Source organism: Juglans regia, chromosome 10 (assembly GCF_001411555.2).
Source record: "Juglans regia cultivar Chandler chromosome 10, Walnut 2.0, whole genome shotgun sequence".
Classification (NCBI taxonomy): domain Eukaryota; kingdom Viridiplantae; phylum Streptophyta; class Magnoliopsida; order Fagales; family Juglandaceae; genus Juglans; species Juglans regia.
This window is the reverse complement of record NC_049910.1, coordinates 32,052,794-32,124,882: the sequence shown is the minus strand read 5'-3', so window position 1 is coordinate 32,124,882 and position 72,089 is coordinate 32,052,794. Positions and strand designations below refer to the sequence as shown.

Below are 72,089 nucleotides of genomic sequence, written 5' to 3'. Positions count from 1 at the left end.
AGAGTAAACAATATTGGTGTATTGTTATTTCTACATTTTAGATATATTTTAGTCTTTTTAATAATAGTTATGGTTTAGTTTAAAATATTTTGGGATAATTATATTACTTAGTATTAAATTTCATAAGTTGTTTTCATTAATAAATAGGTCTGACTTTTAAATGTTTTAGTCATGGTATTAAATTGGCATTGACGATTTTAGAAAGTGGTAATTGGTAATTTTAGATTTTGAGGAATTAAATAGGTTATTTTATAAGCTTAGGATTAAATATTGAGATACGGGATTAATTGGAAATTTATGAGAATTACGTGATTATTTTATAGGTGACGATTAATTATTGTCCGACGTTTTTGAGGAATTTTGAAAAAGCTAAGAAGTCCAAGTAAGCGGGGTTCCTATGCTAGAATTTGCATTAAATAAAATGAACTGAGGTCCGTTTTGGAAAATATGCATGTTTTGTTATGAAAAGAAATTTGAACTACTTCAATTATTTGTTCTACATTACTCATGAGATTATGTTTAAGAAGAAAGTATTTTCTGTCATGACTGGTATAGACATGAGCTTATTTTTGACATTCTGTTTCTAAACTTTGAAAATGGGAGCGAATATGAAATTTGTGCATAAATTATGTTGTGATATGATTTTGTTCTGTTCCGAAGATTTTTGTTTAGTACTCTGTTTGGATAAGACGTGATTTCTGAAAACCTTTGGCATGACTCTCTAATTCTGAATTTGATTCTGTTTCCGTTCTGTTCAGTTACGGCCCTGCCACGGGTGATAATAGTGGCATACGGCCCAACCACGGGTTACAATAGTGGATACGGCCCAACCACAGGTAATAATAGTGGATACGGCCCAACCACGGGTAATAATAGTGGATATGGCCCTGCCACGGGTTATAGTAGTGGTCTCTGTTTTGAGTGCACACCTTGGTGACAGAGTGTTTTATGTTCTGCTTGGCTATCCGCAGATGCACAACCCTACCACGGGGGTTATGATATGATGATCATAACATGGCAAAGAATATGATGTTCTAATGATGATGATGATCATTTATGCTATGCCAAAGAATATTTTGAATGAAATTATTTCTAAATCTTCGCTCTGATATTTTGATAACATGTTTTGCTTCCGCACTCTAAAAATGAAAATATTTTGTTCTGCATTCTGATTTCTGTAAATGCTCATGTTTATACACTGGTATATGTTCTTTGCTTACTGAGTTGTTGATAACTCACCCCTTATCTCCATATATTTTTCAGATAATTTTGATGGTTCAGTTGGAGAACAAGAGTAGGAAGGTTTAGCAAGGTGTGATGATCAAAGTGGAATAAGTACCTGAGGGTACAAGTGCTTATCTGGGAGTCGTTGTTAGTAAACTGATTTTATTTTTCAGTTATTTTTTATCTTATGAGTTAAGGATAATTTCGAGTTTTGGAGAGTTTTTAATTTATGTTATTGAGGTTTTCTTTATTGTCCCCTTAGAGGAAGTTAGATATTTGGTTTAGTTAACTGGATTAATGTTTTATGGAATTTTCTGGACTTTATAGTTGTATTATTTAAATTGATTTTAGGTATTAAGAGTTAACTCTCCGGACCTCCAGGAATGGGGTGTTACAGTTTATTAGTACTAATATAACTTATTCAATATTGAAAATCAAAGGGGGAAGAAAGTCCAAAAGTGAGAAAAGAAAGTGGAATTTTTCCATGCTTCCAAACTTTACCAAATTAGCTAGATTGCACTTTTTTCGTTGACCAAGTAGGATCATGAGGCCGATCACTAAAATTGCTTAGCATTTCGACCAACCATTAAGAATTCTCTAGCTAAATCTGATCCAAGAGAGAAGAAAAGAGAGATTCATGCAAAGAAAGGAAACTCATGAATGGAAGATCAAACTCTCCCTATCGATTGGTCCATGCATTTACCATTGAGACACAAGTGGATGCATGAGCTATTCTAATTGTTTAATTATTTAGTTTCTTGTATGTTCTTTACCTGTCAAAGTTGATCTTATTCAGATGCTGGCTTAAATTAGTTTATTTTTGCGATGATTTAAATTTTTAAATTAGCCTAGTTTATTTTTAGACTAATTTTTTGCTTCTAATTTATTTTTTCAGATTCATTGATTGTGATATGGATCCTAGACCTAGTGGAGATGATCGTCCACAAGGAGTAGTAGATGCCAATGCTATAGCTCCTACACCGGTAGGTACTTCTACCCCTAGAGCCACATCTAGGGCAGCTACATCTAGAGCAGCTACATCTTGTGCGAGTAGTCGACTTCGACTCCCAGTAGATATAGAGGATGATGATATGTTCAACAAAGAGGAGGAGATGCCCATTAAGCAAGATCAACCACCATGGCCTTCTAAAAAGAGGTCGTGGACATGGGAGCATTTCACCAAAATTCTTGGTGATATTGCGAACCCGGTAGCAAGATGTCATTACTGTGGGCAACTTTGTGGATGTCATTAGAATAAGCAAGGCACCAGTGTGTTAATAGCACATCTAAATAGTTGCCAACGATATAAGATAGCGTAGGGATTGGCGGCCACTAATCAGACCAACCTCAGTTACCAAACTTCTACAGCCATTGATGGTACACAGACTAAGAAATTGGTCATCCCTCAATACAGTGAGAAGATGTTGAGGGATGCTTGCAGAGATGATAATTACTAATGAGATGCCCTTTACCACAGTCGAGAAAAGAGGTTTTCGAAAGTTTCTAAACTTTGTTGAGCCACGATTTCCCATTCCATCACGGTATACGGTGATGCGAGATTGTATGAAGAGGCATGCGAAAGACAAGGCGGAGATGAAGAAGTTGTATTGACTTTGGTGGATTGTTATCTGCTATGGCTACGAGGATGAAGACCAAATATGATAAATATTGAGAGAATATTGAGAAGATAAATAGATTGCTATTTGTAATTGTGATCCTTGACCCTCGATATAAGTTGGCCGTTCTAGAATTTTGGGTTAATTCCATCCTTGGGGCAGTGAAGGCTGTAGAGTTTATTAGATTGCTAAAAAGTAATTTTGATGACCTATACAATCACTACAACAATAGTTGTCAGCCCTCATCCGCAGCTGGTAGCTCCTCACATTCAAGGTCGACGGGGTCGACAACTTCTTCAGGTGATACTGATCCATCTGTTTGGGTTAGAGGTCATCGTATTATACAGCAGTATCATCAACTCATGTCAACAAGGAATATTATGCATTGTACATATGAGGTTGAACGATATCTTATGGAAGCTGTCCAGACACTTAGTGATGTATTTCAGTTATGAACTTGGTGGAAAGTTAATTCCACCAAGTATCCAGTCTTTTCCCGTGTAGCTCAAGATGTGCTACTCATTCCTGATACTACGGTTGCCTCAGAGTCGACATTTAGTACTAGAGGTCACGTGTTGGATGCTTATCGGAGTTCATTGTCACCATCAATGGTGGAGGCCCTCATTTGCACACAGAATTGGATAAGTGAAACGCCCATTGGACTAGATACCGTTGGTGTTGATGCCGAGAGCTATAGGCTTGAATCGGATAAGTTTATATGCTTTTAAATTATTATTTAATTATTTTTAATATTTCTAACTTCTACTTTTTATGATTTTATAAATCTAATTGTGAACCCTAACATAATTGCCGATGACTGAGAGTCTGGAACGGACGCCCCTTGAGAGTTGGAATGGAGTTGAGAGAACCCCATTTCTTGGTAAGAATCAAATTATACTTTTACCGTGTTTAATTTTTTAGTATCAATTTTTTTCATTTATTGATTACAACTTTCTTCCTTCATTTCAGGCATGACCAATGGACCAAAAAACATTTGAGTGAAATCTGTGTTTAATTTTTATGTAGTTATATTTCAAGGCTAAGTCAATGTTGTTATTATGTTATAAATGTGACTGTTATAACTTATGGCTACATCATACATGTTATTTAGTTTTTAAACTATTGTATTTAAAGTTTTTTTTTTATTTTTTTTTATCTTTTCAGTATTTTGTTTTATACAGATTTGGACTTGGGCTTTGGTGATCATATTTATGTAGTTATATCCTGAGCAAAAACTTGGGATAAGTACTCTTTATTCTATTAGTACTTATCCATCATCTCTCAAACGTTTATAATTTATTATCCAACTGAAATTAATCGAATTATACAGATTCGTACCATCATTCTTCTCTATATATACATACATGCATGAATATTATTCACACGCATTTACATACATGTATCTGATCTGGTGATGAAGTTAATCCAGATTAATTAGCTCGAAGTACTACCTTTGATGGGTATAAAATAATCGCCCCAGCGACACCTGACTAAAGTTTAAAGACCCCACATGAAAAATTAAAGGCATATTGGTCACCATCAGCTTTTCTTTTTTCATTTTATTTTGTATATATTAAATGGACCACCAACATAAGCTTGTCCTTCGATTTCAACAATACAAAACATTAACAAATAATTTATTATATATTCCCCACCATATAATTTTGCTATCCCAATTGATTCATCCATCCAAATACACATGCCAACTCCAACATTTTTTTAATGTTTGCTTTATTCTTTGATGATTGCTGCAACTTTCTCTTTCTCGTGTTTAAAGATTTGGATCTCGAATGACTTGTTTGGGGTCTCTGAGACAAAATTATTATTTGATCATTACAAATACTTTGATCATCCCATCTTATTCCCAACATAATTCAAATACAAAATTTTCAAATTAATCATTACAACTTTTTTAAACTAATCATTACAACTTTTGATATATATGGTAGTACTGGCGCCCCAAAGGCATTTTAATTTGTCTCCACAACGTCCTATATACACAAAACAAACGCCTTAAGCCGACGTACAACTCGATCTATAAGAAATGTAGAGAAACAAACGGTCCGACTCCGAATGGAGTTTCGATCGGAGGTTGGAGCTCCGACCTCCGTTCGGAGTCGGACTCTGACTCCAGTTCGGAGTCAGAGTCAGAGGAACAATTTGGCTCCGACCCAAAACAAGAGGGCCGGAAACGAAAACTCCGACTCCGTCGGAGTTGGAGCTCAGCCCTAATTAAACTGAATCCATCATGTCTTTTATGACACTAAAAATTCTCCCTTCAATTTTTAACGTCGATCTAATATTTTTCTTAACTTTTTTTTTTTTTATAATTCTACATTTCCGCGTTCTATTTATTTCCCTTTATGTGTTTCTTTGTGTATTTGTGTATTTATTGTGATCTTTCAAGTTAAAAAAAAGTCAAGAAATGGCAGCTAGCATATCGAAACTGATTCATTCTACTTCTCATGATTTTTTTCGTTCAAAATTCAAATAGCTTTAGATCCGGCCAAAGTGAATATTTATTGATAACGTGGTGCTTAATTCTCTATGATTTTTTTAGGAAGAGGTCAGACAGTAATCCATAATCTTATTAATAACTCTCATTTATACTTGAGAAATACTTTGATTACAAAAGAATATTGAGGGTGCCAATTCAAATCCCATGATGCATCATGATAGCAAAGATCAATCTCGTTTGTTTTCATAAATGAGATGAGATGAGTTGAGATTAAAGTTAAAAATTGACTAAAATATTGTTAGAATATATATTTTTAATATTATTTTTATTTTAGAATTTAAAAAAATTGAATTATTTATTTTATTTTATATAGAGATTTAAAAAAGTTGTAATAATTAAATAAAATGATATGAGATGAGTTGAAAGTAGTTATAAAAATAAAGGTGACCGTTGCACTATTTATAGTTTTTTCTTAAATTTTAAAAAATAAACAGACTCCGTACTTATATTTAATATGGATTTACTATACATTATTTATGGATAATAACTTTTTAATATTTTAACTATAATTGGTAATTAAAATGGTGTTTTTTATATTGATAATTGATATTTTTGAAAATTATTGACTTATATAAATTTTGGAAAAAATTAAGATGAAATTTTCCATTTTATTTTTCGTTTAATAATTTATTTTAGTTAATATAAAGTATATTCATAAATAATACTCAATTATTAAAAATTATTTTTAATAACCGGTGGGACCTATACCATTTTCTCAAATGACTTCAACATCCAAATATATTTCACAATGGGATCCACACACTTTGGCAAAACTATCTCATTAATAACACTCATTTATACAAGTTGAGAAATACTTTGATTACATATGAATATATACCTTGACGCGATACATACAAGATATTATAAATAATTACCTTGAATAGTAAACGGAAACTACATATTTCAGGCGTGACTTGGGTGACTTATTTCAGGTGTACACGACATTTATTAGCTGCAACTTATTTCACATGAATTACTATAGCAGCATATGTATGTATCGACAAAAGAGGCAATTCCAGAGGGGATGCTCTCCGGCTAATGCTATTTCCTGACTCCCACTAAATAAACTTGACTGGAACTAGTTTCAGTGGTGTTCTTTTCTTGGTAAGGCCCGGACCAGTCGCTTCTTCCATGTTAATGTCCTCCTCTTTCATCCCACTGGGTAATTTCCAATTGAAACAGTACAAAAGATTGGCGAGTGCAAGCTCAACTGTGGTCGTTCCAATATGCATCCCAGGACAACCTCTTCGACCAGATCCAAATGGCAACAACTGAAAGTTTTGCCCTTTATAATCAATAGAGCAATCATCGAACCTTTCTGGGTTGAATTCTTCTGGGTTTTTCCAGTATTCAGGGTCTCTTGCTATTGCCCAGCTGTTTACTTGCAGCAATGATTTTGGGCAAATGTCGTAACCACTGATCTTAAAAGGTGCCATAACTTCTCTTGGAAGAAGCATTGCGGCCGGAGGGTGCAATCTGAGAGTTTCTTTCATTACCATCTTGAGGTAAGGAAGATGAGGAGTGTCGCTTTCTGCGACTTTTCCTTTGTTTCCAACGAGATTTCTGACTTCATCTTGCGCTTTCTTCATCATTCGTGGATTCCTTGCAAGCTCTGCCATTGCCCATACCGTGGCAATTGCAGCAGTGTTGCTTCCACCTAGAAATATATCCTGGTACGGACACAAATGAGGTTCAATTGCGGAAGGTGATCAGAACCGTACGTACGTAGGTTCATAACTATAATAGCAAGTGAGTCTTACATTATTTATTGCTGGACTCAAATATTTATACGAGTAACAATAAATAGTATATATAAGGTCCACTCGACATGTCTCTCTCCACCATTTGAGATTTTTAAGTTCAGGTAAGAAGTTGAGGATGCTTTTCCAATACCACAGAATTCATTTTGTTTCTTTTAGTTGAAATATTAAGTTGGGATCAAAAGAAGTTAAGAGATTATGTTTATGTGTTTTCTGTATAGCTAAAGAAAACTTGAAGCACAATAGTGCCAAGTTTATCAATGATCATGACCTAGGGAAAAAACTTCTCTCTCTAAAAACCAGATGTCTCTCTTTAAAAACCATCTCGTCTGAATCCATGTTAGACCCCCACGTCGAGTTGCCACGAGGGAAGCCGCACATGCCCTAGTCATGATAGGGGAAGACACCTTGGCTAGCCCTCAACCATACCTTGGCTCGTGGGAGACCACCCACGGGGCGCCCAGCATGTGGGATAGTGAGGTTAGTGGGCAATTGCCCAAGCACGCAGCCATGTGCGCGCACAGCACGCACGCGCAAGTCAGCCCGTGCCTTGCAGAGCAGGCCAGTAGCATGCCCACCATGCATGCCATCCAGCGCATGGCTCCAGCCCATGCCTTGTAGCCAACTCCTAGGCCACCAGCCTAGGCCATGCCGCGCACCACCATGGCTGACCTTCAACAAGCCATGCCGCACCACTTGACCATGGACCAGCCCGAGACCACCATGCACCACCTTAGCCCATCATGGGCCATGCATGCCACGGCTAGACTTGGTCCATGACCACTCATATTGTTTTCTTTATTTATTTAATTTAATTTATTTATTTTATTGAAGGGACCTATTGGGGGTTTCCAAATTATTTTTCTTATAAACAGAACCTTATGCAATTGCTTTAGGATCTTTTGGCAAAACTCTTAGTGAGAGAATACTTGTTTGAGAGATCATTTTTCGGTGCTCTTGCACTTGGGCAATTTGGGTGCAATTCGTGAATCCCAAATTGATTTATCAATATATGAGGTTTATTCATTTCTTGTGCAATTCGTGAATCAAGATTTGATTGTGTTTGTTTGTTCATTTGTTTATTCAAGTGCAATAGTGTTCTACACTTTGTTCTTGAAAGTTCATCATTGTCCTTGAGGTTCTTCACCATTGTTGCTCTTCCAATCCTTTTGGCCCTAGATTTCGACCAACATAGGTGTTAGTCAACTTTCCATAAGTTGATTGACTCTCTCTTGTTGCCCTAGCCGAACATTATCACTTGGCAAGCCAAGTCCAATTCGGCAAACACTTGCCATATTGAGACTTGCCTAGCCGCCCACTCTTCTTACCAAAATTAGTGTTCCTACATTTTAGGAACCCTAATTGACCACATCCTTACCATAACCGGCCATATACACTTACCATTTGAATTCTAAGAAATTAGGAAACTTTCCTAATTTCACTCAACTACCCAATTCGGCTAACCCTAGCCGCCCAACATTTCATCGACATTCCAAACCCTAGCCGCCCCTCTCACTTTCCCAAACCCTAAACACTAGTTCCAAGTGGCGCCAACCCTAGCTCCACACTAGTGCCGTGCACCCCTACTATCATCCTAGCCATACACTTCCTTGACCGAATCCCATCATCCCAACACTCATACTAGCCTAAACATTTAACCTCACCATCTCCTATTGGTCATTTTGACCATCATTGAACGTGGACCAAGCAAGAGAGGAACAAGGTCTCGGTCACTTCAAGACTACCATTGGATTGGCGAACCAAGTGTTTGAGGAGTAGACCGAGGTCCCTAACATTTATGGTGCTTTCATTGAGAGGATTCTTGTTTGGTGAATTTTGAGAAGTTCTCACTTCTCCACGAGGTAAACAACTCGTTAACTCAAAACTTTGTGAATTGGTTGTGGGAGACCCTCGTTGGATCCCATATATTGTGTTGTTTGTGAAATTGAAGTTTGGGGGTTGAGGTAGAGGACGAAGTAGAGTTCTTGAAGGGATTGACCACCTTTGAAGGTGGAGGATCCAAGGTTGGACCGTGTGTGTGCAAGAGGGGTTGGCCACCCACGAAGGTGAACAACTCAAGGTTGGACTTGGTGAACCATTTTGCCATCCAAGAGAAGTGCACGTGCTGTCCAAGCTACCCCAAATAGAATTTTTCAGTTTGCAAGCACTACCAAGAGGTTAGTTTGCAAGCACCATGACCACAAGTCATCAAGAGACCGAAATGATGGCGAGTTCCAACCGGGAACGTATTGAGAAGCTCGAGGAACACAATACAAGAGTCTTGGACATTTTAAGTAAGGTCAATACCACTATGGCCGAACTTAGAATGGCTATGAATGTCACCACCCATGATAGTGAAGAGCATAGAAGGGCCACGGAAGCCTTGAGGAGAGAGACTCACGAGAATATTGAAAGAATTGAGAGAATAATTGTGGAAGGCCAAGCTCCACGACAAGAGGCAAATGGACAAAGGCATGATGCTTGTGTGGATGGAGTGGAAACTAGTGTGTCCGAATCCATGCATGATCCTATGCATGAACCCCGAAGAGCCGAATATAGAAGAGGGGGAAGAGTTGAGAATGACCACATAGTCGTGGAAAGGTGGATCCATGATGATGTCCGCCATTCTAGAAGTCCGAGTATATTGAGAGAACCTCAAGATGTGAGGTTTGAAGTCCCTAGGTATGAAGAACAACATGAGGCCGAGTATGACTTGGGCCATGGAAGACCGAATGGTTATGATAAGCATGACCATAGGAGACGCAACAACCATGAAAGGGGAAGGGGCAATAGAAACGGAAGGCATGAGGAAGACCACTATGATAATCGAGTTGGAAACCGGGCACATGACCGGGGACCAAGGAGACCAAAGGTGGATTTCCCTAAGTTCAATGGGGGGGATCCATATGAGTGGTTAGACAAAGTGGACCATTATTTCCGTGTGTATGAAGTTCCAAGAGATGAGAGAGTTTCTACGGCATGTTTCCATCTTGAAGGAAGAGCAAGTAAGTGGTGGCGTTGGCTACACGACCAATATGACAAAGAAAGGAAGCACCTTGGATGGACGGCTTTCGAAAAGGAGTTCTTGATGCAATTTGGCCCGTCACCAATTGTCAATCACCATGGACAATTGGCTAAGTTGAAACAAGAAGAAAAAGTACACCAATATATTGATGAATTGCGGCAACTCCAAACCTTGGTGAGGGGTTGGTCCGAAGAAGCTTTGATCGGCACCTTTGTAGATGGATTGAAGCCTTGGCTTGCCAAGGAGATAAAGTTGAAACAGCCCACACGATTGCAAGAAGTGATGAGAATGGCCGAGGTATTGGAGGAAAGCACTCACATGGAGAAACGCCATTCCAAGGAGATGGGGAGCAAATTTTCTAAGCCTTTGCAAACCAAAAACCCTTGGAAAGGCAAAGAAGTAGAAGGGAGTGGATCAAAACCAAAGCCTTATGAAGTCAAGAAGTTATCAAGAGAGGATAAAAAAGGGGCTTTGCTTCAAATGTGGTGACAAGTGGAGCAAAGAACACAAGTGTCGGGCCGGTCAAGCATATGTGTTGCTTGAAGATGAAACAAATGAAGATGAGGAAGATGATAGCAATGGAGAGACCACTAGTGAGGAATCGGAGCTTGAAGAGGCCAAATCTAGTGAACCACTTGAAGAGGCCGAATTATCCTTAAATGCAATTTCGGGTGTTCCTAGACCTACATCCATGAAAGTAATGGCATGGGTGGGAAAATTTGAAGTAACTCTTTTGGTGGATAGTGGATCCACCCACAATTTCATCAATGCCAATATTGTGACCAAGATTGGGTTGAAGCTGTGTGCCATTGAACCTTTTGAAGTAAAAGTTGCCAATGGGAACAAGCTTAGGTGTGAAGCACTTGTTAAGGAAGTGAAGATGAACGTGCAAGGTGTGAGGATAGTGGCCGACCTTCATGTATTGGCACTTGTTGGCCTTGATGTAGTGATCGGCAATGCATGGCTTAAGGGCCTTGGAAGGGTCATTCATGATTACCACAATATGACCATGGAGTTCAAACTTGGCTCCAAGAAAAGAGTTTGGAAAGCCTTGACATCGAAAGAGGTGAAAGCTTGTGAGGCCCTCATGTTTGAAAAGTTGTGTAAAGGTGGGGTTTATTGCTTTGCCATTGTGATGGCCAAGGATGACTCCTTATGTAATGTGGAAAGGAGTGGAAATGAAGGCAACAAAGATGAATTAGAGGGGCTGCCCATGGAGGTAAGAGAGGTATTGGAAGACCATCGGGGAGTTCTAGAGGTGCCTTCCACATTGTCACCATCTAGGCTCTTTGATCACCGAATTGTGCTAGTGGATGAAGCGAAACCGGTGAATGTTCTACCTTATCGATATGCCCATTTTCAAAAAGGGGAGATTGAGAGGCAAGTGGATGACATGTTGAAGAATGGCTTGATAAGGCCAAGCACTAGTCCATTTTCTTCTCCCGTTCTTCTAGTGAGAAAGAAAGATGGGACATGGAGATTTTGTACCGATTATAGGGCCTTAAATGAGGCCACGGTGAAGGATTGATTTCCTATCCCAATCGTGGATGAGATGCTTGATGAGCTACATGGAGCAAGAGTGTTTTCCAAGTTAGACTTGAGGGCAGGCTACCACCAAATAAGGATGAAGAATGAGGACATCCACAAGACGGCTTTTAGAACACATTCCAGGCATTTTGAGTATCTTGTGATGCCCTTCGGATTGTATAATGCTCCATCCACCTTCCAAGCCGCCATGAACACCATTTTCAAACCCCTTTTGAGGAAATATGTTTTGGTGTTCTTTGATGACATTTTGGTCTACTCCAAGACTATAGAAGAACACAAGAATCATTTGAGGGTTGTGATGAAAATTTTGGAGGAACATCACTTCTTCATTAAGGCTTCCAAATGTGCCTTTATGGAGAAGGAGCTTGAGTACCTTGGTCATTTCATTTCAGGAGAAGGAGTGAAAGTTGATCAAAGAAAGATTGAGGCCATGGTTGATTGGCCATTACCTAGTGACATCTCGGCATTGAGGGGTTTCTTGGGGCTAACCGGCTACTATAGGCGGTTTGTGAAGAACTATGGGCTTATTGCTAAGCCACTTACATCTTTGTTGAAGAAGGACAATTTCACATGGACCCAAGAAGTAAGAGAAGCTTTTGAGGAATTGAAAAGGGCTATGACTACCACTCCCGTGCTAGCCTTGCCGAATTTTGAGAAGCCATTTGAAGTATACACCGATGCGAGTGGTGAGGGAATAGGGGCTGTTTTGGTCCAAGAAAAAAGGCCAATAGCTTTTATTTCCAAGGCACTTGGACCCATAAAGAAGGCATGGAGTACGTATGCTAGAGAGATGCTTGCGGTGGTACATGCCGTGAAGGTGTGGAGGCCATACTTGTTGGGGAGAAGGTTCACCATTGTCACGAATCAACAAGCCTTGAGGCATTTGCTTCAACAAAAAATAGTGATACCCTAGCAACAAAAGTTCCTAGTGAAGTTACTTGGATTTGAATATGACATCATTTACCAACCGGGTAAGGAGAACAAAGTGGCAGATGCATTGAGTAGGAAAGAGGGAAGTTCTATTTTGTGGTTAGTGCATGAAGAAGAAGACTCATCTATTTTGGCCTTGAGTGGGGCCGAATGGAGGGTTTGGGACAAGATCCGTGAAGCTACAAAAATTGATGCTAGAGCCATTGAGATAGTGGAACTTCTAGAAGCCGGGGGTAATGGAGTTGTGGGATTCAAAGTGAATGATGGGTTGATTTACTACAAGGGTCATGTGTATGTGCTGAATGTTCCTAACTTGAGGAAGGAGATCCTTGACCACTTTCACAATAGCAAGGAAGGTGGCCATTCGGGTTGGCTAAGAACCTACATAAGAATTAAGCATTTCTTTTATTGGGAAGGAATAAAAAAAGCCGTGAAGAAGCTTGAAACCGAATGTGATGTGTGCCAAAAAGCCAAGTATGAGACAAGATCCCCATCCAGGTTGTTGCAACCATTACCCATTCCCAAGTTGATTTGGGAAGATTTGAGTATGGACTTTGTTGAGGAGCTACCTATTAGTGGAGGATTTGAGGTGATACTTGTTGTGGTGGATAGGTTGAGTAAGTATGGGCATTTCATCCCACTTACCCACCCCTACACGGCCAAGAGTGTGGCCAAAGCTTTCATTGATCATGTGGTGAAGCTTCGTGGATTTCCAAAAAGCATTATCACGGATCGGGATAGAGTGTTCATGAGTTCCTTTTGGAAGGAGTTGTTTGAGCTTCAAGGAAGCAAGTTAAAGGCAAGTTCATCTTACCACCCACAAACCGATGGGCAAACCGAAGTGGTTAATAGAACACTTGAGCAATACTTGAGGTGTTTTTGTCATGAAGAGCAAAGGAGGTGGGGGGGTTACTTGTCTTGGGCGGAATATTGGTACAACACTTCATTCCATGCTTCCATGAGGTGGTTTATGGAAGGACACCACCAATATTAGTGAATTATGAGAGGGGCACGGCCAAAAATGAGGAAGTTGAACAAGAGTTGATCACTAGAGATGAGGTCTTAGCAAAGGTGAAAAAGGAACTTGCTAAGGCCCAACAAAGAATGAAGAAGTACTATGATGAAGGAAGAAGGATGGTTGCCTTTGAAGTTGGAGATTATGTGTACTTAAAATTGCAACCTTTTGGCCAAATGACTTTGAGGAAGAAACTTAACTTGAAGTTGGCCTAGAAATATTATGGTCCTTTTAAAGTGCTTGAGAGGTTGGGAGAAGTGGCTTATAGGTTGGAACTTCCCCCAACCTCCAAACTACACCCGGTTTTCCATGTGACCGTGCTCAAGAAAAGAATTGGGGATCCTAGCCTCATTGTGGAAGAGCTACCCAAGTTTGATGATGAAGGGCATATGCTCTTGCAACCCAAAGAGGCCCTTAATTATATGGTCGTTCCAAGAGGAAGAAAGAGGTAAAGTGTGTGGCAAGTGTTGATCAAGTGGAGTAAAACCCCAAGAGAAGAGGCTACCTGGGAAGATTATGATGATATAAGGACAAGGTTTCTGGAATTTATCCTCGAGGGCAAGGATATACTTGAAGAGAGGGGGATTGTTAGACCCCCACGTCGAGTTGCCACGAGGGAAGCCGCACATGCCCTAGTCATGATGGGGGAAGACACCTTGGCTAGCCCTCAACCATGCCTTGGCTCGTGGGAGATCACCCACGGGGCGCCCAACATGAGGGCTAGTGAGGTTAGTGGGCGACTGCCCAAGCGCGCAGCCATGCGCGTGGCACAGCCCGCACATGCAAGTCAGCCAACGCGCACAGCCATGCGCGCGGCACAGCACGCATGCGCAAGTCAGCCCGTGCCTTGCAGAGCAGGCTAGTGGCATGCCCACCAGGCATGCCATCCAGTGCATGGCTCCAGCCCATGCCTTGCAGCCAACGCCTAGGCCACCAGCCTAGGCCATGCCGTGCACCACCATGGCTGACCTTCAGCAAGCCATGCCGCACCACCATGGCTGACCTTCAACAAGCCATGCCGCACCACTTGACCATGGACCAGCCCGAGACCACCATGCACCACCTTAGCCCATCATGGGCCATGCATGCCACGGCTAGACTTGGTCCATGACCACTATCATATTGTTTTCTTTATTTGTTTTATTTAATTTATTTATTTTATTGAAGGGAGCTATTGGGGGTTTCCAAATTGTTTTTCTTATAAACAGAACCTTATGCAATTGCTTTAGGATCTTTTGGCAAAACTCTTAGTGAGAGAATACTTGTTTGAGAGATCATTTTTCGGTGCTCTTGCACTTGGGCAATTTGGGTGCAATTCATGAATCCCAAATTGATTTATCAATATATGAGGTTTATTCATTTCTTGTGCAATTCGTGAATCAAGATTTGATTGTGTTTGTTTGTTCATTTGTTTATTCAAGTGCAATAGTGTTCTACACTTTGTTCTTGAAAGTTCATCATTGTCCTTGAGGTTCTTCACCATTGTTGCTCTTCCAATCCTTTTGGCCCTAGATTTCGACCAACATAGGTGTTAGTCAACTTTCCATAAGTTGATTGACTCTCTCTTGTTGCCCTAGTCGAACATCATCACTTGGCAAGCCAAGTCCAATTCGGCAAACACTTGCCATATTGAGACTTGCCTAGCCGCCCACTCTTCTTGCCAAAATTAGTGTTCCTACATTTTAGGAACCCTAATTGACCACACCCTTACCATAACCGGCCATATACACTTACCATTGGAATTCCAAGAAATTAGGAAACTTTCCTAATTTCACTCAACTACCCAATTTGGCTAACCCTAGCCACCCCTCTCACTTTCCCAAACCCTAAACACTAGTTCCAAGTGGCGCCAACCCTAGCTCCACACTAGTGCCGTGCGCCCCTATCATCATCCTAGCCATACACTTCTATGACCGAATCCCATCATCCCAACACTCATACTAGCCTAAACACTTAACCTCACCATCTCCTATTGGCCATTTTGACCATCATTGAACGTGGACCAAGCAAGAGAGGAACACAGTCTCGGTCACTTCAAGACTACCATTGGATTGGTGAACCAAGTGTTTGGGGACTAGACCGAGGTCCCTAACAATCCAGCTGGGGGGAAGGGGAGCTTCGGCTCTTTCTTCCTCTTCCTCTCCTCCCTCTCCTCGTTGGCCCTTCGTCTCCGGTGACCATGTTTGGTTTTTCTGGATTTTTTTTTAGATTTTGGCCGAATAAGGGAGGGTAGCCGATTCAAGCTTCTCCGGTGACCATTGTCCGACATGCAAACTGTCGGGATAAGCCTCACCCTCCGATTTGGCCATCAACCGGATTAGGCGTCATTTGGAGTGGCATATTGCGCTGAAGCGCTGTTTTAAAGGAAACGCGTGGGTCACTCAACCACTGCGATTCATCTTCCGTCAACGCTGTTTTAAAGATTGTGTTCTTACGAAGAGGATCCCCTTAATGTTATCTCTAGTGAACGTAGCTCCACCAGACTTGGCTTGCTCCCTTTCTATTCTGAGCAGCACATCGACAAGGTCTTCGTGTTCCTCTTTTGTCTTGTCGGGATTAAGATGAAAATCAATTGCCATTTGTAGAAAGTTATCCATCTCATGGAAAATCTTGTCAAGTCTTTGAAATCTACCAGAGAGCCTGTCCACAATCCATCCCACGTATGGAAAGAACTCAGATGCACTGAAGCTTGCAAGCATGGCTTCAGCCTCATGAAGAACTTCTTGAAACTTCTCATTATCCAAATCACTCCCCCGGAACCGGAAGCTCTTTCCAAAAGCAATCCTACAGAGAATACTTGCAGAAGGGGGCAATATCTTCTCCATGAGATTCACAGGGGTTGCAGAAGATGAAGACTGAGATATTGAATTCACAAGCAAAGCCACTTCTTCTTCCCTGATGGAACGATATGACTGCACCCTTGCCGCACTAAAAAGCTCAAGAACACAGACTTTCCTTATCTCTCGCCAATACTCGCCATAAGGTGCAAAGCCTATATCCTGATAATTGTATGTCAGTTTTCTAGCGCTGGCTGAGAGAGCTCGACTGCAACAGTCGAGATCATGAACTTTCAAGACCTCTTTTGCAGCCTCAGCAAAAGAGATAACAACAATCGGTTTAGCACCGAATTTGAGGAGCATCACGGGGCCATATCTCTGGGCGAGTCGCGAGAAAGATTGATGAGGTAAATTACCAATCTGGTGCAAGTTGCCTAAAATGGGAAGGTATGGAGGGCTTGGTGGAAGGTTTTTGTTTTGCTTCCGACCATGAATTTTGTTTTTCATCAGTAGCAGAATGGGGAGAAGAAGGAGAAGTGGAAGCCATATGGGTACAGCAAAAACAGACATTATCGATCGAAAGCTAGATTTTATCTCCTTCGATAATTTGTGGCCTCAATTAATATATAGACACGACAACAGATGGAAAAAAATGTGGTGTGCGGAGTGAATGATAAGATGATAAGATTTTCTTTTGATAAGATTTTCATTAATGTATCCTGATAATGTGGTGCGTGAATGATAAGATTTTCTTTTGCTATACCTAACTTTCGTGACTTTAGATCAATCATGAGATCAATTGATCAATTGACTTTCGGCAATGGCAGTACATTCCTCTTTTAGATCAATTCCTATCTATTTCTTCTTTTATGTTTTTGGTTTTTAAATATAACAGTTCCCTATGATCAACAATATTAACGTGACAGAAAGTGATATCAACTACGTACGTACGTACCATTAATTGTATATATTATTAATATGGTTAATGCATGTTCATAAGTCAAAAACTTCTAATTAGTATAAATTATATGAAAATAAGTACCTTTGATTAAAACATATTTATTAACAGCAATACTACACAACCTCCTTAACCTCCACACACCACATTTTTTTAAATTTCAAATTTTTTAATATTTTTAATTTTTTTTTCTTTTTGAGTTTATTCTTTTTAAACTAATTTATTTTTTCTATTCAATATTCATATATTAAATATTTGATAAAAGAAAAAAATAATAAAAAATAAAAAAAGTGTGGTGTGTGAAGGTAATATTTGACAAAGCGTAGTATTTTTTTTTTTTGACTTGCCGTATTGGTCATCCTGCATGTTGCGATATAGTTTAGATGTAATGCACATAGAGAAAAATATATGTGATAATATACTAGGTATATTGATGACCATTAACAAAAAGACGAAGGACACAATCAAGACAAAAAAAGATCTTGAGAAAATAGGAATTACACATAATCTACATTTGCATGTGGAAGGCAATAGGATGGTCATGTCGCATGAATGTTTTACGTTGACAGCGGAGGAGAGGATGGACTTCTGCAAATGGTTGCAAGGTGTGAAGTTGCCTGATTGTTATGTTTCAAATATTGGTAGATGCGTGAGCCCTGATGATTGGAAAATTAGTGGATTGAAAAGTCGTGTTTGTTACGTATTTTTACATAATTTTTACCTGGGGGAATTAATGGGAAGCTAACATCTAATGTACGTGTTGGCATATCCGAACTATGTATGTTTTTTAAGGATTTGTGCGCTCGGGTAGTAAATCGAGATATGTTGCGGAAACTGGAAGAAGGCATTTCTACTATTCTATGTAAATTCGAGCAAATCTTTCCACCATCCTTTTTTGCTATCATGGTCCATTTAGCAATACATTTACCTCGAGAGGTACTGTTGGGTGGACCGGTGCAGTTCCGTTGGATGTATCCAGTTGAAAGATATTTGGGTCGACTGAAGTGCATTATTGAGAATAAAGCCAGAGCTGAGGGTTCAATAGCAGAGGCCTACATACACGATGAATGGTTAACATTTTGCTCTCTATATCTTCGTAGTGTTGAGACACGATTTAATCTTCAAGAGGGAAATGCTGATCTTGCTGCTCCACCTCCTCATGAGCTATCAGTTTTTTCTCAGAATGTACGACCCTTAGATACACAAACGGGTTACGATTTAATTGATGGAAAGTTGGGTAAAGTTCGGTAGTATATGCTAAATAATTGCCAGGAGATTGATGACTATCTCAGGTATGTCGTTACATGCTTCGAATAATTTTGTTAGCTTTTTGAAGTTTAACTGTAACTGTTATGCTCAAAATATACTTATTTTGCACTTATATACAGTGAGCACATGGACAAACATAGGATGGAAGGCGTAAAGAATATAGAGGCAAGACATGAGAAAGAATTTCCTGGATAGTTTGAAGAACGTGTATGAACTAAAATTATATATATGTTACATTTGGAAACTTAACTTTGGAATACTTTTAATAAATATTTACTATTTCAATTGTTAGATTTTGGAACAACGTACTCGTAATCCTGAATCAATTTCTCCTGAATTGTATGCATTAGCCTGTGGTCTCTCAAGTAGAGCACTTCGATATATTGCATGCACGGTTCGTGATTATAGATTCTATTCTCTGGACTGCAAATGTAATAGAAAGACTCAAAACTGTGGTGTGTTCATCAAGGGGAGTCATGGAAGAGATGATATTGACAATTATGGTGTCATACGTGATATTATCGGATTGAAATATCTGGGTGGGTCTGTAACATATGTCTTTAAATGTGATTAGTGAAGTTTAGGCAGTGGTCAGGTTTTGATACATAGGGATAATCACTTTATGAGTGTCAATAATACATTTAAGTGGTACGAAGATGATCCACTCGTATTGGCTTGTCAAGTTACCCAAGTCTATTACTTGACTGATCCAATGAAAAGCACTGATGAAGATAATGGAGAGATAACTTGGCGAGTTGTACAAAATTTTGTCCCTCTAAATATATATGAAGAAGGAACGAGTACAGATTACGAGAATAATATAGATGAAGATGACACTCTAATTGTAGAGGCATACCAGGAAGATGGAGAGGGTATTAACTTGTTTGTTGACCTCGGTGCACTCGAGTTGCTCCCCTTGTTTAGAGATGATGTCCCACCCATCCATCTCGACCCGTCCGTATTAAATGATCATTCAATTCAAGTAAGTGAGGAGGAAGATTCAGAAGATGAAGACGAATCAGAATCTGGGCAGGAGGTGGATAAGGAGGACAAAGAAGAGATTGATGATGATGATGATGATGATGAAGATGTTATTGAGGGAGATTCTAAAACAGGCATGGAAAATACATCCGAAGATGAAGAATAAATGTACTAAATATTTTATTTATATAGGTGACTATAAAATATTATACTTTTCATAATTTCTTTTAATTAATTTTCTTTGATATAACTCAAATCATTTTCAAGGATACCGCCAAAACGACAATGAAGAAATGTTCCTCCGCCAAGTCCAAGTCCCAAACCCATTGAGGACTCTCCACCAGAGAAATTCACTCCTGAAGATCAACTTAACACACAAGAGAACAACAACTAGTCGATACCTACTAGTAAGAAAATATTGTGGTTGATAATTAATTATATAGTTTGTGGTACTTTTGTCTCAATAACTATATAATTATAATTATACTATTATCATATAGTTGATGCATTTGCATATCACGGTCTTGGCTATACACGTGGCATCTCTCTTGAGAAAAATAAAAGGCACCGAAAACTCAAGATCACCATTTCTGATAATTCCACTGGAGGAGAGGATGATAGGGCAACAGTGTTTTCTTCCTATATTGGCACAATAGTTCGAGTTTATGCTCCATTTTATGTGCGCTCATGGCGAGATGTTTCGAATGAGATTAAGGAGCACTTTCGAAATCATGTGCTGGTGAGTTTATTTTGAAAGTACATTTTTTCCACCTAAATTATTATATCATATTTTTTACCTGATTCACTTATTAGGATGAATTCGATCTTGCCTTTGGCCGTAGCAAGGATTTAAGAACCGTGAATAAGTTGATGGCTACACTATTCCGACGTCACAAGGGATGATGTCATGACCACTTTAAAAAGTTTGAGACGTTGGAAGAGGCTGCGCAGTCCCCTTTCCAGCAGATGAAGTTAAATGATTGGAGAAAGTGTTGTGATTTTTTTTTTGCATATCCAAATTATTATGTATTTTTACATTTATATCCTTTAATAATTTACATTCATATTCGTTTTATATATTTAAAAGGTATTGTGCGGCTGGATTTTTTAGGCCTTCTGTATTTTTGTTGTTAGTCTGCGTTCCAGGTTTGTTGTGTATGTTTCTATTTTTGTTTTTGCTAGGCTTGTTTAGATTTTTATGTTTTGGTATAGGCCTACTAGTTTTTTCTTTCGTGGTTATTTAGGCTTGTTTAGAATGTTTGTATTTTGGGTTCTTTTGTTTTGGTTTTTGGTTGGTTTATATTTGAGAGGTTTTTTATTTTCTTATCTATAAACTCCCATATACTTGGCATGTAACCACGGTATTCCTCCGCCATTAGTGAGGGTTTATTAATAAACTTGGGACAGAGCCACTACCATATTGCCACCGGCTCTTTGGAATTTTAAAAAAAAAATTGTTCTATATATTATATGTATATATATTACAATTAACATTTTTAATTAATTTTGTAGCACTTGAGTTCTAGAAATGCATAGAATAGATCCGCTCTGACTGTCCACCATCATGCCGGTTCAAGGTCATTCAACCGTCTCGCTGAAAAAATGGTAATTAAAAAATAAAAAAATTCATTTATTTTTCTAATATTATTTTATTTAAGTATTAACATTCTCTTTTTAAAATTGTTAATGTCACTTTGTTAGAATCGTGATGATCCTGAAAACTTTTCCCTCATTCATGTCTATACTGCTACTCACACTAATGAGCATAGTAAGTGGATGGATCATGCCGCTATAGATAATTATGTAAGTAGTGTTAATTTTGTTAAATAAATTATGCAACATGTGAATAATTTATTTTTTATTTTTATTTCGTTTAATACGTTACTTATTAACGATGTGTTTTCTTTCAAATTGCAAGAAAAAATAATTGAGATACAATCAGCTTCTAGGGAATCCTCTCCTAATGACATAGACATATTCACGTAAGTGCTTGAGCCGCAGTCTAGCATGGCAAGAGGTTTGGGATTATCATTCAAGCATAGATATTCATCATTCTCAACCTCATCTACTTCACAAATTAATAATTTTACCAAATATTTAGAAGTTGCACGGCATGAGGATGAATATATAAGGTCAAGACTGCATGAGTTAGAGTCTCTTTTAGAGCTACAGTCTCATTTAGTGACTCGTTTGCAGGACCAACAGAGACACCAAGAGAAAAGAATACGCAGTGAAGTCCAAAAGCAAGTGCAGCGGGAGATGATGGTGCAAATGGAGCATGTTATGTCGTTCCAACAGAATCACAGTGGGCGAGGAAAGAAGAAGAAATGAATTTTATCAATTTTTTTACGGTATATAACTAATTTTAATATCTAATTTGAAATTTTAGAAGACATTGTTAGTTGTTAATTGATGATGTGTAATATGATACAATTTGTATGTTTTTAAATTTTATGAAATTAGTATTTATGATCTGTACGTTCGAATGTAAATTAAAAACGTTCGAATGTGAATACACAAAATTATATAGTAACATTCGAACATAGACCTTAATATTCGAACGTACTCACCCTCAAATGAACTAAATGTTCAAATGATTAAACGATTCATGTTCGAACAAACCTCCGAACGTGCTGCTTACGTTCGAACTCTTCTTTGTTAACATTTGAAATAACGTACGAACGATAAACCCGTTATGTTTGAACATTGGTCCATTAATGTTCGAACAAAAACTCGAACGTTTATTGCAATTAACGTTCGGACGCATAAACGTTCGAACGTAAATATGATACGTTCGAACTTGAATCAACGAACGTCAAACTTCTGTCATTCGAACGCCAATCGGTCGGGTTGACGTTCGAACATTCAAATGGACATCTAAACATTACTTTCAGTGATAGATCTCAACCGTCACAAAAAATGGAACGTTCAAACGTTATACCAAACGGAACACCTCCAACCGTCGCTAAAAATATTTGTAGTGACGGTTCAACAGTAAACTGTCACCAATTGTTTTATGTGATGCACATTTGGTGACAGTCGTGGTGATAGTTTCAAACTATCACCAAATATCTTTAGTGACATTTTGGTAATTTTTGTTGACTGTTTCTTCTGTCACAAAAGATAAGTTGTGTTATAGTGTGTTAATTAGCACCCCTTCGTTTCAATTCAATCTAACATTGATAGAATAATGTACCATTAATTCGCTCAAGGCACTAAATAAGTGATCCTAGTTTTTGGGATAACTTTTTTAACATATAATGAAAATTGCCCTAAATCATGATTTTTTTTTTCTTTTTAAAAAAAAGGAAGTGCATGTCAAAATATATAATTATGAACTGTGCTACATGCACCAAGGATCGGTACCGAAAGGCCAGGGTACCAATCACTGTTATTTATTTATTTATTTTTTAACTCATTTTTGTTTGTATTTTTTTTTTAAATAGTATAAAAAATAAACACACAAATGCTTTTAAGAAAAAAAACATACTATCGATACACTTTTTCGGTAAGGGTTTTATTTTCCAATAATTATCTATTGTTGGAACGGAGTATAAATATTTCTAAAGTTTCTATTTCAGGATAAAAAATGTCATACACAATAATAAAAATTAATAATTTGGATTTGATTATTGATCAAAAGATTTGATAATAAAGAACTTGGAAATATTTTATCTCTTCCATGTAAGTTTCTTATAAATAGGGCATTATGTTTTGTATTCAATCACAATTGAAAATAATAAAGATGTAACTACAAGCGAGCTTGGGCTTGACTCGTTTATAAGCCGGGCCTAAGGTGTAGATCGAGCTCGACTCGTTTACTTGTAAAGCAAACTTGAGCTTGGCTCGAAGCTCGGTTTGTTAACAAACTCAAGCTCGGCTCGAGATTGAAACTTTTTCTGTAAATGCAAAATAAATAATAAAAAATTTAAATAAATGTAAACGTGAAATAACAAATTAAATACAAATTTACATCATGAAGCCTTCAAGACTCTACTATGGCTAAGGTACATTAAATGACATTGACATCCTAATGGAACAAGTGAATCAAAAAATAATTTACAACAAAAAATTATGAAACTTAGTACATTAAACTTCAAAACAAAAAATATGGAGTAAACTCACTAAAGTCCTCAGTCTTCATGAATAGAGCTGAAAATCTTGACACCAACTTGTTTCCCTGCATACACTAATACACTAAAAAAATTAAGCTTATTTTTAATCTCTTGCATGATCACTCAAGTACTTTTAACTTAGTAATATTGTCAATGGGTGTTTGACCGGAATGCAAAACTTAATTTGTCTCAACCATCAATGTCAGATCTCTAACACAGTTACACAATATAAATACACAAGCAATCTGAGAAATAAAATAAGCCATCAAGGATTCAGGTATAATAGTAGGTAAGCCACAAGTTACAAACCAGATAAGATAAACATAGCAAGTTAATATGACACATGAAGATAAACCAGCAGGCAGTAGCATGCATACACAAAAAAAATTAAGCTTATTTTTAATCTCTTACATGATTACTCAAGTACTTTTAACTTGGTAATATTGTCAATTGATGTTTGGTAGCACTAACAATGCAAAATTTAATTTGTCATTTACAAAATTTAGGAAATCTGGATGGGTTGGAGTTAGAACTTAGAAATTACTTGAACTATCATGATTCATATCATCCTAAACAAAATCAAATAGAACAACCAAATTGTCCAAGTATTTAAAAGTAAACTGTCCAAATATCGAATAGGAAATCAGATAGATTAAACCAAACTGTCTAGATAGAACAACCAAAATGTCCAAGTATTAAATAGATTAAACAATACAAACTGTGGAAATATTAGTTTCACTTGACTCAGATATACAAGAAATCTAAGAAAAAAATAAACCATCAGGTATAGCAGTAGGCAAGTTACATGCCAGATAAGATAAAATATTAACTTAGCATGCAGATAAGATAATAAACATAGACAACATACCAAACCAGATTCTCTTACAGAAGTTAGCATGACACAAGTTACCAATTTTAGCCAAAATCAAAACAAAATCACCAAGTTGCCAAACCAAAACAAAATCAACATGACACAAGAGAAATTATCAATCTTGGCCAAAATCGGCATGACAACAACTCAACAAGTTATCAAACCAAAACAAAATCAGCCAACCATTCCAGTTACCAAATTTCTACAAAATCTGAAATCACCATGATAGAAGTCAGTAAATTCCCAAACTTCATCTCATTTTTAATCGATTGCATCATTACTCCAGTATTTTTAACTTAGTAATATTGTCAAAGGATGTTTGGTAGCAATGTAAAATTAAATTTTCCATTTACAAAATTTAGGAAATTTAGATGGTGAGGTGTTAGAACTTAGAAATTACATGTACTGTCATGACTCATATCATCCCAAACAAAATCAAATAGAAAAACTGTTCAAATATTTAAAAGTAAACTGTAGAAATCATACAAATTGTGGAAATATTAGTTTATTTTACTTAAATCTAAGCCTCTATGGGTGTGGTAAGAGAATATGAGTTTCTAATGGAATATCTTTCTATTGACAAGAAACATTAGTTAACATTTCTGTAAATAATTGGTGTACAAAATAGTAAAATAGCAACTTAAAAAATTCAAATAAATGTGGCACTTACAAAATTAGTTGATATTTTAAACCCATATAATGCTCTAACCCAATCAGACCCACATAACAATATTTGTATAGTTTCAATTGACAATGAAGCTCGATGAGGATCAACGACTCTGCCTCATGTACTGAATGTTGATTCTGAGCTAGCTATGGTAATTGGTATAGCCAATATATCTCGGGCCAATTTGGACAAAGTTTGAAACTTGAGACTATTTGCTTTCCACCGTTTCAAGGCGTCGAAACTTGCATCTGAACCCTCTTCACAGATATAAATAATCGACTTTAAATAAATGTCCAACTCTAATTTAATAGGCTGCACTGTCTCAACATTTCTAACAAAAGATTTAAATAATGACTGGCCATTGTACATGCTTCTCCCAGCACTTGAGGAACAACTAGAAGCAAGAATTCGAGCATTTTTCTACTCTCTTTGTGCTTCAAGAATCGAATTGTATTCCTGAACATACTCATCATATAACTCATGCAACACTTGAAAGACATGCTCAATATTCTTAGAAGCTTCCGACTCTTAATAAATTATAAGAAAACAAAACTGGATCATGACTATCTTGAATCTAGGGTCTGACACCGCAACAATTGCCTTCAATAGACTACACCCTCCCCAATATTTCTCAAACTTAGCACTCATTTTTTTTACCATTGATTTCATGTACTCATTCTCATTTCTAGCCTTCTTATCTAAGATGTCCTTCACTCTCCATACTTAAGAAAGAAATAAGTTTGTTATTGGTTAATTACTTCCGGATACAATATTGATTACTTCATTGAAAATAGCAAGTAGTTGATAAATATTTTCAACTTGCCCCACTCTTTAACAGTTGGAACTCATTCAAAATTGTTATCTCTATCACCATATCTAGGAAAAATTTCTTTGAATTGAACAGCAGCATCCAACATTAAATGTGTTGTTCCATCTTGTAGGTACATCTAAAATCAGTTTCTTTGTGGGCAATTACAACTAAATTGTTTTAGCCTACTCTCTAATACTACCAAATATTTTATATCATCTCTCGCACAATCAATGATCTCCCTAATCTCCCCAAGTCCATACTGCACAAGTAAATTAGTTATATGGGCACAATATCGTACATGAAACAATTTTCCTACAACAAACAATGTTTTCTTCAATCTAAAATCATCTTTCAAGATCCTAATGGTAATGCCATTAGAACTTACATTGTCCAAAGTAATTGAACTAATTTTATTCTCAATTCCCCAATGTTGGAAACACTTTTCTAAAGTACCATCAATAAGAAGGCTAGTATGTGGAGGTGGCACATTACAAAAGTTCAACACACGCCTCTGAAGATGCCAATCAGTACCTATAAAATGACATGGCACTACCATATATGAATTTTTTTACAAGAAATCCACATGTCAGTTGTGATATGAACTTTGTTAATAGATTTAAACAAAGCCTTTAACTTTGTTGTTTCAGTCTCATAAGTTCTCATGCATTCATTCTTTGCAGTAGCTTGAGATATTTTTTCTCAACATGGAGTGTTTGCACTCATAAACTTATTAAATACCACATGCTCTATTAAAGAAAATGGATATTCATGGTTAAGTATCATATGAGAGGCAAGTTCTCGGATCCTACTATGACATAGGTAAAGTTTGAGACTGTGAATGTAATACCCCGTATTTTCTTTTTTACTATATTGTTCTTTTTAGTGAAGGATTATTTTAATTAATTTAAATATTATTGTTCTTGTTTTAAAATTTATCGAATTTTCTCATTGGATTTATTTTATAATTCTTAAGTTGTGAAATTTACTTTGATGTGCTTTGGTGATATTAATTAATGTTTGTTTTTAAATTTGCTTTTATTGTTGGACTTTAATTATTATTGTTTTATTTATTTTTTTCCCACGCACTGCACTACCCCCCCCCCCCATGCACGTCTTTCTCTTTTCTAACTTTAGGGTTTTTTTTTTATTTTTTTTTTATCAACCATATAGATTCACACTTTCATCCTAGACCTTCGAAAACTACCCTGTGCCGTCGCTGCCCCTAGCCTCTAGAGTTCATCGTGCAGCCCCTCCTAGTTCGACGCCAACCTCCATCTCCACGCACATAAAACTGATGCCAGTAAACGTCCATCACCAAGGCTCAATGCCTCACTGTGCGCCATCAACTCCGTCTCGGCCTCAGCCGCAGCAGCATGTCATTACCGTGAGAACGTCCCGCTCATACGTGGAGGTCAGCAACCACGGGCAACCATTGCACCACGTGAGACGCTGAGCATGCGGATCGCATGGCAAGAGACTCGCCTGCGCACGGCCAAAAGCAAACTTGCATCTTCACGGTTTTACCCAACCGTCTCCTGGAAAACGAAGCCTCCTAAGGAAGTCAAGTCACCGCATGCTCCTCCTCAACGCTGCCATATGCCGCCACCGTGACTCAGCCGTGAACCCACCAGTGTAGCCTTCGATAGCCATCCCGCAAGCCTCCGTTTTTCACTCCCGAAACAGAGGATGTTTCTCCTCCTACCGTGAGCCAAGTAAACCGTTAACCACCGAGAGCTCCTTCACATTGTGGCTCTAGAAACCGCCGGCGAAGTTTTCCGTCACCCCTGGTCCGCCTCTTGCCACCCCCACCGCACGGTAATCTCCCTCTCTGTTTTCTCTCTCTCACGTTCGGCTTCCTCTCCCGTAAGCTCTCTCTCTCTGTTATCTCTCTCACCATACATCACTCTCTCTCTCTTTCTCGTCCAGTGCATAGCCACCAAGTGCACCACCTCCCGTCGCACACCGTGCCGTCACACTTCACCATCTCGGTGAGTCCCTGCCGCTACTGCAAAGTTTTCTATTTTCTTGTGTATGTTCGTTTGTTTTATGTATAAGGTGTATTTATATATATATATATATGTAGGTATATTTATAAGTAAAGTTTTAACTTGGGCACTTACTAGTTTTAACCGAATATATATATATATATATTTATATATATATATATGTATATATATTAGGAAAGTTCACGGTTTGAGTTTTCGCCAGAGAAGTATTTTTTCGTGTTGAGTTTCTATTTAAATAGGATTTTGTTTTAAGTTTCAATAAATATTGTGTTGTATTTTAATAATATTGTTAGTTAAAGGAAGTAAATCTATTTTTCATAAGAGGTGAGTTTTTCATGAATTATTTTAGGAAAAGTTTAGTAACCAATGTATTCTTTTTATTTATAAAATATTGTTGGTATTTTAGGTATCATGAGAATTTTAGGTTTTGAGGTTCTTAAAATAGGTTCTTTTAGCATTTTTTTAAGTTTTAATATCGAAATACGTGGTTGGTTGGAAATTTATGGAAATTACGTGATTATTTTATAGGTGACGATTAATATTTGTTTGGCATTTTTTAGGAAAATTCTGAAAAGTTAAGAAGTTCAGGTAAGCGGGGTTCCTATGCTAGACTTTGTATTAAAATAAAATGAATTGAGGTCCTTTTTGAAAAATGTGCATGTTTTGTTATGAAAAGAAATCTGAAAACAACCTCAGATATTTGTTCTACATTACTCATGAGATTCTGTTTAAGAAGAAAATATTTTCTGTCATGACTAGTGTAGACATTAGCTTATTTTTGGCATTCTGTTATTGAACCGAGACAAATGAGTAAATATGAAAATTTGATAAATTTCGCATGTGACGTGAAGATATTTTGAATCTGTTTTGGAAAATGTGAAATGATCTGAATATTCGGTACTCTGTTTTAATATGATGTGGCATCTGAAAAACCTTTGGCATGACTTTCTAATTCTGTTATGATTCTATTTTGCTTTGATACGTGGCCCTGTCACGGGATATAATAGTGACCTCTAGCCCTGTCACGGGAGATAATAGTGACCTCTGGCCCTGTCATGGGAGATAATAGTGACCTCTAGCCCGCCACGGGATATAATAGCGGTTTTCTGTTCTGAGTACAATCGCTTTGGTAACATGGTGATTTATGTTTTGCTTGGCTTTCCGCAGGATGCACAACCCTACCATGGGGGTTAAACATGGTCTCTATTCTGATATGATATGATAAGATGAAGTTGTTCAGTCATGTTGTGCCAAAGGAGTCTTTGAATATGAAAAGTTGGTTTCTGAACATGAAATATTTGAAAAGTCACTCTGATTTTCTGATAATATGTATTTTTTTAAGATTTGCATATTGATACTGAAATGTTTTGTTTCTGCATTCTAAACTCTGTGAAAATGCTCATGTTTACACACTAGTATATGTCCTCTGCTTACTTAGTTGTTGATAACTCACCCCTTATCTCCAATTATTTTTCAGATGATTTTTGAATAGACCAGCTAAGGATCAGGATTATGGAGCATCAGTGAGATGATTATTTAAGCATAGTAGATTACTCATAGAAGATTTATGAGAAGTGGCTGATTTTATTAAGAGACTTTGTAGTATTTTGATGATGTTATATTTTGGAGTCTATAAATATATTGATGAATTGTGAGTTTTAAGTTATAGGGAGTAACTCTTCGATCCTTGCTGGACCGGGGCGTTACAGTGAAGCCACCATCTGCCTCCTTAGACTCAACTGCTAAGACTTTCTTTTTTTTCTTAGACCCCATGCATGACAAACAAGTTAACAAGTGCTTACGTAGTGTAGTTGTAGAACTTGATCGAGATGCTTTAAACAAAGTTTTACACCACTTACATTGAGGCTGGTTAGCCTCATCTCATTCAATTTCGACAAAATCAGTCCATACAATAGAAGTCATCTTTCTGTTATTTCTTTCATAGGCTACTGTTTGAACTTCTGTTGGGCCCTCAGTAAAGATAGTATTAGGGGCCTTAGTATTTACAGTGTCTCATTCATCATCAGCTATGGGCTCTACTAAGCTAATCTCAATAGAGTTTTCATTTTCAAATTCCTCCACGAGATCGAGTTCATTCATTTGCTAGGGTCTAATACTTTTTAAACACAAAACAGAAACATAAAATAAGCATATAAACACTGACCGTACATGTTATATTAATCAACTAAAATCAAAACAACATTGTCTTGATGGCTCAAGATGCCTCCAGAAGAAAAGAAACTAAAAGATGTTGAAGTTACAAAAATTTGACTCCAGCTATTTTGTTATACAGCTTTACCCTAATGGCTCAACGTGCCTCCAAAAGGCAATGCTGATATAGTTGATACTAATCAACTAAAAGACGTTAAAGTCAAACAATTTTGACTCGAATAGTTTCAGTATACAGTCTTGCCTTGGTAGCGCTCGATGTGCCTCTAAAAGCAAGGAACCTCAACAACATAAACATAGAACAGATTGGACAAATTTTATCAACCAAAACATGTTAAACACACCACCATTTCATACTTGAAGCACGAACATAAACATAAAATAGACTGGATAAGTTTAAGAATCAAAACATATTAAACACAACACCATTTCATACTAGAAGCAAGAATATAAATATAGAACTGATTGGACAAGATTTATCAACCAAAACATGCTAAAGAAAGCACCATAACCTTCAACCAAAGCGTATTAAAGAAAGCACTATTTCATACTCTCAGCAAGAACATAAAGATTTAAAAGAAATGATAATTTATAATCAATCAAGACATGTTAAATAGAGTATCTTTAAATACTTAAAGCAAGAACATAAAGTAAGAAACAAATATGATCATATTAATCAACCAAAACATATTAAAGAAAGTATAATTAAATAGTTGAAGCAAGATCATAAAGCAATAACCAGATAGAATAGTTTATAATCAACCAAAACAAGTTCAATAAAGCATATTTAAATACTTGAAACAAGAACATAAACATAGAGTAGATTGGATAAGATTAATCAATTAGGACATGTTAAATAGAGCATCTTTCAATAGTTAAGCCAATAACCAAATCCTATCAGATTAATCAACCAAAATACTTAAAAGAAAGCATCTTTTAGTACTTGGAGCAAGAATATAAAGCCAGAACCTAATCTATGCACTCTGACTCCAGTCAACAATATACAGAAATAAGTCGAGAGAACTCAGAGAAACAAATAAAAATTTGAAAATATCTAGTTAATAAATATAACATAGCACTAGATAGGAGGGGGAATAAATTAAACTCACATCGGACTGTAAATTTTGCTTTAAGCAAATATCTGTAGGCAAACTCTTCAGAAGGTTTTTTCCACAATTTTTAGATACGAAATATAAAGTTAACAATCTAAGGCCCTAACAGGGCATATTCTGCCATTACAAAATAAATAATAAATAAAACATAAACTTATCAATCAAAGTGACAGACAGTTACATAAGCATGCATAGACGACTGGTGATGTATGGCAAAGCAGTGTCACATCACTGACCACTTAGGAGTTCAACATACAGTGTACCTAGATTATTATATCTAGATCTACAATGTAACAATACTTCAATGTATAAAGAGTTAGGAGAGAACCATATTGAATCCTTGAAAATAATCAGATAAGTTAGTAACAAGATAAGTGGCTCCAAACGGTTGAAGGAGAAATGAGATGACTCGATGAGCATGTGTAACCCTAGCTTTAGGGTATGGAATCAATGGCTTACAATTTTGATATAAAGATCCAACAGCCTCACGCCCTCAATAGCTCCACACGTAACACATACACGTGACTAGGCTGAACTCACAAATTAAAGTAACTACTAAATTAAATGCTAGGTCTATTTAAAAGAAATACTATAGTCTATAAATTATAATACATGTTAATTGTTATATACTATAAAACTAGCAAGTAGTGTTGTAAAAAAAGCTAGGATTAATATTTAATACATGTTATATATACTATAATACATGTTAAATACTATAAGATAATGTATTTATAGTATTTAATTATATAAAATTGTCTAACATTATATTTTATTGAACATTATAATTTAGTACTCATAAATCATAATATAATATTATAGTTATATTAATTAATATAATACTATTATACTAATAACGTATATTAACTACAAAATTAGGATATTGAATATTGATACTTAAATATTGATACAAGGTCTTATATTTGCATAAAATAATATTATTATTTATGCTTGTAGTTATAATGCATATGTAAGAATTAATACTAGACTACTACTACTACTAGTTACTACACAATAGACACTAGTCTAACAGTCTACTAGTATGAGATTATTAATTATTACTAATAGATATTAACACTAAATATGCATATTATTTTGTAGTTTATATAATCTGATGAATACAATATTACTAGTGATTAATCTTATATAAAGTAATAAGATTAATAACTAGTAATACGTTAACGTATTTTTATTTTTTTTATAAATAGCAATATTGTAAAGTCTTTAGTAGTACTTCATAGAATGATAGAATCATAAGTAGTAAGTTATAAGTTAATAAGTTATTAGTAAGTTATAAGTTAAAAAGTTATGACTTTAGTCTACAGCCTATACTTGTAAGCATAAGTTTTTATATGACAATTCAATATTTGATAAGAATAAGATAACTATATCAATATTATATATTAATATTATACATATATATATATATAGTATATGTAGTGGACTATAACTCACTATAAATCTATATACATAATTAATAATATATATCACATATGTAACTTTTGGCTATTATATATATTGTATTATATGTATATAAATAAATATGAGTCAAGCTGACAAGTTTAGTCGAGTTTCATACGAGTTTGTTCACGAATATTATTTGAGTCGGTCATGGTTTATAAGAGTTTATAGGATTGTTTATGCAACCTAACCCAATAAACAATATTTCTGACCCAACCCGATAAGCCCCCATTTCGTTAAGCCGTTTACTCTGTAATCGATTACCTGACCTAACCAGATAAATGGAAAAATGAGTATTCCAACCCAAAACAGAAAACATTACCTTTAAAATTCATTGTTCTTTGGTTTGATTTTCTAGACATCCAAACATTGTTACAAACATATAATCTGGGAGATACAACTCTATACACTCGTTTTCGGGGTTCTCTTTTGTGAAACCCAGAACATAAAACATTACCTTTAAGTTTCATTGTTATTTTGTTCGATTTTCTAGTCATCCAAACAGTGTTAAAAAATATAATTTGGGAGATACAACTCTATACACTCGTTTTCGGGGTTCTCTTTTGTTACACAACCTTTATTATACTTTCTTTAGTATTTTTCAGGTGTTTTTTCCATAGTCTTTGATTCATAGCAGCACAAAGTTACTGTGATAGGAAACGTCATAGTTGAGACCCTAATTAAAAAGCTTGTTAAAACAGGGAAACGTGCCGAGATTTGGCCAGAAAATACGGTCGAGAAAGAGAAGAAGTACGGGAGAGCAAAGAACACCCATGAATAACCAACTGGCAAAGCAATGTCCTAAATCATGCAAAGAAGAAAAACTCTGATTTCGAGTCCTAGATCCAAACCAAACTGCAATATTTTGTTCTAATAACCAAACGACAAACCCACTAACCTTGATTCTGAGTTGCGATGGAGAGAGTGAGAGCTACGAGAGTCAGCTGCGATGGAGAGAGTGAGCTGCGAGGGAGAGAGTGAGGTTGCAAGGAGGAGAGCGGCCGCTGTCAACCTGCGACTCTGCGAGGGAGATAATGAGTGTCGAGTGGGAGAAATGAGAGGAGGGCTGAGAGTGTAACACCCCACTCCTTTCTTCTTACGTAAGCTTTTTCTATCTGACGTACGATCCTTCTTTCTGACATAAGCATATTCTAAGGACGCATTTATGCAACAGTCTACCCTTCTCTCTAGTGACTGTGAGCCTCGTTATGCGTACTAAATCCCGATGACGTGTTTTCAAAGATAGGCAAGCTCAGTGTTTTAAATGTGCTGGAAATTTTTATAAGTAGTATTTTCAATGTTATTGAACTAAGCTTGATTTCAAATATGACAATTATAATATTCTTGAAGAGCTCCAAAAATATTATAATTGTCGGAAATCATTTTAATATTATTATTAAAATGATTTCAGTTATTTAAAATATTATGAGATTTAAATTATATTGAAAGCTTTAATTAGTTAAATGGTTTTATCATTTTAAATATATTAAATAAGACTTCATCAGTTATTAATGATGAAGGAATATTATTTTATAAACTAAAGTTAGTTTAAATAATGTTCTATCTTAATTCCTCTAAGTGCTTTTGATGAAGTTAATATTTACGCATTTTAAATAAGTATTTGAGGTTCGTCATTAGATCGTTGTGTAGATCCCCAGACGTTGGGTTTTAGAATAAAACCCCAGCCCCTCTTCCTTCTCCCTCACTTTTCCCCCATCTCTTTCTCTCTCCACCCTCCACCTCGCAGCTTGCACTGCACGACACCCCAATGCCTGAATTGCTCCACTGCCCAGCCCGGCAGCGTCATGCGCCGGTGAGCTTCACCTCCACCATCGTCGGCACCTCCTCCCCCCGGTGAATTCTCCCATGCCGGCCCTTCTCTCTCATGCTCTCTCTTCCTCTGTCCATCCACAGTGCACAGCCCGAACGGGCTTGATGCTACTGTGCAGTCGTGCGCCATCCTCCTATGCCACCACCTCCACGGTAGCTCCTCCTCCCACCGACCATCACCCTCCAATGAGCTCATCCCTCCATGCAACCACCATCTCCACCTACACGGGTTCACTGTGCACGTCCCTAGCGCTGCCTTGCGTAGCCACCGGACACCACAACGAGCTCCTCCTGGTTTCCCCCTTTCTTCTCAACCTGAGCCAAGGCCCATAGCCTCCCTCCACTGCACAGGCTTTCTTCCTCCCTCAGGCCCGGGTTTCTCACCCTCCACCACGGTACGTTGCCACCCACAGCGTGTGACCACCCTCTCCGGCATCCTTAAGCCACCACCGACTCATCCTAACCACCCTTGGCCCCAATCTACCACCCATGCATGCACAATCTCCCTCACTCTCTCTCACGGCATCTCCCCCTCACACACGGCTACTTTCCTCTCCACCACCGTGGATCACCATGCCACCACCATCGAGCCTCCATGGCTCCACCAGCAGCCTCCCTTAGCCGAACCCTAGGTCCAAATCACCACTTTATGTGGTGGGTAGCCACTGCATGTGATGGATAGCCACTGCGCGTGGCTGACAGCCACTGTACACGGCTAGATCCGTCATGTTTCGCTCCTTGCTACCATCACAATCTCTTCCAAGACCACATTTAGCTATCCAAACGCCCAAATAGTCACCGTACGTGGGTTAGCCACCATGTACTACCCTTCCGACATCATCGGCTGTGACGATCAGCGAGCAATGCACGGGTTATCCCGTTGATGGTATAACTCTCTATCTCTCGCTGATTATTTTAGATGTTGATTAGTTGATTAGGTTGTGAAATGTGCTATTAGTATTGTGGAGTTCGCTGTATTGTGATGTGTTGTGTAGTGAAGTGTTGGGCATTCTGTGTAGTGAAGTGCGGAGCGTAGTTGGGAAGTGTGCTATAAAGTGTTGTGGACTGTGCTGTGTAGTGTGGTTGTGGAGTATGTGTTGTAATGGTGATGTGGCGTAACGTGTGTGAAGGGAGTACACGTGAAGTGAACTCCATGTGGTAGATTGATGCACCATATGGTGTGTACGCCATAGTGGTGATGTGGAGTGTACTCCACTAGGCAGCGACACTCTGTGTGGCATGTCACAGAGATAAGAATGGCTATGTGATTGATGGGCGTGGAACATGATGAGTAATGTTGGGAACTATGGAACAGTGTCCCGAAGTAGTTATGGCGTAGCCTATAGTCTGAGGTGACAAATGTCATTGTGATGGACTTATGGCTAGGAGTATGCGTGAAGTAAAAGAAAAAGTGTAAGAGTACGCAGCGGAAGCATGACTGGGGAATGTCATGAAGTGACATGACCACTAGTAGCCGTGCTTATGATGGGTGAAGAGTTAGTGCAGAAATGTTGTAGCAGGAACGTGACGAGATGTTATAATGTGACAGGAGTACGTGAGGAACCGTACTCGTGATGAGTTAGAAGTTGGCATAGAAATGGCATAATGGGATGTCAAGTAACGTGACAAGGTCATGATGTAGCTTGGGAGTAGTCTCGAGCTATATGACGTGACATAAGGTGTAGTGGTGAATGGAGTTTTTTTGTGTTAAGTGTTGGGATGAATTATCGAAAGGGACGGGTATCATGAAGAGTCATGCTAGCCGGGTTAAGAGAAGGTTGGTATCGGAGTATGGCCCTTGTCCTTACAAGCAGGTGATGAACATGTTATATGTTGGTCTTAGATGATAAAGGGGTAAGGTACATGTGTAATCTGGTTAGATACATGTGTCGGACGAATTCACCATATGTAATAAGTAATATGTCCTTAGCACAGTTACACGGTGCTTAAGCCTCAGAGTTGGCTTAAAGCCGTGTGGCTTGTATGGATGGGAATGAGGATTTAGGCCAGGTTTGGGAGGTGAGATGAGAATTTTGTGTTTTGTTTTAGTGTTTAAAATATTATGTTTTAGTATTATTACTGTATTGGAATTTGAAAATGTTGAATTGAGATTTGAAAAAGTTGAATTGTTTATTATATTTTGTATGAGGATTTGAAAAAGGTGTAATGATGAGATGAGATGAGAATTTTGTGTCTCACCCCACCCCCCAAACCTGCCTTAGTGTGAGCTAAGGTGCATGGAGGTAGTAATGGGTGTATTATCTAGGATTGGGATGCGTGATTCCATCGAACGGAATCATGCGTCGAATGTGGTTAGTAAGAAGAGTATGACGAAGGTCTTAGTGTCTTAATCCTAAGGTGAATCATGGGTTCACTTTAGTGGATGAGCACTCGAGGCAAGACCTTAAATTGGAAGATGTGGTGACTGTGTAGCTCTATTTCTAGTTTAAGTTTCTTATGCATTAGATGGAGAATGACGTTAAGGTTATGTGCATGTAGGTTGCCATCTGACACGCACATGAATGGAGTGCATGATATGCAAGTAGCATGGAGTCCAGGTAAGTGTTACGTTTATACTCTTCTAGAGTCTTCTAAAATTTAAAGAAACGAAAATGAAACGCTTTTCCTCACGATGCTTTACAAAAGGACATGAAAGACATTTTAGGAAAGAAAATGCTAATTGTTCAAAGGTATACGTATGTACAACCCTCCTTGGCAGCCCCTTTTTACGCAACAAAAATATTAATTGTACGCATGTGAATGGATGACTATATGCTATACCTATTGTATGTACTTTCTAAGAAAATCCATGAACTGATGAAAACGCACGAAAGACATGAAAACAGATACTTTTATGGATCCTACGAACCGACGCTTTCATGAGCACCATGAGGTGATGCTCATGGATGCCATGAAAGACGACGTTTAAGGTGATGCTTATGGACGCCATGAAAGACGACGTTAAGCTCATATATGTTTTTAAATGACGTTTTCCACTAACAAAATGTTAAATGAAGGATAAAGATGAAATGAACTGAAAAAGGAAAGACGATTTTCAGGCTTACGCCCCAAACGATGTTTTCTCATGAAAATAAATGTTTTCTCATGAAAGGACTGTTAAAGGAAAGAAAAAACTGAATGAAAGCTCCAGCTCTTTAGAGCTAACATGAATGAATGAATGAAAAGCAAGAAGGAAATTAAACATGAAATGTATGAAAATACGTAACGGCCACATGAATGAATGAAAAGGGTACCAATGAATGGGCAGATTGCAATGCAGGGGGTAAGTAGTACTGGAACTCTAACTGAAAAGGGATTCCCAACTTGTGGCCATGTGTGGAGTCCGGATCCAAAGGAAGACTACTAACCCTAAACACACGGGGCGTAATAGTGTGTTCTGGCCTATGAAAGTGACAAGAAGAATGTATGAATGCATGAACGCACGTATGCATGAACTTTTAAGAAATGAAGGCACTGACGAGAGACACGTTTTAAAAAAAGAAAGCCCCTTTTAAAAGAAAACCCCGTCGAATGATGTTTTCAAGTGAACGCACGTATGCATGAACGTACGACATTCTTGAAGAAATGAAGGCAATAACAGGGGAAACGTTCTATGAAAAGAAAGCACATTTTTAAAAGAAAATCCCTTTCAGTGATGTTTTCAAACGAACGCACGTCTGCATGCACGCATATACATATAGTATGTATGAATGATGAATGCATGAATGAAAACCTATGTTGTTATATTTTAACTGTATGAAGTAATGTTTAGGAGTCATCGACTCATTTTAGTTTTTATGCATGTCCCTCCCCCACAAGAACTGAATGATCAGGACGGACACGGCCCATGGGGAAGAGCACGGAAGTCTAGGCATGAGTATTAATTGTACGAGAGACCTTTTATTATAAGATTAATGTTTTTCGCTGTAAACCTCTTTTATTCTAAAGCACATTTTATTTTATAAACGTAGAATCTTGCACCCTAGGTATGCAAGTAAAAAGTTTTAAATTGAACGGTAATTCCCGTCGTCCTTTCTAAAAATATTTTATAAAAAGTCACACCACAAGGACGGGCATTACAGAGAGTCTCAAATGTGATTCGGTGAAAGGAAAAAAACGATTGCCTTTTAGACTAAATCGGGTAAACGGGTATTACCCGTTTAAAAAGAATCGGGTAATGGGTATTCCATTTCCGTTTCAGAGCACAAACAGATCGAGTCGGGTCTGGTTGGTAGTTCGGAAGGGTCTAGTGTGCGGCCTTTTTGTTCACCCCTACGAGTTTGTATCATTTAAAAATTGAGCCTAGTTTTGTGTTTGCGGATGGCTCATTTTATATTCGATTTGAGTTTGAATCGAGTCAAATTCGACCTGTCTATTGAGTAACTTGTTCATTTACAACCCTAGATGTAACCCTTCAAGTCATTGTGTTTCATTCTCCTCGTACTCTTTCTCTATCTCAATTTCTATTATATTATTAGAACTATTTTAGGCACGATCCTTTTTTTTTTTTTTTTTGATAATCAACAAACTTTCATACATAAGAAAACATTACGTAGCAAACTAATCAAACCAAAGTGCATGATTCAAAAAAGCTGGGGCCTGGTCCCCCCACATCTAGACATCAACTACATTCCATGCAAACCATGCCAAGCTATGAGCTATCCTATTTCCTTCCCTATAAACATGTTGAATATGCAAATCTGTAAAATGCTTCATTAGATCTTTAACATCCTTTATCAGATTACCATTTGATGAGGAAGACTCGTGACTAGCTTGTAGTTCTTGCACCAATACTAAACAGTCGGATTCTACCACCAACTTAAGAATCCCAAGTGGAAGAGAGAATTGTAGGCCTCTCAGTACAGCTAACAACTCAATTGTAACAGGCTCGTCAACAATATCCTCCTTCTTGGTTGTTGCCATGACCACTTGCCCATCTTCATTTCGTAGAACCACACCTATTCTAGCTTTTCCCACATCTGCAAACACTAGACCATCAAGATTTAGTTTTAAGAAACCTTGTGGAGGTGGTTTCCATTTACAAGTTTTTTCTCTTTCCATAGCACTAGAGGCTTTCAGCTGTATAAAGGTTTTGTGTAGAGATAGAGCATGATTAACTACTACCATAGGTTCAATCACAATTTTCTCCATCATCATCTTATTACGTCTGAACCATAAACTCCAACCAATTAGGAAGAACAAAGTAAAATCAACCTCATTCCCTCTTTCCAAAACAAACCTTACCTGGTCCAAGAAAGTTGCCTACTGCTGAACTTGTTGCAATAAAGGGAGACACTGCAACCATACCAGTCTAATATGAGAGCAAAAAAGAATAGCATGTGCCACATCCTTCCCACTTGCCTGACAAGAACAACACACATTAGCCACATCTATTCTTTTATGCCTCAAGTTAGTTAGCGTTGGTAGAATATTTTTACAAGCTTACGATCCAAAAATCTTGATTTTACTATGAACTTTTGTTTGCCATATACCCTTCTAAATTTGCTTACCAGCCATAAGAGAAGAGCTATCTCTGTTACCTTCAAAGTTCAAGTTTTGAATCAATCGATAGGCACTCTTCACAGTAAAGTTCCCACTTGATTCTTCATTCAAATCCACTTGTCCATATACTCAGTACTTGACAACCTTATCTGAAGAATCTTATCAGCGACATTTGGATCGATGAAAGATCTAACTTGACCTATATTCCGAAATCTGGTATCCTAGTCAATTAGTGAATCAATTGTTTCTTCCTCATGTTCCTCATTAACATAAATTCCATCGAGAGCTGGCTATAAACAGCTATGTCCTAGCACCCAAAAATCTTTCCAAATTTTAATATTCTCTCCCGTACCAACTCTCCATTGACAGCCTACCCTTAACCACTCTTTAGCTTCAATTATCCCTCTCCAAGCGTAAGAAAGGTTAGGACCCAACTTTGCTTGAAAGAAAGAGACATTTGGAAAGTATTTAGCTTTGTAGATTCTTTGGAGCAAAGAGTCATTATTTTGTAAAATCCGCCACCCTTGTTTTGCTAGCAAGGCCATGTTAAAGAAATGCAAGTTCTTGAAACCCATACCACCTCTAAATTTTGACATGCAAAGCCTTTGCCAACTCATCCAATGCACTTTCCTCTCATCCTCTTTTTAGCCCCACCAAAACCTAGCCATCAACCTCTCCAACTCTCTACACAAGCCCAATGGTAATTTAAAACAACTCATGGCATAAGTAGGGATGGATAATGCGATAGCTTTTATAAGAACTTCTCTTCCTCCTTGAGATAATAATTTTCCCTTCTAGCTCTGCAATTTAACCCAAACTTTTCTTTTAGTATCCTCAAAAGCTCTAGTTTTAGATCTCCCCACTAGGTTAGGCAAACCTAGATACTTATCATATTGCTGAAATGTTCTCACACCCCACAATGCAAGAATCTCTCTCTATCTCAACTCTGGAACATTTTTAGAAAAAACCATAGCAATTTTTGTTTTATTAACCATCTGACCTAAGGCTAACTCATACTGTTGTAACAGTTTCTAAATCTGAGATGTTGTTTGAGAATCCGCTTTACAGAAAATTAGGCTATCATCCGCGAACAAAAGGTGATTTACACTCGGGGCCCTTCTATATACTTTTATGCCTTTCACCATACTTCTCCTCTCAGCATCTTTTAGCAAAGCAATCAGCCCCTCAGCACATAAGAGAAAAAGGTAAGGGGATAAAGGGTCCCTTTGCCTAATACCTCTTGTAGGAATAATATGCCCTAGGGATTCACCATTCACCAAGATAAAAAAAAGAAACTGTTTGTACACATTCCATGACCAGCTTTATAAAAGATAATTTTTTCTAAAAATAGCCATTCCACCCTATCATATGCTTTACTCATATCCAATTTAAGAGACATATAACCTTTCCAGCCCATTCTCTTATGCCTCAAATAATTCACAAGCTCGTATGCAATCAACACATTATCAGTCATTAGTCTACCCCCAACAAAAGCAGATTGTGATTCAGATATAACATCAGGCAGTAGATTTTTCAACCTATTAACCATCACTTTAGAAACTAGCTTATACACAACGTTAGAAAGACATATAGGTCGGAAATCAGAAACCAACTCACAAGTCCTTTTCTTTGGAATTAAGCTAATTAAAGTATGATTAAGCGCTTTAGGGACCCTTCCCGAATTCAAAGTATGCAACACAGCTTGAGTCACTGAAGTTCCAACAATAGGCCAATATTTCTGGAAAAAGAGTGGAGACATACCGTAAGGTCCTAGAGCTTTTGTTGGATGCATTTGTTGGAGAGCAACCTTTACCTCCTCTGCTTCATATGGTCTAGTGAGCCGCTGGTTCATATCTGAATTGTTTCTTCTTTCTTCCTACAACAAAAGGATCCCTCAGATTCAATCCAGATAGGTAAATGGTCAGAATGTAGCCACCCCATGCTTCACCACCACTTGGGGAAACAAACCAAAGAAACTGTTGCTACCCAAGAAACGGTCGAGCCTCTCACTAATAGCTTCATCACCATCCCTTCCATTTGACCACATATACTTAGGTCCATGAAACCCCGCATCCCATAAAGAATAGTCCATCAATACTTCCCTAAATGTCTCTATTTGATTCTTAGGTCTTATTCGACCTCTCCTCTTTTCACTCATTTGCAGTACTTCATTAGAATCACCCCCCCCCAAATCCATGGTACATCATCATTAGCATGTAAATGACGTATCAAATCCCATGTGATAAATCTGTTTGTAGTATACGGATCCCCATTGATACCCACAAACCTCCATTCACGAGCATCTTCTTCTCTAACAAGAACATCAATGTGATTTATAGAAAAGGATTTTAATTGGACCAAAATATCCCCTTTCCACAACAATGCTAGCCCCCCACTCTTCCCTACACAATCCATAGTAAAGTAGGAATTAAAACCCAATTTATACTTACATGCCTCCATCTTCCGAGTCATCAACTTAGTCTCCTGAAGAAACACCATCGTGGGATCTTTGCTCGCGATTAGCTCACACAAAGCACGAATTCCCTGTGTGTCCCAAGCCCACGGGAATTCCAATATAATGTTTTCATGGCTTCCGGCAGAGGCTAGGGTGCAGGGCTGGACCCTAGCCTCTACCGATAGATCAATTCAGACCTCACGAAGGTGCTCATCCTCCTTCTCCATAAAAACCCTCAACTTCTGTCGCTATCCCCCCACTGGAAGAGACCCTTCATCGGGTGTTGCAGCTTTAGGTTTCGCACAAGGTCTGCTTGTAGGAGACGACTGAATTCTCCCCACAAAGGCTTTCCTTTTCCAACGAAGGCCCTCCTTACTTGTCGACCCTATATCCACCTGGGCCTCATTAATTGTTGCCCCCTCAGTAACTTGACTCTGTAAGCCCATATCTGGTTAGCCCACTTTCAACAAAGATGGCTCAATCAAAGAAGGAGGAACTGCCTTGAGTGGAACCCATGATTTGCACTCCAGTTCCTTCAACGACCCTTCCGAAATACCAGTGCGGAATCTCCCCTCAACGGATGCCACCATTTGCTTAGCATCTGCCGATAAATCAGCACATAACGGCTCCGGATTAACAGTTACAGCTAATGGAGTATTTTTTGATGCATCTTCCTCCAACACGGCCATGGCATTGTGGTGATCCGTAGGCTCGGGACTCTCCTCAATTGACGGCTGTAATACCATGCTCCTTCCTTCTTACGTATGCTTCTTCCTTCTTACGTACGCTTCTTTCTTTCTGACGTACGTTCCTTTCTTCTGACGTAGGCAAATTCCGAGGGCAGAAATTATGTGAATTGTCTGCCCTTCTATCTAGCGAATGCGAGACTCGTCATGCGTGCTGAACCATGATAGCGTGTTTCGAAAGATATCTTGTGACTTCTAGGGCACGCCCAATGTTTTAAATGTGCTATAAATATTTATAAGGAGTATTTCCAGTGTTATTGAATTAAGTTTGATTTTAAATACAACAATTATAATATTCTTGAAGAGCTCCAAAATATTATAATTGTCGGAAATCATTTTAATATCATTAATAAAATGATTTCAACTATTTTAGATATTATGAGATTTAAATTTTGTTGAAAGCTTTAATTAATTTAATGGTTTTATCCTCTTAAATATGTTAAGTGAGACTTCATCATTTTATTAATGATGAAGGTATATTATTTTGTTAATTAAAGTTAGTTTAAATATATTCTATCTTAATTCCTCTAAGTGCTTTTAATTAAGTTAACGTTTACGCATTTTCAAATCAGTATTTTAATCTCCCACCATTAGATCGTTTTGAGGATCCCAAGACGAATAGACTGGATTAAATACTCAACCCCTCTTCCTTCTCCTTCACTTTTCCCCAGCTATCTCTCTCTCTCCTCGCTCTCCCTCAAGCGTACACGGTACGCTGCTTCTCTCCCCAGCCAATTCCTCCACTGCCCAGCCCGGCGCCGCCGTGCGTCGGTGAGCTTCACCGCCCCTTCCACCGGCACCACCTCACTCAGGCGAGCCTCCTCACACCGGTCTCACTCTCTCACGCTCTCTCTTCGTCTCACTTGACCGTGCACAGCCCGAACGGGCTTCATGTTGTTGCACTGCCGTGCACCGTTCAACGTCGCCGCCACCTCCACGACAGCTTCCCCTCCCACTGGCCATCACCCTTCAGTGAGCTCGGCCTCCACCTCACAGCCACCTTCCTCCCATGCACATTCATGGCTCCTCCATGCCCGGGTTCATTGTGCACGCTCCTAGCGCCACCGTGCGCAGCCACTTTGGCCACCGGAACCGAGGCCCATAGCCTCCCTCCATTGCACGGGCCTCTCCTCTCACTCATGCACGGGTTCTCCTCCCTCCACCACCTTGGACTGCCGTGCCACCACCACCGAGCCTCCATGGCTCCACCAGCATCAGCCTCAGTCCAACCCTAAGCCTGAACCACCACTTTATGTGGTGGGTAGCCATTGCACGTGATAGATAGCCACTGCGCGTGGCTAATCGCCACTGTACACGGGTAGCTCCGTCGTGTTATGCTCCTCGCCGCCATCACAAGACCACCACGAGCCCTTCCAAGACCACACCTAGCTTTCTAAACACCCAAATAGCCACTATACGTGGCTAGCCGCCACGTACGACCCTTACGACATCTTCGACGGTGACAATCAATGAGCAACGTACGGGTTATCCCGTCGATGGTATAACCCTCTATCTCTCGTATTTATGTTAGATGTTGATTAGTTGATTAGGTTGTGGTCTATGCTGTTAGTATTATGGGGTTCGTTGTGTTGTATGGAGATGTGTTGTGCTGTGTAACGAAGTGTTGGGCTTATCTATGTGGTGCACTGTGAAGTGTTGGGCAGATTTGTGTAGTGTGGTGATGTGATGTGCTGTGTATGTGAAGTGTTGGGTGTAGCTGAGATGTGTGCTGTGAAGTGTTGTGGACTGTGCTGTGTTGTATGGTTGTGGAGTATGTGCTGTAATACTAACGTGGCATGTGGAGTGGGAACAGTACATGCTGAGTATACTCTGTGTGTGGCGTAGTGTGGGATAAGGAGAGTATATATAAAATATACACTCCTGACGTATTGTGGAATGGGAAGACTACACATGGAGTGTACTCCATGCGATGGAATGATGCACCATATGGTGTGTACGCCATAGTGGTGATGTGGCATAGTGCGTGTGAATGGAGTACATGTAGAGTGTATATACTCCATGTGGTGGAGTGATGTACCATAAGGCAGGTATGCCATAATAGTGATATGGCGTAACGTGTGTGAAGCGAGTACACGCGGAGTGTACTCCATGTGGTGGAATGATGCACCATATGGCGGGTATGCCATAGTGGTTACGTGGCGTAGTGCGTATGGGAGGAGTACATGCAGAATGTACTCCATGTGGTGGAGTAATGCACCATAAGGCAGGTATGCCATACTGGTGATGTGGCGTAACGTGTGTGAAGGGAGTATGCGCAGAGTGTACTCCATGTGGTGGAGTGATGCACCATATGGCAGGTATGCCATGGTGGTGATGTGGCGTAATGTGTGTAAAGGGAGTACACGTGGAGTGTACTCCATGTGGTGGAATGATGCACCATACGGCGGGTATGCAATAGTAGTGATGTGGCATAGTGTGTATGAAGGGAGTACATGCGAAATGTACTCCATGTGGTGGATTGATGCACCATATGGCTTGTACGCCATAGTGGTGATGTGGCACAGCATGTGAGAAGGGAGTATGCATGGAGTGTACTCCATGTGGTGAAGCGATACACCGTGTGGCATGTCGCGGAGATAAGGATGGTTGAGTGATGGTTGGGCGTAGGGCATGGTGAGTAGTGTCGGGAACTGTGGAACAGTGACCCGAAGTAATCATGGTGTAGTCTGTGGTCTGAGGTGATGGGTGTCACCATGAAGTTGACTCATGGCTAGAAGTACGGGTGAAGTAGCATAATAAGTGTAAGAGTACGCAGCGGAAGCATGACTGGGCAATGTCACGAAGTGACGTGAGTACTGGCAGTCATGCTTATGATGGGTGAAGTGTTAGAGTGTAAATGGCGTAAACAGGAATGTGACAAGATGTCACGATGTGTTAGGAGTACGTGAGGTACCGTACTCACGATGAGTTAAGAGTTAACGTAACAGGATGTTAGGTGACGCGACAAGGTCCCGGTGTAGCTTTGGAATGATCTCGAGCTGTATGACGTGACATAAGGCATAGTTGTAAACAGAGTCTTGTCGCATTAAGTGTTGGGATGAACTGTCAAAAGGGATGGATAGCATGAGGAATCATGCTAGCTGGGTTAAGAGAATGTTGGTATCAGAGTATGGCCCTTGTCCCTACGAGCAGGTGATCAACATGTTATTTGTTGATCTTAAGTGATAAATGGGTAAGGTACATGTGTAATCTGATGAGACACATGTGCCGGACAAATTCACCATATGTAATGGGTAATCTGTCCTAAGCATAGTTGCACGGTGCTTAAGCCTCAAAGTTGACTTAGAGCCGTGTGGCTTGTATGGATGGGAATGAGGAATAGTATGGTCTAAGATGCATGAAGATAGTGATGGGTGTACTGTCTAAGGATGAGATGCGTGACTTAGTCGGTCAGAGTCATGTGTCGGAATGTGGTTAATGAGAAGAGTAAGACAAAGATCCAAGTGTTTTAACCCTAAAGTAAATCATGGGTTCACTTTAGTGGATGAGCACTCGAGGCAAGACCTTGAGTTGGAAGATGTGGTGACTGTAATGGGTCCCCGAAGGTCTTGTCATTGTAAGGACACATACGAGCACGGGATAGAAGGAGAGTGTTCCAAGTGAAGCATAGTTCTATTTCTAGTTTAAGTTGCTTATGCATTAGATAGAGAATGACATTAAGATTATGTGTATGCATGTAGGTTACCATCTAACATGCACATGAATGGACTGTATGATATGCAAGTAGCATGGAGTCCAGGTAAGTATTACGTTCATACTCTTCTAGAAGTTTTCCAAGATAAAAGAAACGCTTTTCCTTAAAGATGCTTACGAAAAGAAATGAAAGACGTTTTACGAAAGAAAATGCTAAGTATTCAAAGGTATAAGTATGTACGGCCCCTCCTTGGCAGCCCCTGTTCACGCACCCAAAGTATTAATTGTATGCATGTGAATGGATGACTATACGGTGTATCTATTGTATGTATTTTCTAAGAAAATTCATGAACTGATATTTTATGATTGTGAAACGATGTTTTCTCATGAAAATGAATGTTTTCACAAAAGGCAAAGAATGACATGAGAACTGAGGCTTTCACGGATCCTACGAACCGACGCTTTTATGGATGCCACGAGGTGATGCTCGTGGATACCGTGAAATACGACGTTCAAGGTAATGCTTATGGATGTCGTGAGAGACGAAGTTCAAGCCCGTGTTTTAAGCGATGCTTTCCATGAAAATGAATGTTTTCTCATGAAAGGACTGTTAAAGAAAAGAAAGAACTGAATGAAAGCTCTAGCTTCTTAGAGCTGACATGAATGAATGAATGAAAAGCAAGAAAGACATGAAATCATGAAATGTATGAAAATATGTAACGGCTACATAAATGAATGAAAAGGATACCAATGAATGGACAGATTGCAATGCCGGGTAAGTAGTATTGGTAGTACACCCAGTGCTGCCCCTGACTGAAAAGGGATTCCCAACCCATGGCCAAGGGCGGAGTCCGGGTCCAAAGGGAGACCGCTAACCCCAACACACAGGGCGTAACAGTGTGTACTGGCCTATGAAATTGATAAGAAAGAATGGATGAATGCATGAACGTATGAATGCATGAATGCACGCATTCTTGAAGAAATGAAAGCACTGACAGGAGAAACGTTTACGAAAAGAAAGCCCATGTTCAAAAGAGAAAAACCCCGTCCAGTGACGTTTTCAAATGAATGCATGTAAGCACGTATGCATGCACGTATAGTATGTATGAATGGTGAATGCATGAATGAAAACCTATGTTGTTATATTTTAACTGTACGAAGTAATGCTTACGAGTCATCGACTCATTTTAGTTTTTATGCATGTCCCTCCCACCACAGGAACTGAACGATCATGACGGACACGGCCCATTGGGAAGAGCACGAAGTCTAGGCATGGGTTTTAATTGTATGAGAGACCTTTTATTGTAAAAATAATGTTTTCCGCTGTAAACCTCTTTTATTGTCAAAGCATATTTTATTTTATAAACGTAGAGTCTTACATCCTGGGTATGCAAGTAAAAAATTTTAAATCGAACGGTAATTCCCATCGTCTTCTCTAAAAATATTTATAAAAAGTCTCACCACAAGGACGAGCGTTACAATGGTGGTCAGCGGCCATTGGCCACCATTGGTTTACTTCCACGCCCACCTCCCCTCAGCCACTGTCCATATGGAAAAGGGGTTGTCTTTTCATCAAAATCTCGCACCTAATCACAGTCATTATATGCATGACCTAGCATTCCACAGATAAAACAAAAATCAGGCAGCCTTTCCTAAGAGAAGCGCACCCAGTAGGGTACTTGAGAACCAATACAGAGTTTCTTCCCTCACAACACGAATACGCATGAATTCATCTCAAGCAATTTCTCCATCTAGCAAGTCTATATCCTCTAAATGACCCAGTGATTTCCCAATCAACTCTACAACTTCGACACTGCGAGCAGCCAAGGGTCAATCGTGAACCCTGACCCAGAAAGATGCTATTGTTAATTGAAGTTGTTGAACATGTTGAAAACCATCAAAAGTCTTTACTAATACCAGTTGTTTACCAAAAGTCTACGGACCATGATGAACGACCCATTCCTTATCACACATCATCAAATTCTGCCAAGAGGAATTTTGAATCAAGTTCCTACATTTTCAAGCCTCTCGAAAGGCGCCAAACTCTTCAAAGCATCTGCTTGAAAGCCATCTGATTGTCATTAAGTAATGTTAGCAACTGCACAATCAATCACTTTTCTCCTCTCACTACAGTTTTTTGTACCAAATCAACATCAGCAACCATTGTCACCTGTTCCAATTTTATTAAAGAAGCCCTCCAACTCCTCCGCTATTAGGAATAATCAGTGAAGAAAACAAAGTGAACCCCTGCACTAGACAGCAGGAAGAAACCAAAACCTCTACTCGTAGGAGACACGATTATGTTTCGATTCTTAGACACGATCCCAAGAAATATCTCTTTGTACCATTTCCATACACCACGTGATGCCATTCTTCCTAATCCCAGTCCACCCTTATCCTTCTCTAATCACACCCACTTTTCACTCATCTAAGAGCATCCCCATCCGGTTCCTTAAAATTTTCTCTAAATTTTAGCTAAAAAGGACACTCCCTATAATTTTATCCTAAATTTTACTCATCTTCATAAAACCTTCTACATCTCATTCCCTATCCTTTCTCTATTCTATTAAAATAATATTCTTCTATTCTTTCTTTATTACTTTTTTCTCTCACTTCCATTTCCATTTTTAACTACTAACTATTTTGTCTTATTCTTTTTTTTTCAAATATCACATTTTATAAATACTTATACGATTTTTTTTCCAGATACAGTATTATTTTTCAATTCAATATCGATATTAAAAATAATAATTTTTTTAAATATGTGCATTTTTCGCTTATTGATGGTAAATATTTTGCAGAATAGTATAACGGTAATATTTTTAATTCGCTATGATTAGTACACACGCTTTGTCATTTATCCAACGGTAACTTTTTTTGTCTCTTCTCCAACGGTAACTTTTTTTGACTTTTCTCTAACGGTAACTTTTTTTGTATTTTCTCTAACGGTAACTTTTTTTGTCTTTTCTTCAACGTTAACATTTTTTGTCTTATATGTAACGGTAACTTTTTTCTCTATAAATACACATTTTACTTGCATTCACATTCTCAAAAATCCAAGTCTCATCTCTAACTCCCTTCATTAAATGGCTCGTTCTTTCTTTCGCAAATTACTTACATACTTGTCATCTGATGATGAGCTGGATGCTGTTATTAATGCCGAGGCTGATGAAGAGTCATCGAGACATCATGGCAATCGCCAACGTCGTAAGTTTATTCGGCGTGATCATATTCAAGGGCATGAGCGCCTTTTTCGTGACTATTTCTCAGAAAATCCAGTATATCCCTCAAATCTATTTCGAAGGAGATTTCGGATGAGTCGTCCCTTATTTCTCCGTATCCTAAATGAGGTAGAGGCTTACGAGCCCTACTTCGTCCAGAGAAGAGATAATGCCGGAAGACTTGGTTTATCTTCTATGCAAAAGATAACCGCAGCACTTAGAATGCTGGCCTATGGGGTTACTGGAGATTTTATGGATGAATACATACGTATTGGAGAAAGCACCGCAATGGAGAGTCTCAAAAAATTTTGCAAGACAATCGTAACTGTTTTTTCAGATGAATATTTGCGGTCTCCAAATGCCAATGATATTGCTCGATTGCTTGTTGTTGGTGAACAACGGGGATTCCCAGGAATGCTAGGAAGCATTGATTGCATGCATTGGAAGTGGAAAAATTGTCCCGCTGCCTGGAAAGGTATGTACTCTGGCCACATCCGTGAACCAACTATTATTTTAGAAGCAGTTGCTTCATATGATCTCTGGATATGGCATGCATTTTTTGGTATGCCCGGTTCACATAACGATATTAATGTGCTAGAGAGATATTTTATTTTTACGGAACTTGCCCAAGGGCGTGCTCCACCAGTCAATTACACAATCAATGGCAATGACTACACTATGGGGTACTACTTTGCCGATGGTATTTATCCCAAGTGGTCAACGTTTGTGAAGACGATTCCATCACCCCAAGGGAATAAGAAAAAAAACTTTGCCACAGCACAAGAATCTGCAAAAAAAGATGTCGAGCGTGCCTTCGGGGTACTTCAACAACGATTTGCAATCATTTGTGGACCTTCTCGATTATTCAAAGTCAATGACCTAATAAATATAATGAAAGCAAGCGTTATTCTACATAACATTATCATTGAGGATGAGCGTGATGATAGTCAGGGTTTGAACATGGAGTATGATCAACTTGATGATGATCTTCCAGAATTGTCGCGCAATCCAACTAACGAGTTTATCAACTTCATTCAGCGCCATCATGAAATTAGAGACAGCTCGGCACATCATCAACTACAAGCATATTTAATTGAACATCACTGGCAATTATATTCCCAACAATAGAAGAAAAGGTTGTATTAGATTCTCTATTTTATTATTAGTAACGACGGTGTATGAAAGTTTCTAGAATTTCCATTCCAAAAAACATGTTTGGTTGAAGAACATGCTCAAAAGTTATTGTAATATTTTCATTATCTGTAATAGTTTAAGGATTTGTAATGTCGAGTTTCAATCAAGCAACATCTATCCATGTTAGACTAAAATTCAACGACCACGTTTTCCATCTTCTTAATAAAACTTTACAAATGTTGTCAAATTATATAATACAATAAATGCATAAAAGTGTCACAAGCGAGTGGTACATAATATACATAGTCTAATTAATACTGAATAAAGGTTTAGTTACAAATAATAACAAATGCCTCAATCTGAGGATGCATTGCGTCGCGCCAATATCTCTCTTTGAAGTTGCTGGGAATATACTTTCTGAACTTCATTTAACGTACTGACATCGAGCAACATTATGCGCTCCTCTCTCTCCAACCGGGCGATTTCCAGTTTCTCCGCCTCCAACCTTAATCTCTCGTCCTCTTGTCTACATTTATTTCCCTCCATTTCTCGTTCATATGCCATCTTCTCAACCTTGAGTCGGAAAAATTCTTTCTCCTGAGCACGTGACTCCTCTAGGAGACTATATCTTTTCTTGCTGAGCTCCACAAGCTCATCTGAGGCCCTGCCTTGGGCCTTACGTTTTCCTTTCTCAGCTTTTCTCCCTATTGGCCTATCCAATTCGATGACATCATTACTTTCCAGATTCTCGCCCTCTGTACCACCCACTGAATCAATGGGTGAATTAGTTGCCACTGCTGATGTACGCGAATATGTAGGGGACATCGTCGACCTTCGCTTTGTCCCATCCTTTGTGCAACGCTGATTCCATTTCGGCTGGTCCTTCAATAGCTGCCAACAATGCTCGAACTGAAAAGTCATTTTCTCAAGCGATTGGTACATGACCTTCGCTTTCTCAAACTTCAAATTCAAAATGAAAATCAAATAATTAACCACCCTATTAAAGATAAAGGAAACATAAGACTAGCTTTATAATGATATTTAAGTGTTGTCAATAATAAATAAGTGGATGCTTATACCTTATCTTGCTCAGTCATGCCACTTTGATTCAGCCCTTCAACTTGAGTGAGTTTAGTACAAAATTTGTTCGTCGCCTTTTGAATGGCAGACCACCGATGTATTAAGGACCCAACACTCCGCTCATTTGTACTTTCTTTATAATCATTGAAGTTTTGACTAACTTTTTCCCAAAGTTGGGCATGTTTTTGATCCGTTCCTTGGATGGCATCAATGCTACTATTCAGCCATGTGGAGACAAGTAACTTGTCTTCTTCGGGGGTGAAGTTTGCACCCCTAGCTGATTTTCTTTGAGAGGGAGGCTGTACTTGGGGCGGGGGTGGAGAGTCATCCAAAGTCATGGGATGTTCACCTTGACCAACATAAATGTGGTCAAGTTCAGGCTCCTGATTCAGGAGGCTGGTGAAGAACATATGTCCATGCTCTTCTGAGTCCATCTCTAAAAATTTTTAAACATGGAAATGTGGTACACATATTAGAAAATTTTTAACTACATTTGCAAGTGATTTTGGTAGCTGGCTCAAGAATCCTATGGCAACGTATGACCACACTTGGCACCCTCCCTCACATGGCTGCAACAATCGCTTGCCACTCTTTATTGGCCATTTGGGTTACCATGCCATGGAGGTGTGTGCGAAGTGTTCCATCACCATTTTTAGATTTTTTCATCATCACAGCCGAGAGGTCAAGACAACTCAAACCAATAACATAATTAGTTTGCAAACGTTTTAATAAGAGCATTCTCATCCACTTCCCTAAACACTTGTGTGTTTTAAATATGGCTCAGAATGGTTTACAAAATTTACATCATGTGTGAGACACGAGCCCAATATCAAATGGCTGTAAAACCTTACCCAAACCCCACGTGCCTTTTGTGAAAAATATTACAAACTGCAAAATGGTAATTCAGGTGAGGATTACCCGGCCATCATAATGGGGCCCACTAACACTTATGAATTACCCCACTAAACACCATCATCATAGCCTAATAGTAGACATGCAGCCCCCTCCCTCCCCCACAAGTAATAATTATTCATCAGTACCAAACACTGCAAAGGTCCCAATAGCACAGACCAATTCACAGCCGAGGGGTTAGAGAAGGAAAATCCAGTACTAAGCAGCAAGCAAAATGCAAAAGAACATAAAAACAGATATGCATTTTGTCAAACCAATAGAGCTCAGTCCATGAGAACAATAATTAAAGAGACCACATTGGCTCAAACCAGCAAACACAAGGCACAAACAAGTCCAAACTGGTTGACTTGAATCACTTATTTTACTGCTTCAAACAAGTCCAAACACAGACTACATTGATAATAACTTCTCACGTTATTATCAAACTGCTTCAAAACCAAAAAAGCCTCATAATAAGCTCTATTATCATCAACTCAACATATAGATCAACCAACTCAGAAAAGTCCCATTCTCTATACGTTAGTCCAAATCAAAATACTTCATATTCAGAAATGGAGTTCAAAATGGAGTTCCTCTTAGTCCGAATCAAAATACTTGACAAACATGCTCAAAAATTCTGATGAATACAACATCAAACATGTTCCTAACTTTACATCATCTGAATTGCACAGAAAATATGTTTTCACCAAAAAATTTCAACTTCATTCAACTATACGAGAACGCTGCACACAGAGTATTCCATTTGAAAACTAAAACCCAATAGAACCAAGCAAGACTCGTCAAACTCAAAGAAATCTAATCTGGACAGATCTGAAGAGAATCGCAAAAGGAAATAAAGTAAAAAATTATCATAAGAAAAAACAAATTTCATGGAAACAACGAGTGAAAACAGAAATTAGAGAGGATATTACTTGAAGAACCGAAACCCAGATGGGGAAATGGGTTTCAGAGAATGTAATCAACCGATTAAAAATCCTCAGCCAAACAAGAAAAACTACATCAAGAGGAGATAATGATTCATGATTTCGCACAGCTTTTGAGCTCAATGGATTTTGACAAAACCTCCCGCAAACGATATGTGCGACCCGCTTTTGCGAAAACAAAAATAGAAAAGTTGCTTGAGATTGAAAGATGAACAGATGGAATCCTTACCTATGAACGAAGGTAGGCGCGAGCGATTTTGGTAGTTGCTGTGAATCGAGAGGAAGAGAGGAACGCGGGACCAACGACAATAGATTTAGGGTTCATGCGATTGGGGATGTATAGTGGTTCCCCAAATATGGGGAATGACTGTGGATCCCCTAAAACAAATCCCTATTTTAGGGAATGGGATGGGAGGCTCGTTTTGGATTTCCCCTAAATTTAATCTTCAAATTTTAGGGATAAAAGCACTTTACGCATCCGGATGGGGATGCTCTAAATCTAATCGGTCATCGGGTTTTCCTCAAAATTTGGAATGATACTTGCCAATCCATTCCGATCGACACCACATCGCCACTTGTTCCCGTACGGATTCTCTGTACCTTAAATCTTCAAGCATCTTTGTTTATTGTGGAGCCTTTTTTATTAGGTTATTTATTAATAAAATGCTAAGTAGTCTTTCAAAATTACCATTCAAAGTTACAGCTAGTATATTTTTTTATTCATTTTTTTTATATTTAAAAGTACCCCTAGTGCATGCATTTGTTAATTTTTTTAATATTTGAAAAAAAAGGAAAAAAATACTAAAAAGCACAAATGAATTAGTAGTAAATTTGAGTGATAACTTTGAGGGAGCTGAGTAGCAGGACCGTATTTATTAATCCAATTATTCTTTTTTAGTTATGTTGTGAGTATGGTTTGAAGTTCCAGATTCATTTTTGTTGGTCTTTTACTTTTGGTCTTGTAGTAGACCATATTTATTAATCCAATTATTCTTTTTTAGTTATGTTGTGAGTATGGTTTGAAGTTCCAGATTCATTTTTGTTGGTCTTTTACTTTTGGTCTTGTAGTAGACAAAGGTCACATTCAGCCTAGTACTCTTGGCTCAAATTTTTGTCCTGATGTTAGCTTTAGGGTTGTAACTGGTTTAGTTTTGGACATATTTTAGAATCGAACAGATATATACCGATTTCGAAGAACCGATACCACACCGATTACACCCCTAAATCTGTACTTCTGATTTTATCGGTTTCAGTCTGGTTCGATCCAGTTTTTCAATATATTATGTAGTATATATATTATAATATATAATATATAGTGATATATTATTAGTATAACTACTAATAAAATAGACTATGTGACTTAGTGATAATAGATAGTTATTTATATAGGATTTTAAGATTTAATATTATATTAATAAGTAATTTATCATATAATACAAATTTATTTTATAATATAATTATATATATTATATATAAGTATAAAAAATATTTTATACAATATAAAAATTTAAAATATATATATATATATGAACCAGTCCGGTCCAGTATTAAAAAATAGAAAATCAGAATCAAACCGATTTCAACCGGTTTTGAGAAAAATAGAACCAAGACCGGACTGGACCGAACACTGTACTAGACCAAACCCACCGGTTCAGTTCAGTCTGGCTTTCCGGTTCATCAATTTTTTCACCCCTAATTAGCTTTTTGTTGGGTTTGACGCATTATAAATTTTTTACAGGCCAATTTGATGTTCCAGCTACTGATCAAAGTTTCAATTGCTACTTCATCAACAAACACTTTCGTAATGTCATCTATAATCAATCAGTTATTAAGTTAGAAGATTATGCTCAAATTTCAAACTCAAACTTTCAAAATTTTCTACTTTGAGTTTTAGGAGAGATGTTAGAGATAATATTATATTAATAATTTGATTTGATTATTATTTAAATCAAGAGATTTGATTTTTAGAACTAGGAGAGATTTTATCTATTTCATTTTCATAATAAACAATCTATTTTATCTATTTACTACAACAAAAAAACCTTTTTCCTGCAAAAATTTGTCCAAAGTAGTCGGCATTATTGCCATAAATGTTTTTTTTCCCGCCATTTCGACTCATAGGAGACTCGCAGGAAATAATTGGCAATGGATACTGCCAATAGCCGTGAATTTAATTGTTGTCCCAAATAATATCATTTCTGGCATATGATAGTTGTTGGAAATATAGAGTTTTTGTGGGAAATATGTCACACGAGTGAAGCTTGCTCGCGAGAAAAGTTTATTGCGGCGAATAATGTTGTCAGAGATGTCTATTCCAGATAATAAATATCGCAAGAAATTCTTTTTTCCCGCATGAAAAAAGTATTTGCGGCAATTTATTCTCATCAAAAATAGTCTTTTACGAAATAAAAAAAAAATACTAGCAAAATAGTATCATAGGCTCAGTCTTATACCTAAAATACATAAAAAATGTGAACAATATATTACCAAAATATATATATATATATATATATATATATATATTGGAATACAAATAAGAAGAAGTGCATTCTGAAGTACTGCAACATAAATAAAACATGAATCGGAAAAACTACACTTTGTTATATTAAGCAAACCAACTAGGGTTGAGAAAATAACTCTGGCTCTTCAGCACTTTACAATTTTCCAACGGGAGGAATTATAAGGCCAAGCACATGCTCCAATGAAAAAACTGTACCAATGGCATTACCAGTCTCAGTACTTTTCTAGCATTAGATACAATAAAGCAGGGATCCAACAATAAATCAACATACTAGTTTTCATTTCAAATTCATATATATAGGCTACACATTTATAGAGAAGCTTAGCTGAACAGGGTCATAGAAGTACAGTCTTCGATAGCCATTACTTGGCTGAACAAAATAAGGTGTGTGGAATAGAATGACTCCACTAAGGCAGTAACTACAGTCAAGATAATTGGCTGACATTATTTCCAAATATATTGATTGAGCACAACAAGCCCACACATAAAGATACAATCAGCCATTGTATTCAAAATCTCATATTCCACCTTCCCATAATGAATTCATTACAAGAAAAATGGGTATTTATGACTTTTTTGCGACGAAAAAGACTATTTACATCGAAAATAGATTCATTTTAGCTGGAAATAATCATTTCACTGGAAATAACTTGTCACAAACAAATAATTTTCTTGTAGTGATTGTATAGTTCTACTATGTGTAAGTCTTGCAAATTTTAGTTTTTAATAGTAGTTCAACATTTTTCACCCTAAACTTCAACACAATCCATCATTTAACTCCACTAAAATTCCAACATTTAATCCCAACAGTTCAACACAACATACAACAAACTAACACAATCACATAGCTTCACAATCTCAACCATGGCCTTCCTTGATCCATGATGTCCAACACCAAAACACAACTACACACTTAATCCCCATCACTTTACAAATAGTACTATTCACAATCAATAAGCCTATCAACAATGGTTGCAAAATGCCTATTGCAATAAGCCAAGGGGAAAACACTTCCCACTAAAAAAAAAAAAAACTGCACTTCTTATGGTTCTCTGTTTGGATGAATATTTATCATTATTAGATGATTTTCTATTGGATGATTATTTATCATTTAATGATGTAAATATGTCACATAAAATAAGATAAGATATTAAAATAATTCCCACTAAAAAAAAGCTAACGTCATGGTCAAAAGACACATAATTTAATTGCTGAGCAGGCCAAAAAAAGGCAAAATGTCTAAGTACTAGCTTAGTCATCCAATACTTAATTCTCATATTAGATCAATCCACTTGAGAATTTTAAGAACTAAAAGACGAAAATAACTCTGTTACCTCAAACTTTATATTTCAAATAAGGGTTTTTTTTTTCAATTTTATTATGCTATAAACACATTCCAATTCTGAAGTCTAGATCTTAATGCCAAGAATAGAGCCACGGTGAATGTAGAGGTGAAGGCGGACTCCCAAGTGGTAGTGGATAGAGCCAAGGGAGAGTATGTGTTGAAAAGTGAGAAACTCCAATCCTATCTATGACAAGTGTGGGAAGAACGTGACAAGTTTAGGAGTTTCACCATTGAGCAGATTCCCCAGAAGGACAACTGGAAGGTTGACTAGTTAGCACGTGCAACGTTGATCATGGACGACACGATGCTGCCATTGCCCATGGTCACCAAGGAAATAGAGACTCCCGCCCCGTTGGGCTTGAGATCTCAGAAGTAGGGGAAGGTATACCCAAATGGGCACATGAAATAACCCGACTTTTAACTACCGAAGAGCACTCAAAGCCAAGCTCCAAGCTCGCTCCCTAGCCCCCTAGCATGGTCGAGCCCATCTCCAGCCTAGCACTAAAAGCTGAGCTTGGCACTAGACTGACGATGAAAGAGGAAATAGTTTCCTTAAGCATTCCCCTCGTCGCACCCTAGCGTGGTCGAGCCCATCACCCACCTAGCACTCAAAGCTGAGCTTCGCGCTTGCCCTACAACAAAGGAGGAAACATCTTCCTTAAGTGTTTCCCTCCTCGCCCACTAGCGTGATCGAGCCCATCTCCTTCCTAGCACTCAAAGTTAAGCTTCACGCTTGCTTGACGACAAAGGAGGAAATAACTTCCTTAAGCGTGTCCCTCCTTGCCCCCTATCGAGGTTGAGCTCATCTCCCGCCTAGCTTTCAATGCGGAGCTAGGCTCATGCAAGGCACCCTGCACACTGAGCACTGGTTTCCAAGTTAAAAGGCCAAAAGTCGTTTCAGTTGATGAGGAACTTGGTGGAGCCCATGGCTCGACCAACTAATAAGTAGGGAACTTCTTCCTCAAGCATTCCCCTCTCACTACCTAAAGTGACCAAACTCGTACAAGTCCAACAATAAACTAAAGCTAAGGAAAGATCGTGGAGGCCCAACACCTACTAGGGTGCTCATGTTCAAACAAAACATAACTAAATATACAAACCAGGGCACAAGCAGGCAGATGCAAAATGAAATGACAGAGGCGCTACGTCACATACAACATTATATTGTTCGTGGAATTAATACATCTTTAAAAAAAACATAAAAAGAAGAACAAAAAATTTTACAAGTTAAAGACTCGGAGCTGAATCTGGGAAGGCATCAGGCATCAGATCTTTGCGCAAGTAGTTAGTGTACTGGAGTGACTGGGGCTTGAGGGGGCTCAAGTCAAGGGTCCTCAAGTCAGTTTAAGGATTCTACATCAGGTGATCCCTCAACCTATCCAAGCCTTCATATATATGTAGTTGCAAGCCCTGTTACGGACCACCTTGGCCGCCGTCAGCTAGGAAGAGAGCTGGACTAGGTCTTCCTTGGAAGAAACCGACTCGGAGTCTAAAGCTTCTATCTGCAGATCACGAGAAATCAGTTTCCTCCATGCAGAGGCCAACTCAGACTCCAGGGTCACAATTTGCTTATCTCGGGATCTAACCTTCTCCCGTTTGCGCGTCAAAAAGGCATTGAGCTCCATATACTTCTCCTCCAACTAGTTGCATCCCCTCCAGTCTGACTCATGTTGTTTGTCCAGCTTGTCTTTCTCACACCTGAGGTCATGGTAAGACTTCTCAGCCTTCTCCACCACAGCGGCATATTCTTGGCAGTGTTGCTTGGCCTCCTCCAACTCCACCTCCTAGCTAGCTAGCTCATCCCGCCCAGTATCCCATTCCTCCTCCAGCAATTTGGCTTTGACATAGCAGCAGGCTATCTCCTACTAAGATTTTGCTAGATTGCCTTGGAGGTCAGAAACATCCTTGCGAAGGGCGGAAACCTTATTCTTCTTGCGGCAGAGACATGAGCACACATCGGCAAAGGCAGTCTCTGAATGTTCTCTCTCTTTTTGCACCTTAAGAGCTTGCCGATGAGCTTGGACGGCGAAGGATTGGAACGTGTGAACCTCATCTTCTAACTCATCCCTCTCATCGACGATCCAAGTGGCCAGCAAATAAACACCCTAGCAGCCCAACGAATATTGGTGATTGAAGAAATATAAAGGAAAATGATTGGAGGCTAGCGGAGAGAAAACTTACCCATGTCAGGAATTTTTTTGAGCTTATCGGCTTCTCAGGGGACAACCTCAGCCGAGCTCTGTCAACACTTGGACCAAATCCTGCAGCATTGCACATTCCTTCTCGAGAGACTCGCCTCAAATTGGAAAAGGGTGGAGAAAAAGCCTGGGGAGCAGGACCCGCGTCCCCATCTGACACCATCTCAACCAGGGTCTTAGTGCCCTCAACCACATCTGACACCATCTCCTGACCATATACCCCCACGACACCCACATTAGATGCTGACTCCTATCCACATACCCCCGCAGCACCCATATTGGCCACTTGCTCTTATCTGGATATCTCTATGGCACCCATCTCCATCACCTATCCAACCAAGATCTCTATAGTACCCGTATCGATCAGTTGCTCGCCTAATGCATCTGTGCCGCCTGTGGGGGGGATTCGATAGCACGGACTCCTCCAGAATCAGCGACAAAGCAAACTCTAGATCAGACAAGGTGCTGAAAGGTGAGGAAGGTATGGAGAGCCTATCCTCACTGAGATCCATAACCATGGGGTTATCTTGAGACAAACCCCTCATACTAAAAGAAAGGTGGGTGACATGCCACCGGCATCGTCATCTGGAGAAATGAGCGCCTCCAAGTCATTTCTGAATGGCACAACGGGTTCGTGGGAACCCCTCAGAGTAGGTCCGAGGAAGGCTAAGAGAAAAGCCATCTCAAACTCTTCCTCATCTCAAGTAAGGGCTTCGGTCGGCCCCTGATCACCCTAGTGGGTAGGGGACGAAACCAGCAAAGGCGACAGGGCATAGTGAAGACCTGGTAAAGGACTGTCTAAACTCATTGATGTCAAAGAGTCAAACTCCACTTGCCTCAAGATGGCGTCTATGCTGTCCAAGATAAGCTGTTCACGCCAAGTCAATGCATCGGCCCCTGAGGACAACAGAACTTGAAAAGACTGGCCAGGGCCCCTAAATGGAAGGTGTACCTTCCAACTAGGATTCAGAGCTACTACTGACCCCTAATGACTCTCGAATCGCTTCGCCTTGAATGCGAGATTTCTTCTCTTTCCCTTATGCTGATGGGCTAGAAGGCCTCTTTTGGCCCCGAGAAGCAAATGGCTCCCTCAAGAAATGGTGGCCACTGAAATGCTATTTCTACAACACCACCAGAAACCAATCAATATTGATTCTGGTCAACAGAGCGTTAGTCCAAACCTCCTCCTTATGACCCTCAACACAAGAATAGACTACTCTCAAGAGAGCCTTTTCCCGGTCAGATAAATTCAATGAAAACTTTTTGTCATTCGAAATGATTCCCCACACAGCTTGAATGGGGAATTCTTGACGGATGGCCATATTGCTGGGGAATTCCCAACCATGGCCAGACAGGAAAAAAGAACCTTTTGAAATAATCCTTGACATGGGAAATGCGACATTCCAGGCAAGCAACCTAGTACTTTCCATGGGAAGGAAAGACACATAGGTTGCCTTTATGGTGTTGCACCCCGTGCGTGAAAAAAAATTCCCTAGCTATCAAGTAGGGGTAATCTTCATCCTCGACGCCCAGGACCATGCACCCAACAATGTAGCATGACATAAGAATCCTCCAACTGTTGGGATGAAGCTACGACAGAGCCAACGTGAGGTAGTCGAAGATTCCCAAATGGGGTAGTAGAAAGGAAGTCATAGACCATTCGAAAATATGGAGGGGAACAATGTGACCTTCTTGACAAACCCCTCCGAGTCAACGTTAATTGGACTTCCAAAACAATGGAGTCAGTCACTTCGTAAGAGTTCCTCACCAAATTCAAATCCAACAAGGAGATGGCCAAGTACCCCTCGAAATACTAATGGTTATCCCAAACCCCAGTGTAATAAGTGGCCCTAGTGTTCCTGGAAAACCCCTCAGGACATGACGAGCCTCTGCCCTGAGACGAGGAATGAGAGGTATTTTTGGGTGCCATCAACATTGAAAGAAAAGAATGAAGAAAGAATGGTTAGGGTTTTCCGAAGAAGAAGAAGGCATAGAGAAAGAAAAGCTGAGGATTTTCGTAGAAAAAGCTAGAATGAGAAAAGTACGTTAGAAAGGAAGAAATGTAGGTCGGGAATTGGAGGATGAATATAGGGTAAGCGTCAACTGGACTACTCCGAGTAGAAAGATGATAAGTGTCATTAGAGAGGGAACACTGGGAATAGATCTAGTGATCCTTGCTACACGATGAAACATAAAAAATGAGCCATCACCCATTACCCTAGGCGTGGAAAGGTGTACCGGTGCATACAACGAACGCGAACCAAGTCGTTATACGTTATAGGTCACTAAAGTATTGCAAGGTAAAAAGGATAATTCCCACTGCACTCATACAATAAGAATTTGTCGGGCAACTAGAATGGGTAGATTCATTCTAGACCAGGCTAGGATTGGCCCACCTCGAGAAGGCCCTAGGACTAGAATATAAGTAGTCCAGTAGACGGTAAAGGGGAAGAGGAGCAATGTGGGAAGATAGGACAGTACACATAATAATCTGCAGGAGGGCCACGCCACATTAAATGACCAAATATGATCACAAATAGGAGAGAACTTGGCGGGAGGCTCTGTCCTTGACAAAGGATGCACCTACTATCTGTCATAGGAGACACAAACCGGAAAAGTCACGACGCATTTATTGCGACGACATTGTCCCTAGTACAGTGGGCGAACACCCTCGACATAGGGGAAGCAGAGGTCCCAACTAAGGAAGGAGGTATATAAGCCTAGCCATAGGTAAGATTCAGGGGATTCTGAAAGACTAAGGGCCTGCTTGGGGTTGTGTTAAGAGTCTTAAAAAGTGTTTAAATAACTTTAAAATCTCTTTAATTGAAAGATTAGGTTATTTGGATATTACATATTAAAATATGTTTTAATCTCAAATAAGGTTAAAAGTACTTTTTGATACTTTTCCACAAACGTGTTTTTCTAGATAATACAGAATGTAATCCAAACTTTAAAAAGACTATCAATGGACAAAAATACCCATACGTTTTAAGAATATCGTTATAATTTTTAGAAAAATCAATGTCTAAAAGTACCATATAGTTATCAAATTGTAAATAAATTTTTAGTAGTAGAACTTGTTACTTAAGTTATAAGTTATAAAACCCTAAAAAGTTATATTTTATACCGTAATCTTAAATATGCACTAACTCTCTCCCAAGAAATAGAACTAACTTTGGCATCTGAGGGGTTATCCACCCACCTAGCCTTCACGTCTCTTGTTTTGCAGGTTCATTGAGCTAGTGAGCTAGGGTGTAAAACTTGTGCACAACAATGTTATTTATAAATTATTTTATTATTATTTACAAAATTTTTAACTCATTTTATTTTTTAAATCTGCCAAATATTTATTAGGATAAGGATTGAAGAAGAAGATCCCAAAAACATGAAAACCTGAAAAAGAGGAAGGAGAATCTATAGGATTTTCGTACATTATAGAGCAGCATAGTGCACCAGCTAGCACGCAATGCCTGCAATAGATTCTCCTCGCTGCACTCAAGTGCCTGCAATTAGTATTATATTAATTACAATACTAATATTAATACTATTAGTATTAGTGTAACTATCAGTGATATAGTTCTATTGATAGCAGATTTTTTTTTTTTTACATAACAGATATTTTTTATAAAGTAGATTTTTATAAATAATAATAGATTTTTAATAAAATAGATTTTTTTAAAGCAGTTTTTTTGTTTTATAAACAATTTTTTTTATAAAAAATTTACATTTTATTAAAATAAAAAAATCGGACCGGAACTAGTAAGACTAGAAGTACTGATTTAGAAGATTAACCGGTTCGTAATCGATTTTAAAAAATGTAAAATCAGTTCATACCGGTTCGATCCTAAACGTTATCCAAAACCGGATTGGACCGGAGCCGTTACACCACTATTTAATATGGATAATAAAGTTTTAATATTTTAACTATAATTGGTAATTGAAAGTGTGTTGTTTATATTATTGATAATTGATATTTTTGGAAATTATTGAATTATACAAATTTTGAAACAAATAAATATTATAATTTTCAATTTTAATATGTATGGATTTTCATATAATAATTGATTTTAGTTAATAGAAAGTATATTCATAAACAATACTCAATCATTAAAAACTATTTTCAATAATTGGTGGGGCCCACCACTTTATCAAATCACTTCTACATCCAAATAAATTTGGCAATGGGACCCACACACTTTTACATAACCATTTCATTACTATCAATAGATTTCTCAACTCATCTCATTTCAACTCAATATCCAAATGAAGCCTATATAATCTTATTAATAACACTCATTTATACAAGTTGAGAAATACTTTGATTACATATGAATATAATAAAGTTACAAAGTTTTATGATCTCTCATTTGGGAATTTCATTCGGATGATGTAATTAGCAGGATAGCTAGTTCGAGCATTGGCAATGGCCTAACTAAATGCCAATGCAAGTCTATAATTTGACTATATTCATTAAAAAGCTTTCACATTGGACTAGCTTACAAAGTGGGGGAGGAGGTTGTAATAGCACCCCAATGCAACATTCTAATGTTGTGATCCAAACAACCCCAACTGACGGTGAAAAAAGGCATCATTCAAAAAAAGTTCAAAGAGGTGCATCTTTCACTGTAGAGGAGAATAATCTCCTCGTTTCAATTTAGCTCAACATTAGCATCGATGCGATAAATGGTACTAATCAAAAGTCAATTCAAATGTGGGAAAAAATTACCACATTTTATCATGAATATAAAAAATCCAACATTGCTGACCGTTTTGAGGGCTCGTTGATGAATCAATGGTCTATGATTCAAAAATTGACAAATAAGTTATGTGCATATATAGCACAGGTAGAGTCATTGCACCTGAGTGGTACAACCGAGCCAGACGAGGTATGTACCATTTTGTTTTAATCATAAATTTATGTTGGACTTATTTATAAACTAACAAATATTCCTTCACCTTTGTAGATTGAGAAAGAAAAGATGTTGTACGTACAAAGAGATGGTAGGGTCTAATTTCACAATAGAGCATTGTTGGTGTCTTTTGAGACACCAACCAAAATGGCAGCAATACATATCCACCTTTTCTAAGAAGAGAAAGCCACAAGAAAAATATTTTAGTGAAGTTGATGTTGATTTAGCCGAGGAGGACCTGGAGGTTCTTACTGAAAGACCTCCAGGCAAAAAAGCTGAGAAAGAAAGGGAGAGGAAGCAGAAGTCGATGGAAGGCAAAGAGGTAGAGATTAAAATTGCTTTAGCTAAAATGACCAAAGATAGAGCGACAACCATGGAAGAGTGGATAAATGCTATGTTGAAGGCAGACCAAAAAGTAAGAAAGTATTTGAACTAAAGAAGAAGAAGTTGGAACTAGAGGAGAAGAAATTTGAATTAGAGAAGAAGAATTTTGAACTAATGATGATGATGCTAGATGTACGTGGCATGAATGCCATGCAACAAGAATATTTCCGTAATATTCAACTATCAATTTTTGTGGATTCGAAGTCCCATTCTGGAAGTACATCTACATTTCCTTCGACACCTTATGGAGGTGTCTAACTTATAGTATTGGTAATACTAATTTTTTTGAGAATTTAGTGGCTGCCCAGCCACATGTGGGCTAGATAAATATGTGGCTGGATAGAAACTAAATGCTTGAACTATTAACAAATCTGTATATATATTATTTTGTTGAGAACATCTTTTATTAAACTAGATTGTGTGTCTTCATTATTTTGTTGGACTGTGGACTATGGGCTCATGTGTTGGACTGTGGAATGTGTTTGTATTTATTTGTGGACTGTCTTGCTCAATACTAATGTTCATTTTATATATGTTGGACTATGGACTGTGTTGGTGCCTAAAAGGAATGTGTTGGTATTTATTTGTGGACTGTGGACTCTGTTTTGGCTTGTAAATAAATTTTTGTTATAGTGTCATTCTTAGTATTTTTAATAGGTCTGAATTTTAGTGTAGTGGATAGATCAGAAGGTCTGAATTTTAGTAGGTCTGCATTTGTATTTTTGATTCATTCTCATGAATGAGAATAGAGCGTTTTGTCTCAATTCCTTTTGTCTTTTGATTTCCTTTTGATTACACTTGTAATTTTTGGCACATTGCATAATAAATTGGTTGAGAAAACAATAATTTTAAATAAAATATAAATTACTGATTAATATATGAAGTGTATTTATAAAATATAAAATTAAAATAAAATAAAAAATATTATATTATATTTTTATTTTTATTTTAAGATAGGTAGTTTAATATAGATTGAACTAGTTAAAAATTAATAGTATAGCTATAAATTAAGATTTTAGTCAAATTTTAAATTTAACAATGACTAAGAAATTGTCAATGCTTTTACGGCTCTTATCTTTGGTTTCTCCGTATGTTTGAAATTTGAAGTCGACATTCATCACTAACGTCGTGTCGCATACGGAGTCGACCCAAGTTCATGTAATTAGACTCATTGGACTTTTGAACCAGATCGAATCTGACTTCTCTAGCTATGAGATCGAATCTGGCATCTAAAATATGGCCGGTATTATGCCAGAGAATTTTGGACTAGTCGGCTTGGAACCGTCTTCTTGATGTTTGAAGTAGTTTTTTTCTTTTTATAGTTTCGATAAGATAATTGATATTTGCAGTGTTTGAATACTAAAATTTCGTGTATTTTTTTTAAAAATATAATTAAATTTGGGATTAACTTGAAAAAAATATATTTCAATAACAAACCTCATTTTTTGAAAATGAGTGCTCGAAAGTTAAATATTTTAAATTTGTATCTATCATTATTCTTTTTATATTGAGAATGACGTCTTTATCTTTTGTGATTAAAATTCCAAGTTAAAAAAAGTATATTTATAAATCGCTGTTAAAGCCAAACACTAAAGACTTCAGTTTAAACATTTCTTATAATAAAATTATGTGGTGTCAATAGTACTCAAGAATAACAACGTAAGATTGAAATCTCCTTAAAAACTCATCTGGGAAACTAAATCAATATAAACCAAAATGATAAACACGCCATTTATTAGCTGCCACTTATATCACATGAAGTACTGTAGCAGCATATGTATGTATCGACAAAAGAGGGCTATTCCAGAGGGGATGCTCTTCGGCTAACGCTATTTTGATCTGACTCCCACTACACAAATTTGACCGGAACTAGTTTCAGTGGTGTTCTTTTCTGGGTAAGGCCGGGACCAGTCGATTCTTCCATGTTAATGTCCTCCTCTTTCATCCCAATAGGTAATTTCCAATTGAAACAGTACAAAAGATTGGCGAGTGCAAGCTCAACTGTGGTCGTTCCCATATGCATCCCAGGACAACCTCTTCGACCAGATCCAAATGGCAATAACTCAAAGTTTTGCCCTTTATAATCAATAGAGCTATCATCGAACCTTTCTGGGTTGAATTCTTCTGGGTTTTTCCAGTATTCAGGGTCTCTTGCTATTGCCCAGTTGTTTACTTGCAGCAATGATTTTGGGCAAATGTCGTAACCGCTGATCTTAAAAGGTGCCATAGTTTCTCTTGGAAGAAGCATTGCGGCCGGAGGGTGCAATCTGAGAGTTTCTTTCATTACCATCTTGAGGTAAGGAAGATGAGGAGTGTCACTTTCTGCGACTTTTCCTTTGTTTCCAACGAGATTTCTGACTTCATCTTGCGCTTTCTTCATCACTCGTGGGTTCCTTGCAAGCTCTGCCATTGCCCATACCGTGGTAATTGCAGCAGTGTTGCTTCCACCTAGAAATATATCCTGATACGGACACAAATATGAGGGTTAATTGCAGCAGATGATCAGAACCGTACTTAGGTTCATAACTATAATAGCAAATAACACCCTAATCCCTAAGAGTACTGCTACAGGGATGTAGCCCGAGAACCCACCGAAAAGGTAAATATAGTTTTTTTTTTTATTGTTCTTTTCTTTTTTTTTATGTATTTTGATAAAAATATTTTAAAAAAATAAAAAATTCACAATATTATTAAAAAATACTTTTTTAATTATTAAAAAACAAAAAACCATTCGAGACCCAAATTGGGTCCCAAAGCATTGCTGAATCCGTAAGTTTCAAATGAAAAGAATAGAAAGGTGTCCGCCACTGACATTTATTATTGTCCTTATAAATCTTTGAAGTGTTGAGAATCGAGATAGTCTATATATATATATATCATAACCATATAGATCAAGGTCTCCTCAAATTTTTTGTCTGGACTTAAAGATTTCAAGTGGAAGAGACACATGAGATCATTTATAGTCTTACATTATCTATTGCTCATTTAGTACTGGCTCAAAATTTTTATTTTGTATATATATTTTTCTTCTAGTTGAAATATTAAGTTGGGATCATAAGAAGTTGAGAGATAATGTATGTATTTATATTTTCTGTATAGCTAAAGAAAACTTGAAGCAAAAACAAATTAGTAACCCGTAATAAATAACAATGCATGGGAGGAAAGATTGTGTTCTTACGAAGAGGATCGCCTTAATGTTATCTCTAGTGAACGGAGCTCCACCAGACTTGGCTTGCTCCCTTTCTATTCTGAGCAGCACATCGACGAGGTCTTCGTGTTCCTCTTTTGTCTTGTCGGGAATAAGATGAAAATCAATTGCCAGTTGTAGAAAGTTATCCAACTCATGGAAAATCTTGTCAAGTCTTTGAAATCTACCAGAGAGCCTGTCCACAATCCATCCCACGTATGGAAAGAACTCAGATGCACTGAAGCTTGCAAGCATAGCTTCAGCCTCATGAAGAACTTCTTGAAACTTCTCATTATCCAAATCACTCCCCCGGAAGCTCTTTCCAAAAGCAATCCTACAGAGAATACTTGCAGTAGGAGGCAACATCTTCTCCAGGAGATTCACAGGGGTTGCAGAAGATGAAGACTGAGATATTGAATTCACAAGCAAAGCCACTTCTTCTTCCCTGATGGAACGATATGACTGCACCCTTGCCGCGCTAAAAAGCTCAAGAACACAGACTTTCCTTATCTCTCGCCAATACTCGCCATAAGGTGCAAAGACTATATCCTGATAATTGTACGTCAGTTTTCGAGCGCTGGCTGAGAGAGGTCGACTGCAACAGTCTATATCATGAACTTTCAAGACCTCTTTTGCAGCCTCAGCAGAAGAGATAACAACAATCGGTTTAGCACCGAATTTGAGGAGCATCACAGGGCCATATCTCTGGGCGAGTCGCGACAGAGATTGATGTGGTAAATTACCAATCTGGTGCAAGTTGCCTATAATGGGAAGGTATGGAGGGCTTGGTGGAAGGTTTTTGTTTTGCCTCCGACCATGAATTTTGTTTTTCATGAGTAGCAGAATGGGGAGGAGAAGGAGAAGTGGAAGCCATATGGGTACAGCGAAAACAGACATTATCGATCGAAAGCTAGATTTTATCTTCTTCTATTACGTAAGTACGTGCATACACAGATCGAGATTGTCTCCTTTGATAATTTGTGGCCTCAATATATAGACACGTCGACAGTGTCTTTTTTTGACGTTTCGTGACATGTATATATATTAATCAATCACGTGATGCTGAACCAATTATTTTATTAAGTAGATGATTTTTCTTCCTGTAGAAAGATATTTATTGGTTATATATTTCTAGTATAATTATTAATTATATTTACTAATAATTATTAATTACTTGCATGTAATAATTATTGGTTATTAATTATATTTACTATGTAATAATTGAAAAATAACGAAACTACAAGTATTAGCTGTTAATTATTATTATTAGTCATGAAGAAAACAATTTCGGCAATGGCAGTGGCCGACCTATGAAGGGTCAGTCCAAAAGTTTGAAAAATATATATATATATTAATTTTTTTATAATTTAATAGAATTATAATAATTTTTTTTTGTGTTGGCCTCTTCTAAAAAATTATATTGGCCTCTCTATAAAATTATTTTAATTTTATAGATTAATTATTTATATGTCTAATTAGATTCAATACTTGATGATTTTATTTCTTTAAAAAAATGTAAATTATAATTTTAAACATTCTGTATTTCTTTTGTTTGATATATTTATATGAGTGTCTTTATGTTATTTCAATGATATATTATTATTGACATATCATATACTTTTTTAATACAGAGCTTGTATTAAACGTATTTTATTTTTATTTTAGATCTTACTATCATATTATTCTATACTGTAGAAAAAATTGTATAGAAATAAAACAAAAAATATTTTATTATAGTTTTAACTTTGCTTGGCCCCCTAAAACAAATTCCTAACTCCGCCACTATTCGAGTAATATTAGATACAATACTAAGGTGTACAAATCTCGCATATTTTCTTTAAAAAAATAAAGTAGAATCTCCATTAAAAAACGATTTTTACATGAGTCCCAAATTTATTAATTTTTTTAAAAAATAGTGCACAATCTGACTTGAACATACTAAAATTGTATGCGGTAATACTTACTAAATTCTCTTAAGCGAATACTATTATTTCAATCTAAAATATACATTTTAGATCAATTATGGTCTTGTGCCCACTCCTTTCTCCTTTAGATGAACTATTATCTATTTCTTCTTTATGTTTTTTGTTTTCAAATATAACAGTACCCTATGATCAAAAACATGATTAAGTACGTGACAGAAAGTCATATCAACTTATACGTACGTACCATTGGATATATTATTAATATGGTTAATGCATGTTCATAAGTCAAAAGCTTAGTATTAATTATATGAAAATAGCTGCTCTATAAAAAAAAAAAAAAAAGATATTTATTTGTGATTAGTAATTTTCAGCAAAAAATATTATTTTCTATCAAAATAAGTTTATTTTTATTACAAATAATCATTATCTTCGCAAATAATTCGTCACAAATAATCTATCGCAAATAATCAATCTGTTCAAAACATATCTATATATTAATCCTCTTCAGCGAATACTATTATTTCAATCAATAGATACATTTTCATGACATACCCAAACCTCTCTCATTTTTATTAATTCTTATCTATTTTCCCTCCTTTTTTTTTCTCTATTTTCAAATATATCATCCAATATTCAACAGTACCTCAACGTGACAGAAAGTCGTGACAACTGCCATTTTATTAGTAATATGGTCGATGTATTTCAATTAAAGGTAACGAGGGAGAAATGTCTATTAGTTGAATGCTCTTGTTCTAGATCGAACACGACATGCATGTCTTCATCCCAACCTTCCAATATCAACGTACCCAGGCCAAGTCCTATATTGGATCCTATTATTCTTAGATGATGAATTCTATGTATCAGTCACTATTTACTTTCACACCCCATAACTATAGATTTTTTTTTTATAGAGTGTGATGATATTTTTTATAGGGTGTGCGGTGTGAGATAGTAAATAGTATCTGATGAAAATAATTTTTCTTTTTAATTTAATTAATATCATGACCATTCATTTTTGTGTAAATTAGCATATTTCTATATCTTGTAAAATATATATCCATCTGGCCTTCCATAGACGACCATATGGAACTCATGAAAAGATAAAATCTCATTCAAAAGCTTCATCCTGGACGTTGATTATCAAACAGTCTTTAATTCTCAATGACAATCCATCCATATATATATATATATATATATATATATATATATATCAGTGCTACTACGTACAACCGGCGTGTGTAACCGGCTGATGTCATCTGATAGAAAATTAAAAATAGAAAATAGAAAAAGAAGCCATCGACTAAAACTCAGAGTTTGATATTTTGCATTTGA

General features: G+C 37.8%; 4 protein-coding genes across 4 annotated transcripts; 1 reads left to right on the top strand and 3 right to left on the bottom strand.

Moving 5' to 3' along the window:
- Positions 1 to 6,149: 6,149 nt before the first annotated feature.
- LOC108982370 (cytochrome P450 71B9-like) lies at positions 6,150 to 16,984 on the bottom strand. The gene is made up of 2 exons (XM_035694528.1): positions 16,072 to 16,984; positions 6,150 to 7,028 (listed from the first exon to the last, which is right to left on the bottom strand). Exons 1-2 carry the CDS (start codon positions 16,981 to 16,983, stop codon positions 6,417 to 6,419), a joined length of 1,524 nt encoding a protein of 507 aa, XP_035550421.1. The 5' UTR covers position 16,984; the 3' UTR covers positions 6,150 to 6,416.
- Positions 16,985 to 50,103: 33,119 nt separating this feature from the next.
- LOC108979641 lies at positions 50,104 to 51,366 on the top strand. The gene is made up of 2 exons (XM_035695242.1): positions 50,104 to 50,648; positions 50,862 to 51,366. Exons 1-2 carry the CDS (start codon positions 50,104 to 50,106, stop codon positions 51,364 to 51,366), a joined length of 1,050 nt encoding a protein of 349 aa, XP_035551135.1.
- Positions 51,367 to 51,726: 360 nt separating this feature from the next.
- LOC109004830 (kinesin-related protein 3-like) lies at positions 51,727 to 52,886 on the bottom strand. The gene is made up of 2 exons (XM_035695241.1): positions 52,452 to 52,886; positions 51,727 to 52,332 (listed from the first exon to the last, which is right to left on the bottom strand). The coding sequence occupies exons 1-2, from the start codon at positions 52,884 to 52,886 to the stop codon at positions 51,727 to 51,729; spliced, it is 1,041 nt and encodes a 346-aa protein (XP_035551134.1).
- Positions 52,887 to 67,285: 14,399 nt separating this feature from the next.
- Positions 67,286 to 69,771, bottom strand: LOC108985246 (cytochrome P450 71B9-like). Its single transcript, XM_018957458.2, has 2 exons — positions 68,824 to 69,771; positions 67,286 to 68,106 (listed from the first exon to the last, which is right to left on the bottom strand). Exons 1-2 carry the CDS (start codon positions 69,727 to 69,729, stop codon positions 67,495 to 67,497), a joined length of 1,518 nt encoding a protein of 505 aa, XP_018813003.2. The 5' UTR covers positions 69,730 to 69,771; the 3' UTR covers positions 67,286 to 67,494.
- Positions 69,772 to 72,089: the final 2,318 nt, after the last annotated feature.

Coding starts and splice junctions, on each gene's coding strand:
- LOC109004830 (XM_035695241.1), bottom strand. CDS start 52,886: ATGGACTCAGAAGAGCATGGACATATGTTCTTCACCAGCCTCCTGAAT. Junction 52,333..52,451: donor GCATGACTGAGCAAGATAAG/GTATAAGCATCC, acceptor TTGAATTTGAAG/TTTGAGAAAGCGAAGGTCAT.
- LOC108985246 (XM_018957458.2), bottom strand. CDS start 69,729: ATGTCTGTTTTCGCTGTACCCATATGGCTTCCACTTCTCCTTCTCCTC. Junction 68,107..68,823: donor ACATTAAGGCGATCCTCTTC/GTAAGAACACAA, acceptor TGTCCGTATCAG/GATATATTTCTAGGTGGAAG.
- LOC108982370 (XM_035694528.1), bottom strand. CDS start 16,983: ATGTCTGTTTTTGCTGTACCCATATGGCTTCCACTTCTCCTTCTTCTC. Junction 7,029..16,071: donor ACATTAAGGGGATCCTCTTC/GTAAGAACACAA, acceptor TGTCCGTACCAG/GATATATTTCTAGGTGGAAG.
- LOC108979641 (XM_035695242.1), top strand. CDS start 50,104: ATGGCTCGTTCTTTCTTTCGCAAATTACTTACATACTTGTCATCTGAT. Junction 50,649..50,861: donor GGTGAACAACGGGGATTCCC/AGGAATGCTAGG, acceptor TTTTACGGAACT/TGCCCAAGGGCGTGCTCCAC.